At 42.0% G+C, this 72,089-nt stretch overlaps 1 protein-coding gene, 1 long non-coding RNA gene and 1 other non-coding gene across 4 annotated transcripts; 2 read left to right on the top strand and 1 right to left on the bottom strand.

Annotated features, from left to right (window-relative positions):
- Positions 1-7,495: 7,495 nt before the first annotated feature.
- On the bottom strand, positions 7,496-7,567 carry trnaq-cug (transfer RNA glutamine (anticodon CUG)). The gene has a single exon. It is a non-coding gene; the product is annotated as a tRNA-Gln (tRNA).
- A 22,634-nt stretch (positions 7,568-30,201) lies between these two features.
- Positions 30,202-30,732, top strand: LOC144989520 (uncharacterized). The gene is made up of 2 exons (XR_013653762.1): positions 30,202-30,381; positions 30,463-30,732. It is a non-coding gene; the product is annotated as an uncharacterized LOC144989520 (long non-coding RNA).
- A 941-nt stretch (positions 30,733-31,673) lies between these two features.
- Positions 31,674-46,195, top strand: LOC101166884 (uncharacterized). Of its 2 annotated transcripts, XM_078941683.1 has the most exons (14): positions 31,674-31,955; positions 34,394-34,493; positions 34,628-34,731; positions 34,801-35,076; positions 35,185-35,278; positions 35,358-35,425; positions 35,527-35,745; positions 35,934-35,999; positions 36,078-36,200; positions 36,293-36,358; positions 36,481-36,561; positions 36,658-36,723; positions 37,007-40,453; positions 41,041-46,195. In XM_078941683.1, exons 2-14 carry the CDS (start codon positions 34,394-34,396, stop codon positions 44,590-44,592), a joined length of 8,262 nt encoding a protein of 2,753 aa, XP_078797809.1. In that variant the 5' UTR covers positions 31,674-31,955; the 3' UTR covers positions 44,593-46,195. The 2 variants fall into 2 exon arrangements, with proteins under 2 accessions (XP_078797809.1, XP_078797810.1); XM_078941684.1 differs by lacking the exon at positions 35,934-35,999.
- The last annotated feature ends 25,894 nt before the right edge of the window (positions 46,196-72,089 follow it).

Here is a 72,089-nt window from a genome sequence, read left to right as displayed (position 1 = left end):
ATTCTTAACCCGCTTTATCCCTTCTGGGGTCTTGAGGATGCTGGAGCCTGTCCCAGCTACTGTTGAGCAAAGCAACGTTTGTCTTTCTACATTCTAGATGGTTCTGCCGGCCCTCCTCCGCCCCATTCTCCACCTGGACCAATATTCTAACGTGTTCTGGCCTTCAACCACCATCAGCGTCTAGGCTCTGGGTTTTATTCATCTATTGTCCGAGCTTATCCCACCAGAATAAAAACATCATCTGCCCAAAGCCTGACCGCCAAAAGACTATGGACTATTTCAGGAACATTTTTCTATTACACACACATCTTTATTATTTACATTCCTTAGATTTCTAATCAAACTTCATATTTATAGCACTTTTCCATTTGACCTAAATCAAAGTGCTAAACATTAGAAACATTTTCCACATTTAAAAACTAAAAGTGAGACAAAAAAAATACAAAAAAACATCATAGAAGAACTGAAGAACTGAATGTTAGAAAAACTTATTCCACTTGACTACCTCTTCAATAAAGGCTTTTTTTATGTTCAGACATTTATTTTAATTGTGATTGAAATATAATTTATTTTCTTTGAATTTGTTTATTTTTTTAGGTTGTTGATGCTTAATTTGCAGAAATGACAACTTTGGAAAGCAAAGTGAAATAAAATGTTTTTTTTATTAGTAATGTCTTTGAGTGCTATTTATAAGTTCATAACTTAGTACATTTCATATAAATGCTTTACCTTTGACTCTAGATTTGTTTCGACTGAATCTCTACTCTAATTCAGTCGACTAAAATTATACTAAAACTAACAGAATCAACAGGACTAAATTGTGACTAAAACTAAAGCTTATTTTAATTAAAATACTATTCCTACAACTAAATTAAATTCTCTGTCACATTAACCCTGGTTTTCTTTGTCTCTGTGATTTCTGTGGCGTGGCTTAAAAAGCTTTTTGAAGCGCTTCCACAGTGATGGTTTCTGTGCTTTGGTCTGTTCAGACGGCAAAGCTTCTGGTTCTTCCCTGTCCTCATGTCCTGACTCCATTGATGGAACAGGCTCTGATGGTGATGGGGGGCTGACTTCTTCCTGAGAAATCCTGAGGTCTTGAGCTTCACCAGTGTCCAGAAAGTCTAGGATGGTGGTGTCCGTTTCCTCAGCCTCCTCCTGTTCTGAGACCACATGTAGTTCTGATGCTGCATTTCGTGGCTCTTCATTTTCAGTCTGAGGGGCTATGATGGCGTCAGTTCTCTCATACTCCGCCTGTTCCCAGACCACTTCTGGTTCAGAGAGATGGTTTTGTGGCCATCCATTTAAATCCTGAGGTGCTAAGAACATGTCAGTTTCCTCAGCCTCCACCTGGTTATTTACCACCTCTGGTTCTGACACTTTAGTTTGTGTTTCAACACTTAGCTGGACTTCACTGGCAGAGAAACTTTGTGCAGGTTTCCCTGAAATCCCATTGACTGCAGTCTCCAATGGGATTTGGATCTCTTCCATCTTGTGTTTCAGATCTTTCTCTGCATCCTCTTCAAGTTTCAGTCTTTGTGCCAGTTGCAGATTGTAAAGGGTTTTTTCCTGCAGCTCTTTCTTCAGCAGTGCCAGTTTGTTCAATGCTTGGATATGAGCCTCTTTCTCTCTCTCCTCACATTCTGGCTGCTTTGCTTCAGCAGCTTCATTGAGATCCTTCAGTTCTTCTCTCAGAGTGACCACTTTACGTTCACACCGGGTCCTAAACTTGACCTCTTTCACCAGCTTTATGTTTTTCACATTGAGTCTATGAAGCTTGTCCCCCCGATCCCTCCGGGCTTCACGTTTTTCCTTCTTCAGTTTAGAAAGATATGCGTCTTTCTCCATCAGCTGATTTCTCAGGTCAGTTATCTCTTTTTTAATGTCCTCTGCATTCTCGTTTGATGCCTGGTCCTCACTGGCAGCCACATTTTCATGGTTATTCTGGTTGTCTTGTATTTCCAGTTGAGGACTTTGATTGGCTGACTGAGGGTCGGTGCTTTCTGAACGGGGAAATTGTTTGGCAATTTCCCTCAGTTCAACGACACTGGGAATGAAGGGGAATGCAGGGTTGAACAGATGACTGTAGTTCTTCTGTTCCAGGGAAGGGGCTGGTGGATCTTGGGTGATTGTTTCCTGGGGTGGGGATGCAGGTTTGGGGGGGACATTGTCCTTTTTGGGTCCCCAATTAGGATTCATGTGTGGGGTAGGGGCTGGTGGATATGTGGGGTTCCTTCTCTGGGGTGGGGGAACACGGTTGAAGGGGACACAGGGGTTTTTGTGTCCCCATCTAGGGTTGCTTTGGGGGACATGGACTGGTGGATGTGGGGGTCGCATGCCAGTGGGGGGAAATGCAGGGTTGAAGGGGACATGGGGGTTTTTGTGTCCCCAATTTGGGTTCCTGTGGGGGACATGGACTGGTGCATGTTGGGCGTGCATTCCAGGGGGGGGATATTCCGGGTTGAATTGGACACGGTGGTTTCTTTGCCCAAAGTGAGGATTTCCGTGAGGCCGGTAGAATCCCTGGTTTGGGTTAGTCGCGTGGTTTCTCTGATTTCCAGACATTTTCCAAACAATCTTTAGATCCTTACAAGAGCTGATCTCTTTGAATCTCAAAGTGAAATCTGGCAGAAAACATGACTCCTATTTATGAACTTCTGACAAGGATGTCATATGACATGTTATGACATCATGACATGCAATACGATGTCATGACGTGACATATGACATAACTAAGTGTAAGTTCACGCTATGACATCGTGTCTTGACAATGATGTCATCATGACGTAATGTGATGACATTGCTGTGATGTCATCGTCATGGGTGGGGTGGGGTTTTCTATGGTGTAAATTCATTTTTGCCGGGTCCTAGGTGTGTGCACATTTTAGTGACTTTTCACACATGTGGCGGGGGTCAAATTTTTGATCAAAGATGCAGAAATCTTTCCAACAGTGAAAACAATCTGGTCCTTGCAGTCAGTGATGCTGCTTCAGGCCATAATAATAATATAATATGGGGAGGAGCCTGTTTCCATGCGGCAACCATGGAAGGGGACCACTGCCACGTAGCTCCTCCCCCTTAGGTGCATCACATGTGCATCTTTCCCTAAGGTATATTATTTATTCTTTAGTTGCCAATATTTGCAGAGAATAGTTCAACTTAAAGCCAAATAAGTAGCGCTATAGGTTATTATGTAAACACTTTATGAACTCAGACAGTAAGCACTGTACCTTATAACGGAAGACGAAGCTCCGCCCACTTATTTCTCAATCGTGACGTGTTTTCCGGCCTCCCCTTAAAAGGGCATTAAAAAAGTGAGGATCATAATACGTTAAGAAGCTTTTCCAGTTTTTTTCTTTTTTTGTAAAGTAAAACTATCAGCATCTTTAACAAGATGGCCATGAAGTCGAGTTTGTGTTTGGTAGAAATTTGATCTTCAGTGCTGCAAAATAGTGTGAATGGAATTGAACTTCTTTTTTTTTTAAGTGGCTTAACAACTACAAATGGTATCATTTTGTCATATATTCTCTTTTAATTGTACTTTTAAAGTTCCACTTATTGCAGATTTGATCAAATAGTCTTTGTCAGAAATCCAAAATCCTTTTTTATTCTCATTGTTGCACAAGAGGCTTAAGACACAATGAAAATCTTGGTGCTCTCCAGGTATTTAAAGAATTACAAAAGTCAAGTTTGAATAGAAAATATATATAAATATAGATTGAAAGACATAAAAGAACAAAAACATGTAGAGTAAAAAATATATACACGTTTTGCACATCTTTGCACCTCTTCACTCGCTGAGCTACTAAAGTTTGCACAGGATTTGGTTTACAGCTGTTACTGTTTTCATGCCATAACATGACAGAAGTAATTTAGCTTTATGCTGTTATTGCCCGTTCATTAATGCACGCTGTCCTATTCAAATGAACTAACCAACAAATACAGATATTTGATGTTCAGTTTTCCTTTTGCTGACAAATTCAAGGTAAAAAGTGTCCAAAAAAGCTGCAATCCAGCTGTACTTTACCTCACAGAGCGTCTTGTTATTTTTATATGAGACAAAGATCCAAATTAGTCTTCCTCCATATTTGGTCTGTAACAAAACGCAACGGTCTGGCATAGATGGGAACCAAAATGTCAAACACACATCATTACTCATTGATCAACTTATCATTGATTGCTTCAGTTGTGGTCAAACTTAGGATGAACTGTGTAAAGTCTATTGGTCAGACGCTAAGGGGTCCCATTTGTGCCAAAAACAGGTTTTTCTGTCCACTGTCTGTCTACAGTATGTCTACTGAAGATAATTCAGTAAAACACATGTTTATTGAACATGTGTTCATGAGTATGTACTTTCTTCTGCATATCAATGCTTCTTTGATGAAGACTTTGTATTTTCTTGGTGATTTTTCAGCTTTCTTTGCTTTTTTTGTCTTTGCTGTTTACATCGTCAGGAATGTCCTCTTAGCAACCTTTGCTGCAACTTTCAAATCAGAGAAACAAAATGTTGTTTTTTTACCTTAGCCTCATGTTTTTGATGGATTTGTCTCTTTTTAGAGGAAATGATTAACATGTCTGCTCAGAGAGCTTTTTGGAGAAATGAAAAGTTTAGTTTGGCTCCTGTTGCCAAAAAAATGTCTCCAACAAACATGCATTTGTGTGACTGACAGAGCGTCTTAAAGGCATGAAGACAGAAGCCCTCATGGGCCTCCTACACCAGGCTTTTGGGATAAAAAAAGAAGCTAATTTTAAAAACTTCAAAGATTTATTTGTAGCCAGTTTGCGTATTTGCAGCCATTTTAATTGAAAATAACAAACCTTTAAAAAATATATTTTCATTGCTTAATCTAAAATAATGTGCAGAAAACAAGCATCATCAGACAATTGAAACAACTTTTCTTGTTGTCTTTGCTGCTCATTTGTGTCGACACAAATCTTCATTTTAGACTAAATGAAAACAAAGCCGAGGACATATCTGATGGTTTGTTGGAGAAAGAGCGCCCTCAAGTGGACAAAAGGAGAATCTCGCCAAACTACTCACCACAGTCGCAGAAAATTAAATTAAAGATGCAACCAGATATGTAAAAGCACCCAAACATAAACAACAGATCAGAATTAAAGGACTTCAAAGAAAAAGCAGAAAAGGTGTCATGTCTCCGGAGACATGGCGTTTAAATAAGAGCTTAGCTGAAAGAATAGATGGCTCCATCAGCCGGGCTCTCAGGACCAATGAGAACATCCAGTGGCCCCAACAGAGCATCAAGACCCCGAACGGCCAGCCCCACGCCTCCTGCCTTGTTCCGCAACGCCACACAAGCTGGTTCGGCCACGTTCTCCATCTTCCCTCTCAGCATCTGACGCAAGTCATTTAGCAGTTTAACCCAGGAGCTGCGGGCTGGAAATGACCTCAAGGCCGACCCCCGCACTCGGTGGACAGACGGTTGCTGTGAACGAGGCTGAGCTTCTGGTACAAGAACAAAAAAAAAGGAAACCCCTAGGTTATTTTTGGTCGGCTTTAATGTAGCAGGAAGGGGCATTGCCCCCCCGGCGGGAGCCTTGAAGATGACTGGGGGAGGTGGGTGGGGGGTGGAGGGTCTGAGATCCTGTGAGTACTTTAGACATGTCCAGTCACCCATAGAAATCCATCGCTTCAGCCAAAAGAAGTCAATTCAGTCGCCACTTTTTCCATGTTGGAGCCAGAAATCGTCAGTGAGCAGTGATTGGTCCAAGTCGGTCTGCATTAACGTTTCTATGGCAACCACTCTCACCAGTCAGGAGTGAGCTTGTTAGAGGACCACACCCCTTTCACAGTTGTTCTTGATCATTTTAGATGAGTTTAGTAAGATAAAAACAAAAAATTTAAAACAACCATAGCTAAGAATTGTGGGAATGATCAGCTGTTAAGGTCCTAAAGTGATATATGGACAAAGATGGAGCCATAAGGAGTGAAGTTCCTCCTTGATAGACACAGAGTAACACCGCTGCTGGAGAAAACACACAAATGCAGAAAGGTTTTGCTGATTTAGCAAACACTGTTGTGTTAAAGTGACAATGTTGGCAAACCTACGTATAAATGTGAAATGCAGTAAGCCAGACGGAAGTCTGGTGGAGATAAATGCTTTGATGATACTCAGAACCTTCTGTCCTTCATCTACGGTGGCCGACTGGGCTCACACTACACACAAAAGAAACAACGCAACGGCATTACCCGCGGCACACAGAAATAAACCACAGCACAATGGAAATGACGGAAAAAGAGAAAATAAGGACTTTTTTTTTTCCTGCCGGCGGAAAAAAAACAATTCAGTTCCAAACAATTCGGCGCTCCTGAGAGCTACGTGATATTTGGACAAGATTAGGGTGTTTTCTTATTAGATAAAGTAATTTACCCAGCTCTCCACATAGTGACATCTTCATCTAACGCTTTTTGTCTTTTTTTTTTTATTACGACTTTCAAGTCGTAAATTTACAAGAAGAAATCTCGTACATTTACAAGTTTTTATCTCATAAATTTACGACTCAGAATTATAGATTAACAAGGAAAAAACACCAAAGTTTTCCGTTTATCAGAGCGTAGCTTGAAGATGAAATATGTGGAGCCTTTTCTGAAGCTTTATTCCAGGATAGGTTTTAAAAAACAAAGAGATTCTGAACCTTTTTACTACTCAAAATCAGATTATTGTCAGTGTAGCCGTCTTTCCAGGGTTCTGTGTCGGTAAAGCGGAGTTTCATATGTAAGATAAGAATCTCGAAGACACGTTTGGGTGTAGAGGACCGCTGCAGCCTTTATTTTCCTTTTCATTCACATAACCTGAAGTTCATTTGTTATCTTACGGCATCAACCTGTCATCCAAACACAAATGTGGAAGTAAATAGTGTTACATACGCCCCCTCCTCCAGATGAAACGTCCCGTTTCAACATAAAACAACAAAGAGAAATGAAAATAGTCTGTTGTATTAGCAGAAGAACGTTAACAATCCCAAGTGCTCCTCCTCAGACGAAGGCATCACACAGACGTAGAGATCTGGTCTTTAATGGAGGAAGAAAGGATTAAAGTGGACATCTGCAGGGACACCGACGTCTTCATCATCGGGCTAAAGAGATCCTGCAAACCACCCATCAATAAATAAAACATTAATAAATCATAAATCAAACAAATGAGCTTCCAAACATTTGTAACGTTATCAATAAACATTCAGCTCACCTGTTTAATTAAGTTTAGCTAGCAGTCAGTCAGCATCATCAACTGACTGAGAAAAACACATTGCTCAAGATGCTAATTATCCTAATGTGGTTTAAAGTGCTAGCATTACAATCAGCATGGTGGGATATTTTCTACACTAACATTGAAGAGCATAGAATCTTTACAACAAGAATATGGTTTCTAGAGGCCAGGAAACTGAAGTTATGTACACAAATGTCTGTTATTTTAATTCTTTCGTTTGAGTTGCTGTATTGTTTAGATCCACGTAACAATGATGAGTTAAGAGAGTTTCAAGGTTCCACTGAGATTTGAACTCAGACTACTGGATTCAGAGTCCAGAGTGCTAACCACTACACCATAGAACCCTACAAGCATACGCTTTGTTACATGTTTCTATAAGAACAACTGTAAAAATTGGAAACTATGGTAACCGAAATAAAGACTTATAATTAAAATAAATATATATAAAAAATAATATGACACATTGTGTACACTAACAGTGAAGATCATAGAATTTTCTTTCGTCTGTTCCTAGAGGTCAGAAAACTAAAGACATGTTTGAGGTTGTTTGTTATTTTGAAATCAAAACATTGAAGCACTAAGGAGAGTCAGTTTGGTTTGAAGGTTCTACTGAGATTTGAACTCAAACTCCTGGATTCAGAGTGCTAACCACTACACCAGGGGTGTTAATAGAACCCTATTAACACTTACATTTTACAGCTTAAAAATCCCAACGATGAGTTTTCGTTTGTATCTGGTACTAAAGGTACTGTTTTTTTTTTTAATTAAAGATGGCGGCCTCTTCTCGAGGTCAAAGGTCGGCGAAACTCCAGAGTTGGTTATAGAGTTAAGCGAGCGGAATGTGTGTAAAATTTTGTGAAAATCGCTGATTAAAAATAGCTAAGATTTTAAGGATAGCTAAGATCGCAACAGTTTCAAATTTGCTACTCACAGGCCGTTACAAATTTACAACTTTTAATTCCAACTTTTTTTCTACAGTATCTTGTCATTGATGCCCTAGAAGTTACAAAACGATCGTTAAGAATCCCAAGGACGGTTTTTTCTTTGTCTCTGGAAGTAAAGGGTTTTGTTTTTTTTCAAGATTGCGGTTTCTTCCCACGGTCAAAGGTCAACAAAACTTCTGTGGTGTCTGTAGACTCAAGCTAGCAGCACGTGTGCGCAATTTCATGAAAATTGACAAACAAAAATGTCGTTTAGAGGTCCTGACCCTCATCCCAGCTGCTTCTCACTCTTCCATAAACCTCCCTAATGCATGCTGGAGGTCCTGGCTCAAAGACGTATCATGCTAGTAGAGAGGATTTCCTCTCTACTAGCATGACAGAGTTGAATGCCTTCTCCAAATCCTGAAAGACTGGATGAGCAACTCCTATGAACCCTCCAGCACCATACAGAGCATATAGAGCTGGTCCAATGTTCCACACCTGTCAGGATCAGTGTGGACACAATATGCACGACGCAGAAAGATCCAGAATCCAAAGTTCCTTTTATTAGGAGACAAACTGGAAATGAAGGTAAGATGATCGTAGCTCTCGTACAAACACACAAAACAATCCGACAACGAATGCAAGGGAGACCTAGACTATAAAACAGGAAGAGTGATTAACCCTTGTGCTATCCTAGACACTTTAACATTGGGAGTTGGGTCATCTAGACCCACTAGTCAGTGCCCTGACCCTTTTTTCCTTCAATGATTTGTGATCTTCACTGGTGTCCATGGATTACATGAAATCTTTCCACCTTCATCCACCTTTGTCATGGTAGGGAGAACACGTCAATGGAAGGGTGGGGTCATCTTAGAGAGCACAAGGGTTAAACAATTACAAACAGGTGCACACAACAGGGGGGGGCAGGTGATAACACTGAGGGAGAATTACACTGGGAAGGAGGAGTCCAGACATTTGAAATGAGATGACAAAAGGAAGTAACACAATTAACCAAAATAAAAGCAGAAAAACCGCACTGGCCCCAATACCTCACACAGCCAGGATGGAAACAACACTGTTTTTCCTGGATCTGATCTGTTGTTCCTGGATCTGATCTGTTATTCCTGGATCTGATCTGTTGTTCCTGGATCTGATCTGTTGTTCCTGGATCTGGATCTGTTGTTCCTGGATCTGATCTGTTGTTCCTGGATCTGATCTGTTGTTCCTGGATCTGGATCTGTTGTTCCTGGATCTGATCTTTTGTTCCTGGATCTGATCTGTTATTCCTGGATCTGATCTGTTGTTCCTGGATCTGATCTGTTTTTCCTGGATCTGATCTGTTGTTCCTGGATCTGATCTGTTGTTCCTGGATCTGATCTGTTGTTCCTGGATCTGGATCTTCAACTGTCAGACTAACTCTAATCTCTTAATACTCTTGCATAGACTTTCCCATGGAGGCTTAGGAGAGTGATTCCCCAGTAGTAAAGACTCACCCTCTGCCCCCCCTCTCAAAGAGGGAACCAGCGCTCCTGTCTGCCAGTCCAGTAGTACTTTCCCCACTGCCATGCAATGCTGTAGAGACGTGTCAACCAAGACAGTCCCACAGCATTCAGAGACTTGAGGACTTCATCCACTCCTGCTGCTTTGCCACAGAGGAGCTCGTCGACGACCTCGGTGACTTCAGCTTGGCTGATCTGGTCTTCTTCATTCAGTAGAGGGTCTGGTACGATGGGTTGGGGGGGATAGGCAAACACTTCCAGGGGAGTAGAAGTGAGGATGAATTGGAAGGACTAGTAGCCACGAAAAATCTAACATTGCGTTGTGAAGTCTAAAGTAAAGCAGCAAAAAAGGAAAGATAAAGGTGACTTAGATGTAACAATTTCCATCAGGATTTTCTGAACCGCTCTTAGTCCGGCTTGTCACCTAGGACCTGTTTGCAATGGGAGACCCTAACAAGAGGGTTAACCCAATACAGCACAGCTTCTAGGATCACTCAAGCCCTCAAACCCCTCCACCACGGTAAGGTGGCGGTTCACGGAGGGGATTTTTTTTTTTTTTTTTTTTTTTATTTCAACCATTAATAGTAAATACACTGAAATACAGTCAGTACAATAAAAAAATAACATATTTATCAAACTCATTACAGAAATGATGAAATCCGGTTCTGATCAGATAGTTTCTTTTCAAGTAACAAAATCTATTTTATTTTAAATTGTGTATGTGTGTGTGTGTGTGTGTTTGTGCTTTTTCCTGCTTTGCTTTAGCAGCTTGATTTATTTCCAACAGTTTCTCTGTAAGGATCCCAACTTTCTTTCCACTCTGATCCTAAACTTGAACTCTCTGTCCATAGTTCTGTTTTGGTCAAAGAGCGTCTTCTTAATCGTCCAATCATCCATGGCCTAAAGTTTCTTCTCTTCTAGATGTGCATCTTTCTCAAACAGCTGTTAAGTCAGCTATTCTTTTTTTCTATATCATGTACATTTTCTTTTGATGTCTTGTGGTCACTGGCAGCCAAATGTAAATGATAACTCTGGTTTTCATCCACCCACCCATATTCTTAACCCGCTTTATCCCTTCTGGGGTCTTGAGGATGCTGGAGCCTGTCCCAGCTACTGTTGAGCAAAGCAACGTTTCTCTTTCTACATTCTAGATGGTTCTGCCGGCCCTCCTCCGCCCCATTCTCCACCTGGACCAATATTCTAAGGTGTTCTGGCCTTCAACCACCATCAGCGTCTAGGCTCTGGGTTTTATTCATCTATTGTCCGAGCTTATCCCACCAGAATAAAGACATCATCTGCCCAAAGCCTGACCGCCTAAAGACTATGGACTATTTCAGGAACATTTTTCTATTACACACACATCTTTATTATTTACATTACTTAGATCTCTAATCAAACTTTATATGTATAGCACTTTTCCATTTGACCTAAATCAAAGTGCTAAACATTAGAAACATTTTCCACATTTAAAAACTAAAAGTGAGACAAAAAAAATACAAAAAAACATCATAGAAGAACTGAAGAACTGAATGTTAGAAAAACTTATTCCACTTGACTACCTCTTCAATAAAGGCTTTTTTTATGTTCAGACATTTATTTTAATTGTGATTGAAATATAATTTATTTTCTTTAAATTTGTTTATTTTTTTAGGTTGTTGATGCTTCATTTGCAGAAATGACAACTTTGGAAAGCAAAGTGAAATAAAATGTTTTTTTTTTTATTAGTAAAGTCTTTGAGTGCTATTTATAAGTTCATAACTTAGTACATTTCATATAAATGCTTTACCTTTGACTCTAGATTTGTTTCGACTGAATCTCTACTCTAATTCAGTCGACTAAAATTATATTAAAACTAACAGAATCAACAGGACTAAATTGTGACTAAAACTAAAGCTTATCTTAATTAAAATACTATTCCTACAACTAAATTAAATTCTCTGTCACATCAACCCTGGTTTTCTTTGTCTCTGTGATTTCTGTGGCGTGGCTTAAAAAGCTTTTTGAAGCGCTTCCACAGTGATGGTTTCTGTGCTTTGGTCTGTTCAGACGGCAAAGCTTCTGGTTCTTCCCTGTCCTCATGTCCTGACTCCATTGATGGAACAGGCTCTGATGGTGATGGGGGGCTGACTTCTTCCTGAGAAATCCTGAGGTCTTGAGCTTCACCAGTGTCCAGAAAGTCTAGGATGGTGGTGTCCGTTTCCTCAGCCTCCTCCTGTTCTGAGACCACATGTAGTTCTGATGCTGCATTTCGTGGCTCTTCATTTTCAGTCTGAGGGGCTATGATGGCGTCAGTTCTCTCATACTCCGCCTGTTCCCAGACCACTTCTGGTTCAGAGAGATGGTTTTGTGGCCATCCATTTAAATCCTGAGGTGCTAAGAACATGTCAGTTTCCTCAGCCTCCACCTGGTTATTTACCACCTCTGGTTCTGACACTTTGGTTTGTGTTTCAACACAAAGCTGGACTTCATTGGCAGAGAAACTTTGTGCAGGTTTCCCTGAAATCCCATTGACTGCAGTCTCCAATGGGATTTGGATCTCTTCCATCTTGTGTTTCAGATCTTTCTCTGCATCCTCTTCAAGTTTCAGTCTTTGTGTCAGTTGCCGATTGTAAAGGGTTTTTTCCTGCAGCTCTTTCTTCAGCAGTGCCAGTTTGTTCAATGCTTGGATATGAGCCTCTTTCTCTCTCTCCTCACATTCTGGCTGCTTTGCTTCAGCAGCTTCATTGAGATCCTTCAGTTCTTCTGTCAGAGTGACCACTTTACGTTCACACTGGGTCCTAAACTTGACCTCTTTCACCAGCTTTATGTTTTTCACATTGAGTCTATGAAGCTTGTCCCCCCGATCCCTCCGGGCTTCACGTTTTTCCTTCTTCAGTTTAGAAAGATATGCGTCTTTCTCCATCAGCTGATTTCTCAGGTCAGTTATCTCTTTTATGATGTCCTCTGCATTCTCGTTTGATGCCTGGTCCTCACTGGCAGCCACATTTTCTTGGTTATTCTGGTTGTCTTGTTTTTCCAGTTGAGGACTTTGATTGGCTGACTGAGGGTCGGTGCTTTCTGAACGGGGAAATTGTTTGGCAATTTCCCTCAGTTCAACGACACTGGGAATGAAGGGGAATGCAGGGTTGAACAGATGACTGTAGTTCTTCTGTTCCAGGGAAGGGGCTGGTGGATCTTGGGTGATTGTTTCCCGGGGTGGGGATGCAGGTTTGGGGGGGACATTGTCCTTTTTGGGTCCCCAATTAGGATTCATGTGTGGGGTAGGGGCTGGTGGATATGTGGGGTTCCCTTTCTGGGGTGGGGGAACACGGTTGAAGGGGACACGGGGGTTTTTGTGTCCCCAATTTGGGTTGCTTTGGGGGACATGGACTGGTGGATGTGGGGGTCGCATGCCAGTGGGGGGAAATGCAGGGTTGAAGGGGACATGGGGGTTTTTGTGTCCCCATCTAGGGTTCCTTTGGGGGACATGGACTGGTGGATGTGGGGGTCGCATGCCAGTGGGGGGAAATGCAGGGTTGAAGGGGACATGGGGGTTTTTGTGTCCCCAATTTGGGTTCCTGTGGGGGACATGGACTGGTGCATGTTGGGCGTGCATTCCAGGGGGGGGATATTCCGGGTTGAATTGGACACGGTGGTTTCTTTGCCCTAAGTGAGGATTTCCGTGAGGCCGGTAGAATCCCTGGTTTGGGTTAGTCGCGTGGTTTCTCTGATTTCCAGACATTTTCCAAACAATCTTTAGATCCTTACAAGAGCTGATCTCTTTGAATCTCAAAGTGAAATCTGGCAGAAAACATGACTCCTATTTATGAACTTCTGACAAGGATGTTATATGACATGTTATGACATCATGACATGCAATACGATGTCATGACGTGACATATGACATAACTAAGTGTAAGTTCACGCTATGACATCGTGTCTTGAAAATGATGTCATCATGACGTAATGTGATGACCAAGGTTATTATAGTTAACGAAAACGAACGAAAAAACTAAAACTAGAACTGAAAAAAAAATTTCGTTAACTAAATAAAAATAAAAACGAGAGTTTTAAAAAAAACGAAAACTAACTAAAACTGTTTGTTGTGTGTATAAAACGAACTGAAACTAAATAATATTAACCCCAAAAAATACCTCGTTTTCGTCTTTGTTAATACATAAGTGTTTTGGGTTGAAATAAAATCTATTCACTTCACGCTGCTAGTTTTACTGTGTATTTGGCCCCTACGGTAGAGGGCTGCATTGGGATTGGGTCCCGCCGGGTCCCGCGGGACCCAATCCAAATCTCGTGGGATTGGGCGGTTTGAATTGTGCTGCGGGCGGAAGCTGGCGGCAAAAAAAAAACCGCGGGATCAGTGCTGCCATGAATATCTCATGAATATATAATAGTGGACTACGTTAGGCTGTGCAGCTGTTGGATTTTAATGTACTGAAGCTCCGTGAACGCACCAGGTAGAGACGCCCAACGGCCCCTGTCATCTAACCTGTTGTTGGGGGTGTGCAATGCCCCGCCTCTTAGTGTGTTCTTTAAAGCCTGATACAGCGGTCGCGTGTAGGCGGAGCTACTAGCTAAAGTTATGGTCTGATCGCTGCATGGAGCGATGTGTGCATCAATGCATGGTAGACACGAAGAATGTGGAGAGATGGGGTTTATTATTTTGAAGAGTTTTACATGGTAATCATGTTTCCATGTTTGATTTCATAAAATCATCCGAGAAAGACACTGCTTCAACTCCCGCAGTGAAAACTGCGTCTGAATCTGACTCCGTGTTTTCATCTCTCTGACAGAGTTTGAAACCAAAGCCCCCCCCCTCTACCTGCTTTTCCTCTCTACCTGTTCACCTGTTCATCCTCTGTAGCTGAGAGTTGTTTATCCCCGCGCTCCCAATGTGTCCTACACAGAGAGCGCAAAATACGGTCACCGTAGGTTGACACGATAGTCCGGGCGCCACAGCGCAGCACACGGATGAAAGAGCTGTCAATCTATCCGGCAACACTGCGCAGGTTGCCTGGCAGGGACATGATGTCAATTGATGAAGTAGAAAAGAAACACAAACGAGGTTCATCCTGAGTCACGCATGGTTCTCAGATCTGCAAATCAGCAAAACTGGAAAAGGCTGAAGCTAAAAAAAAGTATTTTTCCGTCAGTAAAAAATTAATTCATAAATTTTCAGCTCTGTTGAACCATTACAATGTTTTTTTTTCCTCCATAAATTCAAATGACTTTGACCTGCATCTTTACCAGCTGGTTCAGCGCACTTCAGGCCGTCTGTCTGCGCGCGCACACACGCATACTTTTAACCGGACCGGATTAGTGAAAATATATTTAATTAAAGCCGCAAGCGGCGTTGTATGGCCCGCAGACGCAACCCGCCTTCCACGCCCAACTCTAAGCACCACCGCCCTCACCACCCACTTTTGATAAAGGCTAGTCAAAACTGCATATGCTAATTATGCTAACTATGGTAGCTATGCTAATGTGGCTAAAAGTGCTTGCATAGCGATCAGCATCATCAACTGACTCAGAAAAACACATTGCCTAAAATGCTAATTATGCTAACTATGCTAGCTATGCTAATGTTGCTAAAAGTGCTAGCATAGCGATCAGCATCATCAACTGACTCAGAAAAACACATTACCTAAAATGCTAACTATGCTAACTATGCTAGCTATGCTAATGTGGCTAAAAGTGCTAGCATTGCGATCAGCATCATTAACTGACTCAGAAAAACACATTACCTAAAATGCTAATTATGCTAACTATGCTAGCTATGCTAACATAGCTAAAAGTGCTAGCATAGCGATCAGCATCATCAACTGACTCAGAAACACACATTCCTCCATTGGTGAGGGCTATATGCCATAAGTTGATAAAAAAAAACAATTTTTCCAAAATGGCGGCTTTTTTGTTTATTTTATCTCCATAGCAACCATATTATGTTTTGGTCCCCTTGAGAAGACGAACAGATGGACGTCAGTTTCGGACAAATCGGTAAAAGTAAACTTTTTGTCGTCCTTAGCAACAGTGGTTTTATGCTAACCACGCCCACATTCCTTATATGTCTATTTCCAGTGTTTTTCAATGTATGCAGTTTCAGGCATTATTGCATGCATTCAAATTTCACAGTAGTCCATTGAAAAACATAGGAGTTATAACACTGCGCCACTTTGCTAGCTCGCCACGCGCACGCCGTTTAAAATCTACAACTTCTAATTCCAACATTTTTTCCACAGTAGCTTGCCATTGATGCCCAAAAAGTTTCGCGACGATCGATAAAAATTCCAACGACAAGTTTACGTTTGAATCCGGTGGCGAAGGTGTTTTTTATAGAAAATTCAAGATGGCCGCCTTTTCCCGAGGTCAAAGGTCGACGAAACTCCAGAGGTTATTGTAGACTTATGCTACGGACATGCGAGTCAAATTTCGTCAAAATCGCTCGAAAAAAAGTTCATTTTTCCATATTGTGTTAAAATGCGAAAAACTCAAAATGGCAGATTTTGGCACAAAATGGCCGCCAAACCGTAGGTCGTGTCGCCATCACGTAATGATTTCAAAACTTTGTTTGGATATACCCGACAAAGTTATCTGGGTTTGGCTAGCCGATTCTTAAAAAAAAAAATCCGAAATTTTTTTTTTTAGCCGAGTCAGCACTTTTTTTGCGATTGTTTTTTGTTTACCATGGCCACATTCCTTTATCGATTTTGTCGTATGTGACATCATTTTGTTCAGTATGGGCCAGGGAATCGCATATTTCAGTTTCAGGCTATTCCGATAAAATATGTGCGAGCTAGCTAAAATGGCGACGGTTGCGAATTCGCCATGCGCACGCGTTTCAAATTCTACAACTTCTAATTCCAACATTTCGTCCACAGTAACTTGCCATTGATGCCCGAGAAGTTTCAAAAAGATCGAAATAAATCCCTAGGACGAGTTTTCGTTTGTATCCTTTACTAAAGGTGCTTTTTTATGAAAATTCAAGATGGCCGCCCTTTCTCAGGGTCAAAGGTCAAAAAAACTTCTTTGGTAGTTGTAGAATCGTGTATGTGGCATGTGTATGCAATTTCGTGAAAATCGCTCAAACAAAAGTCTCGTTTTCCCATATTGTGATAAAACACGAAAATCGCCATTTCTCAGAGTTCGCCACAAAATGGCCGCCAAGCCGTAGGTCGTGTGGCCATCCCATAATAATTTCACAACTTCTTTGGGATATTTCCAACATGCGTGTTTTGGTTTCGTACCTGTATTTCAAAATATTTTTTTTTGGCCCCATAAGCGATTTTCGGCCCATTCATTTTTTTTACGGGAACGCTCGCCGTGATGTCATCGACTTCGGGGGTTTGACGTTCTCTTTGCCGAAAATTCATTTTCAATTTATCCCAGGTGTGTGCCAATTTTGGTGAGTTTTCGGGTATGTGACGGGGGTCAAATTTGAGCTCAAAGGCGCAGATAGAAAGCGGAATAATAATTAAAGCCGCAAGCGGCGTTGTATGGCCCGCAGACGCAACCCGCCTTCCACGCCCAACTCTACGCACCACCGCCCTCACCGCCCTCACCGCCCACTTTTGATGAAGGCTAGTCAAAAACTGCATATGCTAATTATGCTAACTATGTTAGCTATGCTAATGTGGCTAAAAGTGCTAGCATAGCGATCAGCATCATCAACTGACTCAGAAAAACACATTACCTAAAATGCTAATTATGCTAACTATGCTAGTTATGCTAACATAGCTAAAAGTGCTAGCATAGCCATCAGCATCATCAACTGACTCAGAAAAACACATTACCTAAAATATTAATTATGCTAACTATGCTAGCTATGCTAATGTGGCTAAAAGTGCTAGCATAGCGATCAGCATCATTAACTGACTCAGAAAAACACATTACCTAAAATGCTAATTATGCTAACTATGTTAGCTATGCTAACATAGCTAAAAGTGCTAGCATAGCGATCAGCATCATCAACTGACTCAGAAAAACACATTACCTAAAATGCTAATTATGCTAACTATGCTAGCTATGTTAATGTGGCTCAAAGTGCTAGCATAGCGATCAGCATCATTAACTGACTCAGAAAAACACATTCCTCCATTGGTGAGGGCTATATGCCATAAGTTGATAAAAAACCCACTTTTTCCAAAATGGCGGCTTTTTTGTTTATTTTATCTCCATAGCAACCATATTATGTTTTGGTCCCCTTGAGAAGACGAACAGATGGACGTCAGTTTCGGACAAATCGGTAAAAGTAAACTTTTTGTCGTCCTTAGCAACAGTGGTTTTATGCTAACCACGCCCACATTCCTTATATGTCCATTTCCAGTGTTTTTCAATGTATGCAGTTTCAGGCATTATTGCATGCATTCAAATTTCACAGTAGTCCATTGAAAAACATAGGAGTTATAACACTGCGCCACTTTGCTAGCTCGCCACGCGCACGCCGTTTAAAATCTACAACTTCTAATTCCAACATTTTTTCCACAGTAGCTTGCCAATGATGCCCAAAAAGTTTCGAGACAATCGATGAAAATTCCAACGACAAGTTTACGTTTGAATCTGGTGGTAAAGGTGTTTTTTATAGAAAATTCAAGATGGCGGCCTTTTCCCGAGGTCAAAGGTCGACAAAACTCCAAATGTGATTGTAGACTTACGCTAGGGACATGCGCGTCAAATTTCGTGAAAATCGCTCGAAAAAAAGTTCATTTTTCCATATTGTGTAAAAACGCGAAAAACTCAAAATGGCAGATTTTGGCACAAAATGGCCGCCAAACCGTAGGTCGTGTCGCCATCATGTAATGATTTCAAAACTTTCTTTGGATATACCCGACAAAGTTATTTGGGTTTCGTTAGCCGATTCTTAAAAATAAAATCCGACATTTTTTTTTTTTGCCGAGTCAGCACTTTTTTTTGCGATCGTTTTTTGTTTACCACGGCCGCATTTCTTTATCGATTTTGTCGTATTTTACATTGTTTTGTTCAGTGTGGGCCAGGGAATCGCATATTTCAGTTTCAGGCTATTCCGATAAAATATGTGCGAGCTAGCTAAAATGGCGACGGTTGCGAATTCGCCACGCGCACGCGTTTCAAATTCTACAACTTCTAATTCCAACATTTTGTCCACAGTAGCTTGCCATTGATGCCCGAGAAGTTTCAAAAAGATCAATAAAAATCCCTAGGACGAGTTTTCGTTTGTATCCGTTACTAAAGGTGCTTTTTTTGAAAATTCAAGATGGCCGCCCGTTCCCAAGGTCAAAGGTCAACGAAACTTCTTTGGCAGTTGTAGAATCGTGTTAGTGGCACGTGTATGCAATTTCGTGAAAATCGCTTAAACAATAGTTTCGTTTTCCTATATTGTCAAAAAACATGAAAATCGCCATTTCTCTGAGTTCGCCACAAAATGGCCGCCAAGCCGTAGGTCGTGTGGCCATCCCATAATGATTTCAAAACTTCTTTAGGATATCTCCAACACCCGTGTTTTGGTTTCGTAACTGTATCTTGAAAAAAAAAAAATCGGCTCCATTTGAGATTTCGGCCCCATTCATTTTTTTTACTGTTTTGCCGACTGTGACGTCATCGGGTTTGGGGGGGGGGCGTTCACTTCGCCGAAAATTCATTTTGAATTTATCCTAGGTGTGTGCCAATTTTGGTGAGTTTTCGAGTATGTGGCGGGGGTCAAATTTGAGCTCAAAGACGCAGTAAGAAAGAAGAAACGTAATAATAATTAAAGCCGCAAGCGGCGTTGTATGGCCCGCAGACGCAACCCGCCTTCCACGCCCAACTCTACGCACCACCCCTGACCTCACCGCCCTCACAGCCCGCAAATTAAAAGCTAGTCAAGGCTGGATTTGCTAATTATGCTAACAATGCTAACTATGCTAATGTGGCTAAAAGTGCTAGCATTGTGATCAGCATCATCAACTGACTCAGAAAAACACATTATCTAAAATGCTAATTATGCTAACTATGCTAGCTACGCTAATGTGGCTAAAAGTGCTAGCATTGCGATCAGCATCATCAACTGACTCAGAAAAACACATGACCTAAAAAGCTAATTAAGCTAACTATGCTAGCTATGCTAAAGTGGCTAAAAGTGCTAGCATAGCGATCAGCATCATCAATTGACTCAGAAAAGTACATTACCTAAAATGCTAACTATGCTAACTATGCTAGCTATGCTAACGTCGCTAAAATTGCTAGCATAGCGATCAGCATCATCAACTTACTCAGAAAAACACATTACCTGATATGCTAATTATGCTAACTATGCTAGTTATGCTAACATAGCTAAAAGTGCTAGCATAGCGATTAGCATCATCAACTGACTCAGAAAAACACATTCCTCCATTGGCGAGAGCTATATGTCAAAGGTTGATAAAAAAAACCCTTTTTCCAAAATGGCGGCTTTTCTGTTGATTTTATCTCCATAGCAACCATTTTATGTTTTGGTCAACTCGGGAGGACGAACAGATTGACGTCAGTTTCGGACAAATCGGTAAAAGTAAACTTTTTGTTGTCCTTAGCAACAGTGGTTTTATGCTAGCCACGCCCACATTCCTTATATGTCCATATCCAGTGTTTTTCAATGTATTCTGTTTCAGGCATTAATGCATGCATTCAATTTTCACTGTATTGTATTGAAATGCATGGGAGTTATAACACTGCGCCACTTTGCTAGCTTGCCACGCGCACGCCGTTCAAAATCTACAACTTCTAATTCCAACATTTTTTCCACAGTAGCTTGCCATTGATGCCCAAAAAATTTTGAGACGATCGATGAAAATTCCAACGACAAGTTTACGTTTGAATCCGGTGGTAAAGGTGTTTTTTATAGAAAATTCAAGATGGCCGCCTTTTCCCGAGGTCAAAGGTCGACGAAACTCCAGAGGTGAATGTAAACTTACGCTAGGGACATGCGAGTCAAATTTCGTGAAAATCGCTCGAAAAAAAGTTCATTTTTCCATATTGAGTAAAAACGCGAAAAACTCAAAATGGCAGATTTTGGCACAAAATGGCCGCCATACCGTAGGTCGTGTCGCCATCACGTAATGATTTCAAAACTTTCTTTGGATATACCCGACAAAGTTATCTGGGTTTCGTTAGCCGATTCTTAAAAATAAAATCCGAAAAAATTTTTTTTTGCCGAGTCAGCACTTTTTTTTGCGATCGTTTTTTGTTTACCACGGCCACATTCCTTTATCGATTTTGTCGTATGTGACATCGTTTTGTTCAGTGTGGGCCAGGGTATCGCATATTTCAGTTTCAGGCTATTCCGATAAAATATGTGCGAGCTAGCTAAAATGGCGACGGTTGCGAATTCGCCACGCGCACGCGTTTCAAATTCTACAACTTCTAATTCCAACATTTTGTCCACAGTAGCTTGCCATTGATGCCCGAGAAGTTTCAAAAAGATCGATAAAAATCCCTAGGACGAGTTTTCGTTTGTATCCGTTACTAAAGGTGCTTTTTTATGAAAATTCAAGATGGCCGCCCCTTCCCAAGGTCAAAGGTCAACGAAACTTCATTGGTAGTTGTAGAATCATGGTCTTGGCATGTGTGTGCAATTTCGTGAAAATCGCTTAAACAAAAGGGTCGTTTTCCCATTTTGTCATAAAACACGAAAATCGCCATTTCTCTGTGTTCGCCACAAAATGGCCGCCAAGCCGTAGGTCGTGTGGCCATCCCATAATGATTTCATAACTTCTCTGGGATATATCCAACACGTGTGTTTTGGTTTCGTAACTGTATTTCAAAATATTTTTTTTTGGCCCCATAAGCGATTTTCGGCCCATTCATTTTTTTTACGGGAACGCTCGCCGTGATGTCATCGTTGTGGGGGAGGTGACGTTCTCTTTGCCGAAAATTCATTTTCAATTTATCCCAGGTGTGTGCCAATTTTGGTGAGTTTTCGGGTATGTGGCGGGGGTCAAATTTGAGCTCAAAGGCGCGATAAGAAAGCGGAATAATAATAATGAAACAAAGCAGAAACAATATAGAAGTTTTTGCGGTTAGGATTTCCTATGTATTTCAATGCGGCCTGTCTTTTACTATAGGCTGGGCATGTCTTTTTGGCTTTAAACCCGTCTTTTGAGGGCTTTTTTGGGCTTTTTTGTGCTTTTGTCGTCATTTTTGCGACTACAATTTTTACGTTTTTGCGTTGGTGTTGTGCGTGTGTGTGTGTATTTTTGTTGCGTTACACAATTGTCGTGTCGTTTTGTGTTTTGGGCGACTTTTGACCCCGTTTTTTGGCGTTTTGACGCGTTTTTTTGACGTTTTGGACCTTTTTGAGTGTTCGACCCTCGTACCAGTTACAATATGGTCCTTGCACTCTGTGAGTGCTGCGGGCCATAATTAAAGCCGCAAGCGGCGTTGTATGGCCCGCAGACGCAACCCGCCTTCCACGCCCAACTCTACGCACCACCGCCCTCACCGCCCTCACCGCCCACTTTTGATGAAGGCTAGTCAAAACTGCATATGCTAATTATGCTAACTATGCTAGCTATGCTAATGTGGCTAAAAGTGCTAGCATAGCGATCAGCATCATCAACTGACTCAGAAAAACACATTACCTAAAATGCTACTTATGCTAACTATGCTAGCTATGCTAATGTGGCTAATAGTGCTAGCATAGCGATCAGCATCATCAACTGACTCAGAAAAACACATTACCTAAAATGCTCATTATGCTAATTATGCTAACTATGCTAATGTGGCTAAAAGTGCTAGCATAGCGATCAGCATCATCAACTGACTCAGAAAAACACATTACCTAAAATGCTAATTATGCTAACTATGCTAGCTATGCTAATGTGGCTAAAAGTGCTAGCATAGCGATCAGCATCATCAACTGACTCAGAAAAACACATTACCTAAAATGCTTCTTATGCTAACTATGCTAGCTATGCTAATGTGGCTAATAGTGCTAGCATAGGGATCAGCATCATCAACTGACTCAGAAAAACACATTACCTAAAATGCTAATTATGCTAACTATGCTAGCTATGCTAATGTGGCTAAAAGTGCTAGCATAGCGATCAGCATCATCAACTGACTCAGAAAAACACATTACCTAAAATGCTAATTATGGTAACTATGCTAGCTATGCTAATGTGGCTAAAAGTGCTAGCATAGCGATCAGCATCATCAACTGACTCAGAAAAACACATTCCTCCATTGGTGAGAGCTATATGTTATAACTTGATAAAAAAACCACTTTTTTCCAAAATGGCGGCTTTTCTGTTGATTTTATTTCCATAGCAACCATTTTATGTTTTGGTCCCCTCGGGAGGACGAACAGATTGACGTCAGTTTCGGACAAATCGGTAAAAGTAAACTTTTTGTTGTCCTTAGCAACAGTGGTTTTATGCTAACCACGCCCACATTCCTTATATGTCCATATCCAGTGTTTTTCAATGTATTCAGTTTCAGGCATTAATGCATGCATTAAATTTTCATTGTATTGTATTGAAATGCATGGGAGTTATAACACTGCGCCACTTTGCTAGCTCACCACGCGCACGCCGTTCAAAATCTACAACTTCTAATTCCAACATTTTTTCCACAGTAGCTTGCCATTGATGCCCAAAAAGTTTCGAGACGATCGATGAAAATTCCAACGACAAGTTTACGTTTGAATCTGGTGGTAAAGGTGTTTTTTATAGAAAATTCAAGATGGCCGCCTTTTCCCGAGGTCAGAGGTCAATGAAACTCCAGAGGTGATTGTAGACTTACGCTAGGGACATGCGCGTCAAATTTCGTGAAAATCGCTTGAAAAAAAGTTCATTTTTCCATATTGTGTAAAAACGCGAAAAACTCAAAATGGCAGATTTTGGCACAAAATGGCCGCCAAACAGTAGGTCGTGTCGCCATCACGTAATGATTTCAAAACTTTCTTTGGATATATCCGACAAAGTTATCTTGTTTTCGTTAGCCGATTCTTAAAAATAAAATCCGAAAAAATTTTTTTTTGCCGAGTCAGCACTTTTTTTTGCGATCGTTTTTTGTTTACCACGGCCACATTCCTTTATCGATTTTGTCGTATGTGACATTGTTTTGTTCAGTGTGGGCCAGGGAATCGTATATTTCAGTTTCACGACATTCCGATAAAATATGTGCAAGCTAGCTAAAATGGCGACGGTTGCGAATTCGCCACGCGCACGCGTTTCAAAATCTACAACTTCTAATTCCAACATTTTGTCCACAATTGATTGCCATTGATGCCCAAGAAGTTTCAAAAAGATCGATGAAAATTCCTAGGACGAGTTTTCGTTTGAATACCTTACTAAAGGTGCTTTTTTATGAAAATTCAAGATGGCCGCCCCTTCCCAAGGTCAAAGGTCAACGAAACTTCTTTGGTTATTGTAGAATCAGGGTCTTGGCATGTGTGTGCAATTTCGTGACAATCGCATTACCAAAAGTGTCGTTTTCCCATATTGTCAAAAAACACGAAAATCGCCTTTTCACTGAGTTCGCCACAAAATGGCCGCCAAGCTGTAGGTCGTGTGGCCATCCCATAATGATTTCAAATCTTCTTTGGGATATCTCCAACACGCGTGTTTTGGGTTCGTAACTGTATTCCAAAATTTTTTTTTTTGGCCCCATAAGCGATTTTCGGCCCATTCATTTTTTTTACGAGAACGCTCGCCGTGATGTCATCGTCGTGGGGGGGTTGACGTTTTCTTTGCCGAAAATTTATTTTCAATTTATCCCAGATGTGTGCCAATTTTGGTGAGTTTTCGGGTATGTGGCGGGGGTCAAATTTGAGCTCAAAGGCGCGATAAGAAAGCGGAATAATAATTAAAGCCGCAAGCGGCGTTGTATGGCCCGCAGACGCAACCCGCCTTCCACGCCCAACTCTACGCACTACCGCGGCCCTCTCCGCCCTCACCGCCCACAAATTAAAAGCTAATCAAGGCTGGATTTGCTCATAATGCTAACTATGCTAACTATGCTAATGTGACTAAAAGTCCTAGCATAGCGATCAGCATAATCAACTCTCAGAAAAACACAGTTCCTAAAATGCTAATTATGCTAACTATGCTAGCTATGCTAATGTGGCTAAAAGTGCTAGCATAGCGATCAGCATCATCAACTGACTCAGAAAAACACATTACCTAAAATGCTAATTATGCTAACTATGCTAATGTGGCTAAAAGTGCTAGCATAGCAATCAGCATCTTCAACTGACTCAGAAAAACACATTACCTAAAATGCTAATTATGCTAACTATGCTAGCTATGCTAATGTGGCTAAAAGTGCTAGCATAGCGATCAGCATCATCAACTGACTCAAAAAAACACATTTCCTAAAATGCTAATTATGCTAACTATGCTAGCTATGCTAATGTGGCTAAAATTGCTAGCATAGCGATCAGCATCATCAACTGACTCAGAAAAACACATTCCTCCATTGGTGAGAGTTATATGTCATAAGTTGCTAAAAAGCCCACTTTTTCCAAAATGGCGGCTTTTCTGTTGATTTTATCTCCATAGCAACCATTTTATGTTTTGGTCCCCTCGGGAGGACGAACAGATTGACGTCAGTTTCGGACAAATCGGTAAAAGTAAACTTTTTGTCGTCCTTAGCAACAGTGGTTTTATGCTAACCACGCCCACATTCCTTATATGTCCATATCCAGTGTTTTTCAATGTATTCAGTTTCAGGCATTAATGCATGCATTCAATTTTCACTGTATTGTATTGAAATGCATGGGAGTTATAACAGTGCGCCACTTTGCTAGCTTGCCATGCGCACGCCGTTCAAAATCTACAACTTCTAATTCCAACATTTTTTACACAGTAGCTTGCCATTGATGCCCAAAAAGTTTTGAGACGATCGAAGAAAATTCCAACGACAAGTTTACGTTTGAATCTGGTGGTTAAGGTGTTTTTTATAGAAAATTCAAGATGGCCGCCTTTTCCCGAGGTCAAAGGTCGACGAAACTCCAAAGGTGATTGTAGACTTACGCTAGCAACATGTGAGTCAAATTTCGTGAAAATCGCTCGAAAAAAAGTTCCTTTTTCCATATTGTGTAGAAACGCGAAAAACTCAAAATGGCAGATTTTGGCACAAAATGGCCGCCAAGCCGTAGGTCGTGCGGCCGTCCCATAATGCTTTCAAAACATCTTTGGGATATCCCCCACACGTGTGTCTTGGTTTCGCGGCTGTATTTTGAAGTACATTTTGTTCGGCCCCATACGCGATTTTCGGCCCATTCATTTTTTTGACGGGATCGCTGGCCGTGATGTCATCGTCTTCGGGGGGGTGACGTTGACTTTGTGGAAAATTCATTTGCAATTTATCCCAGGTGTGTGCACGTTTTGGTGACTTTTCGAGCATGCGGCGGGGGTCAAATTCTCGCTGAAAGGCGGCGAAGTCGTCGTTCCAACTGCGAAAACAATATGGTCCTTGCAGTCAGTGACTGCTGCTGCGGGCCATAATAAGGTATGAGGAATAGCAGTGCGCGACTTTGCGAGCTCGCCACGCGGACGCCGTTCAAAATCTACAACTTCTAATTGCAACATTTTTTTCACAGTAGCTTGCCGTTGATGCCCAAAATGTTTCGAGACGATCGCGGAAAATTCCAACGACAAGTTTACGATTGAATCCAGGGGTAAAGGCGTTTTTTATAGAAAATTCAAGATGGCGGCCTTTTCCCGAGGTCAAAGGTGGACGAAACTCCAGAGGTAGTTGTGGACTGGCTCTAGCAACATGTGAGTCAAATTTCGTGAAAATCGCTCGAAAAAAAGTTCCTTTTTCCATATTGTGTAGAAACGCGAAAAACTCAAAATGGCAGATTTTGGCACAAAATGGCCGCCAAGCCGTAGGTCGTGTGGCCATCCCATAATGCTTTCAAAACATCTTTGGGATATCCCCGACACGTGTGTCTTGGTTTCGCGGCTGTATTTTGAAGTACATTTTGTTCGGCCCCATACGCGATTTTCGGCCCATTCATTTTTTTGACGGGATCGCTGGCCGTGATGTCATCGTCTTCGGGGGGGTGACGTTGACTTTGTGGAAAATTCATTTGCAATTTATCCCAGGTGTGTGCACGTTTTGGTGACTTTTCGAGCATGCGGCGGGGGTCAAATTCTCGCTGAAAGGCGGCGAAGTCGTCGTTCCAACTGCGAAAACAATATGGTCCTTGCAGTCAGTGACTGCTGCTGCGGGCCATAATAAGGTATGAGGAATAGCAGTGCGCGACTTTGCGAGCTCGCCACGCGGACGCCGTTCAAAATCTACAACTTCTAATTGCAACATTTTTTTCACAGTAGCTTGCCGTTGATGCCCAAAAAGTTTCGAGACGATCGCGGAAAATTCCAACGACAAGTTTACGATTGAATCCAGGGGTAAAGGCGTTTTTTATAGAAAATTCAAGATGGCGGCCTTTTCCCGAGGTCAAAGGTGGACGAAACTCCAGAGGTAGTTGTGGACTGGCTCTAGCAACATGTGAGTCAAATTTCGTGAAAATCGCTCGAAAAAAAGTTCCTTTTTCCATATTGTGTAGAAACGCGAAAAACTCAAAATGGCAGATTTTGGCACAAAATGGCCGCCAAGCCGTAGGTCGTGTGGCCGTCCCATAATGCTTTCAAAACATCTTTGGGATATCCCCGACACGTGTGTCTTGGTTTCGCGGCTGTATTTTGAAGTACATTTTGTTCGGCCCCATACGCGATTTTCGGCCCATTCATTTTTTTGACGGGATCGCTGGCCGTGATGTCATCGTCTTCGGGGGGGTGACGTTGACTTTGTGGAAAATTCATTTGCAATTTATCCCAGGTGTGTGCACGTTTTGGTGACTTTTCGAGCATGCGGCGGGGGTCAAATTCTCGCTGAAAGGCGGCGAAGTCGTCGTTCCAACTGCGAAAACAATATGGTCCTTGCAGTCAGTGACTGCTGCTGCGGGCCATAATAAGGTATGAGGAATAGCAGTGCGCGACTTTGCGAGCTCGCCACGCGGACGCCGTTCAAAATCTACAACTTCTAATTGCAACATTTTTTTCACAATAGCTTGCCGTTGATGCCCAAAAAGTTTCGAGACGATCGCGGAAAATTCCAACGACAAGTTTACGATTGAATCCAGGGGTAAAGGCGTTTTTTATAGTAAATTCAAGATGGCGGCCTTTTCCCGAGGTCAAAGGTGGACGAAACTCCAGAGGTAGTTGTGGACTGGCTCTAGCAACATGTGAGTCAAATTTCGTGAAAATCGCTCGAAAAAAAGTTCCTTTTTCCATATTGTGTAGAAACGCGAAAAACGCAAAATGGCAGATTTTGGCACAAAATGGCCGCCAAACCGTAGGTCGTGTCACCATCCCGTAATGATTTCAAAACGTCCTTTGGATATCGCGGACAAGGGTATATGGGTTTCGTTAGTCGATTCTCAAAAAAAAAGTTCCGAATTTTTTCGTTTTTGCCGAGTCGGCACATTTTTTTGCGACGGTTTTTTGCTTACCACGCCCACATTCCTTTATCGATCTTGTCGTGCGTAGCATCGTTTTGTTCAGCGCGGGCCAAGGAATCGCATATTTCCTCTTCACGACATTGCGATGAAAAATGTGCGAGCTAGCCAAGATGGCAACGGTTGCTAGCTCGCCACGCGCACGCCGTTCAAAATCTACAACTTCTAATTCCAACATTTTGTCCAGAGTAGCTGGCCGTTGGTGCCCGAAAAGTTACGAGACGATTGAGGAAAATTCCAACGACGAGTTTTCGTTTGTATCTGGTGCTAAAGGTGCTTTTTTGAGAAAATTCCAGATGGCGGCCTTTTCCCAAGGTCAAAGGTCAACGACACTTCCGGGGTGTTTGTAGACTGGAGCTGGCAGCAAGTGTGTGCAATTGCGTGAAAATCGCTCAAACAAAAGTATCTTTTCCCCATATTGTGGGAAAACACGAAAATCGCCAATTCTCAGAGTTCGCCACAAAATGGCCGCCAAGCCGTAGGTCGTGTGGCCGTCCCATAATGCTTTCAAAACATCTTTGGGATATCCCCGACACGTGTGTCTTGGTTTCGCGGCTGTATTTTGAAGTACATTTTGTTAGGCCCCATACGCGATTTTCGGCCCATTCATTTTTTTGACGGGATCGCTGGCCGTGATGTCATCGTCTTCGGGGGGGTGACGTTGACTTTGTGGAAAATTCATTTGCAATTTATCCCAGGTGTGTGCACGTTTTGGTGACTTTTCGAGCATGCGGCGGGGGTCAAATTCTCGCTGAAAGGCGGCGAAGTCGTCGTTCCAACTGCGAAAACAATATGGTCCTTGCAGTCAGTGACTGCTGCTGCGGGCCATAATAATAATTAAAGCCGCAAGCGGCGTTGTATGGCCCGCAGGCGCTACCCGCCCCTTCCCTCGCTGCCCACCTCTACACACCATTCGCTCCCGGCCCCCGCTTCTACGTCCCACCCGCCCTCGCTTCCCACGTCTACGCACCTCCCCCTCTTTCCCCACCTCTACACCCCACCCACCCCTGCTGCCCTGGTGTAGGCACCACCAGTGCTCTCACCACCCTCAATTAACCAGACCCCACTTGCTAAGCAGCCACTTCATACCCCTGACCCCCCCTTCTCTTCCTGTAAGTCTAATTGCATGTGCATGTGATATAAGTGATGTCCAGGGTGTTGCCTTAGTCCAACAGTAGCCAGACTGTTGCAGCTCTGTGTCCCCACATAGGATCAAACTGGTGAAGAAAATGGATGGCTGGATAGAAACTTGACTTTCTAGGTTAAACATCCTCAGCAGGTCACATTTTTCTTGTGTTGTTGCCTCTTTTGACTGTAAACGTGGTAACTCCTTAGTATTAAAGTATGAAGTGTTTGTTTGAATGTATGAACCATTGAACCCATTTTTCATTATGTGTTGCTGTCCAACAGTGAAAGTTTTCACATATTTGACAAGAATGTGTCTTTGAGTCATAGCTTTTAAAATGAAGGACCAGAACTTGAGTGAAGAGATGAATGCATGAATCTTCCATTCAGATAACAGTTCATTTGACAATAGCTCATAGAATCAATGTTATTTTAGGTCTTATGCTAATATGTGAAAACAGACATGAAAAACACCTGTTCATTTCTCCAGTGTTAAGAGACTTTTATTTCTGCAACTCAGTTATTTACAAGATTTTTACTTTCATGACAGACACAATCTGAAACCACTATGAACAAAAAAGCCTTGTAAACACAAACGTCAGTGTAAATGTATGTGTGTGTGTGATTGTGAGGATGTGCAGACTTCTGTCTTGCTGGTCCTTGGAGGAGCATGAACAGTCCATCAGCGTCTTCATCACTGCAGCTTCTGCTTTCCATCACCTGATGTAGAAAAGAGAACTCCCTTTAGAACAGAGCAGGAATTTTATCTGTTCAATGAGTTCACATCAGGGTTCCTGGAAGTTTCTTCTATTTCTATTTCTTTGGATACAGTTACAACTATCCGTCTCCTCAGTTTGTCATCAATGTTCCTCTTCCATCGTCCAGTGAGGTTGGCTACTGTCCCGTGGGTCTTAAACTTCTGACTAATATGTGCCACTGTGGTCACAGGAACTTCAAGCTGCTTAGAGATGCGGAGCAGATGTGGTCTGTGACGTCTGCACTGGAACAAACGACACGCCCTGAAGTCCTGTCTGACCTGCCTTTCTCCTTCCTGGGAGGAACACCTTCAGCCTCATTTGAAAGCAGCTGCATTGAAGAAACACAAGCTGGTGGGACCCTCCAAGAACCTGCAGGAGAACATCTGCTCCTCCAGTCATGATGAGGTGATGAGGATGTTCTGTCGCACTGATCACAATCTGTTCTCTCTGCTCTGTGGAAGAACATAACACTGTCTCATCTCACAGCTGCTTCAACAGCAGGTGGAGGAGAGTGAGGAGGTCTTCACTGAGATGATCCGTCTCATCCAGAAGAGAAGAGGTGAAGTGAAGAACAGGATCAGATTCCAACAGCTAACTGAAGTGAGGGGGGTCAAAGGTCTTCAGAAGGAGGTGGAGCAGGAGATGACTGAGCTGATGAGGAGATGCTGTGAGCGTCAGCAGAGACGGGATGGCAAAGCAGTTATCTGTCACTGACACCTGTGTTCTTTATGATATGAATAAATCAAGTCAACGTGGTATTCTGTCATTTTCTCACTGAGTGAAGATGCTTGAATGCTTCCCATAACCTACAATGATTGACATGTAACACTCACAAAAGCTCATCTAGCTTACATACTGATGTGGTAGCAATTTTCACTTTTTGTAAGAATTCAAACAACTTTCTGTGTGTTAACATGTTTAAAAAATCATGTTAGGCCAGAATTAAAGAAAACCATCAGTCTTTAAAGGAGAAATGGAGCAGTTCAAACCTCATTGAATGTGGACAGGTGGGTATTTATTTTTTCTGATGAGATAAAGATGCTTTGTACTTAAAAATAGGCTTCCAAATTTCAGGGGAACAAATGTAACCAAAAAAAATCTATAATCAATTTTAAATACAAAGGTGTTTTTTTATTTAAATTGAAAATAGTAATCAGGTTTTAAGGGGGGGGGCATTGATACAGACAGTTAAAATGTAAATACATTTTAACTGTTGTGCTACATGCTCATAAGTCATCACCAATAAAAAAACTGCTCTCTGCTAACAAAGCATGATTTAAAAAAACACATCTTGTCCAGTCACAAAGGTGTATTTTATGTCAAATTAGTTTGTATTGCTTAGAAATGTCACAAAAGAGTCATTTATAAAAAATACATTATATATTAAACGTTTTTATTCCACCAGGGAGCCGCCATTTTGTGAAGCTGCTGTAGACAAATTTTGAAAGAAATTAAATAAATGCTGATACAATTTTATATAAAAGCATTGTCACTGTTGTAATTCACAGATTCACTCTTTTTTTCTGTAAACAGTAAGTAATGCTGAGTCGGTGCTTAAAACGTTGTGAATAATAAAGTATTATGATTTTGTAGTTGCAAAAGTCCTACAAATGGTTTTGCCCGTTTTCTATCCAATCACGTAAAAAAATTGGGGTGTGGCTGTCTGTGATTGGTCCAAGCTGGTAGAACCTTCTGGAAAGGTGGAGAATTCGTCCCTTTTCCCACGGGACTTCTGAGTGATCGGACGTGTCTGTCAGAGCTCTGTGAGAAAAGGTTTTCCTTGGTTTCTGCACCCAGAGGATCGGCTGATTTTCGCCAGAGAAGGATCTCTACTGCCTGTTACTTCGACCAAAAGAGGATTTAACTCCATCTTTTTCCCCAGAGTTTTTATTCTCCACCCATCCCCCCGTTTTTTCTTTTCTACTCTGTCTCTGCAGGACTCCATTTTGTTGCCCCGGCCCACTTTTTAGGTCGAGAAGGTAAGCGTTTTATAAATATCTCATACTTATTTGAGAGTAAAATGCTTGTGCTTTATATTTCTGCTGTTGTAAAAAAAGAGTATTGCATTTTAGTAGTCACTTTGTTTGCTGTGTGTCGAAGTTTAGCCGAACTTCAAAGCATTGCCGTTTTAAGCTAGCTAACTAGCGTTAGCAAGCCAGAACGTTGAAAGACCCAAATTTAAAAGTATTTGAGTAAAATGCTTGGTTTATTTTTCTGCTGTTGTGAAGATGAGTGTTGCATTGTGTAATTTTATCGGTGACTTTGCCTCGTGTTGAAGTTAGCTTAACTTCATGAAGCTAGCTAGCGCGTTAGCTAGCTAGTCCAGACCCAAACTTGAAAGTATTTGAGAGTAAAATGCTTGATTTATTTTTCTGCTGTTGTAAATATAAAACATGAGTGTTGCATTTGTGTGATTTTTATCAGTGACCTTGCCTCGTGTTGAAGTTATCTTAACATCAAGTGGATGTTTTTTCTGAAGCAAGCTAGTTTGTGTTAGCTTTGTCAGTATGGAATTACCCAAAGTTAAAGTATTGAGAGCAAAATGCTCGTGTTTCATATTTTTGCTGTTGAGTGTTGCATTTTTGTAATTTATTAGTGGCTTAGCTTCGACTTGGCTTTAGCTTTAACTTCAGAGGACAGTCGGTGTGTTTGATGTTGCCGGAATGGGGGGTGTGTGTGTGTGTGGGGGGGGGGGTGTCGGTCGGTGTTCACTCATCTGTTCATGCGGTTTGCTGCTTTATTGCTGTGGCATTGTCTAATTTTATTGTTATTGCTTGGTGATTTTATATATATTTTACTGTTATTCAATTCAGTGCTGATTGTATTGCTTTCATTCAGTTTAGAACTAAAAATGTCTTAAAATGCATTAAAAGTTGCATTTAAAAAACAATCTAACTGCACATGAAAAAATTCAGCTATGTTCTAAATATTTTGTCAAAGAGGTAAATCATTTATTGAACGTTCTTTTGTTAAGTCATAAGAGTTTATTAAAACATATGACATTTTTAAATTGGGGTATTTATTTTGTGTTTAAAATGTTCCAAGTTCACATGGATTTGTAAGATCATTACAAATAGAACCTGCTAGGATTATTTTATTTTTTTTGTTCATTTTACCTGAAATGTGACACACATTGGGTTACATTTGCATGTAGGTAGATGCTATTATGTATTAGTTACTGTCTTCGCAGTGACTGTTACTGTGGACTCCTGGATGTTGTGATTGATAATGTTATTTGGTAGATTTAATTTGAATGCTGTGATTTTTAGTGTGAATTTACCTATGGATGGTTTGGGCTTGCTGGTGCAGCTGGTTTCTTCTAAATGATCACTCATGGAGCTGCATGTTGTTTTGATGCAAGTTTGTGAGATTGTGTAACTTCAGCCAAATGATGAAGTTGAATTTAGTCAGATCTGTGGATTTATGGCTGAGGATCTCCTGAAACTGTAAAGTTTATCTGCTGGCTTGATGCGAAATTAAAGGCCTGTTTGTGATCTTTGTATCCTCTGGAGGAAAATATTGGTAAAAAGTTAGATTTTCTTTAAGATCTGTTTGTTAAAACAAAAAAGATTTAAAGCACATTATTTCATTCTGTAGAAGTGTTTTGGAAAATATTAATAGAAGTAATGAATAAAGAACTGATGGCTCACCAAAATAGACTTCATATATGTAGCAGAAGAAGCCATTTTGAACTAGTAATGTTACTTTTCAAAGGGTATCTTATTAAAAACAGGTGTGCTTTTCTCCAAAGGGTAAAAAACCTCTGGAAAAAATATGCTTTCTATTATTTCAACTTTTTTTTTTTTAATGAAATGACAGTTCAGATAAAAATCTTAATTGTAATAAATGTAACTTGCAGCTGCAGTCAGAAGTCAGACGGGTTTTTCTGCTGCAAACATTTTGAACATGCTGGTTGCTGCACTAAATCAGTTTTCCTGACATGAAAGAGGCCTGTTAATGCACCTGGCTGATTTTTGTTTTTATTATTTTTTCGTTTTGGTCATTTCCTGCTGCTTGGCCAGATTTATCTTATTTCTGGGCTGACTGTCCATGTGAATTTTAGCATGTCCTGCTTCTGCTGCTGCAGTGGTCAGCAAAAAGTTATATTTTCTTTAAGATCTGTTTTTTAAAACAAAAAAGATATATAGCACACTATTTCATTCTGTATTTTGGAATAGATTAATAGAAATACTGAATAAGATTGACTGCTCAACAACAGTGGCAACTATTTTTGCTTGCTGTAAATCTTTTTCTAAAGTTTATTCTGAAAGAAACATACAATGCTTTTTAAACGTACTGCTATTATTTATATTGTCAAGGAAAATTAGTTTTAATGTATATTGGACAAAATGATCTTATATTATAAAAGTACTGGTTGTGCTAAAAGTGTTTTTGTGTGTTTATGATCTTTGTGTAGATGCCACGGGGCAAGGACCACCGCAGAGCCCGTGCCAGGAACTTCGCGCCCATGGACCTGGGACCGACTGGCCATCCAAGCCCGAGTGCTCCGAGTTCACGTAAGTAACTGAGATTTTATTTCTCTCCATTATTGCATCAGTTTTATTCTGCTCCCTAATCTTTTATGAATTGATGCATGTGTATGTGCTGTTGGCTAAAAAGAGAACACACCCTAACGTGTTGTATTTCCCAGGCTCCGGCACTGGGTTTAGGCACCCCGTGCGAAGATGGCCAGTGTCTTCTGCCACCGGGAAGAGCCACAAGTGCCTTGTGCCGCCAGAGTCTCCCGGGGAGAAGGTAAAGTACCTGTGACTGACTGTTACCCAGTGTAAGTTATGGCTATGACAACAACTGCATGTGTTCCAGTTCGTCCTGGTGGTAGGAGACTCCCACCTTCGCGCCCTGGTGGACGGGATCGTCCGGATGCCTGGGGGTGGGGGCATGACCTTCGGGTTCATGTCCACCCCTGGCGCCAGTGCAGCCGAGCTGTACAAAGAGGTAAGGCACGCAAACATTCCACGTACCCCCGATCTTGTGTGTCTTCTCGCCCCCAGCAACAACCTGACGGCCAGCCGGACGCTCCCCGAGGCAGCTGTGGACTTCAGGCGGCTCCTGGCTCTGCTCCAGTCCAAGTGGTCCAAGGTAAGTGTGTTTTCATCGTTGCACGTTGAAGAGAAGCAGAGGGGGATGCAGCAGCAGAAAGTGTAATTACTGAAGCTGGTTTGTGTGTTTGTGGGATTGTTTTACCAGCTCTTCGTCCTGGACTTCCCGCCTCGCCTGACTGTGGCCCCGGACCTGCAGACGTTCCTCCGCCAGGACTTCAACCGAGTGGCGGCGCAGATGGGTATAACATCATGTCCTTGTTGGTTGTCATGTAGATGATTGTCTGGGGGAACAGTTCACTAACTTTCATTCCTGTGCAGGCATTAAGTACCTGTCTGTTGCTGAGCACTTCAGCTTGGACCACTTGGCGCTGTGGGCCCGCGATGGGGTAGGTTGGTTCTGGTTGTTTTTGATGCAGACAGCTTTTCTCAGTACAATAAGTCTCAAATCAAATCTCGTGGGGTTTTCTTGTTTTTTTGTGTCTCTCAGGTCCACCTGAGTGACGATGGAGGGATGGTCCTTCTGGCTTCCCTGCTGTGGAACTACTCTGCTCTGCAGCTGGTGGAGCCAGAGGTCCAGGCGCCTCCTCCTGCGTCGCCCCGGCCTGCCGTGCGGCGAGTCGCTCCTAAGGTGGTTGTGAGGGAGCACCCTGTGTCCCCTCCTCCAACCAACCCTTTTGAGTGGGCTTGCAAGGTAGGGAAGGCAAAGGTAAGCGTCAGCTCATTTCATACAAATGAAATGATTTTCCTGTTTTTAAACTTGCACATGTGTTAAAGGTGAATCCAGCTTCCTGAAAGCCAGACCAGAAGTGGCGTGTGCAGAGCAGGTCTGTGGTCCATGGAAGAGGCTAGTTCAAGTGTCTAAATAGTTTTCTCTTTCTTTCTCATTCTCTACAGAAAGCCAGTCCTTCGGGTGCAGACCGCTCTCCTCTGGCATCCTGGCACGGGCGGGGATTGGAGCAGGTGAGTTGCAGGAAAAATAAAACTGCAGTGTGTGTGTTGTGTCCACATGATAACATTTCTGTGTTTTCTATTCCACAGGCTGCTCCTCTCCCGGTGTCGCCCGTGCGCTTCAGCCCTGCTATTCTGGATCTGATGGACAAATTTTACCCGTCAGATCTGGACTGTGCTGGAGCTGCTGCGCCTGTTCCCGCTGGGAACAAGGTAACTGTTTTGTCTTGATGCTCAGAGTTCAGAATAGCTTTATAACTGCTCTTAAATACCTTTTTTTTCTGGTGTTTGTCATTATTCCTCAGACGTCTCGTGCTAGACGTCGCCGGAGGGCTGTGGCTGCATCCCAGAGGGCTGCCCCCAGGCCCCAGGTAAGAAGAGGACACATTTCAGTGTTGTGTTGTAGAGGTCAAAATAGATTTTTAAAGTGAAATGTTCTTTCTTAAACACATTTAATGGTGTGTATTTTTGTGTTCTTCTGTTTTTCACTAAGGCGGAGGTCCCCGAGCACGTGGAGGTGAAACCCCGGCCTTCACCTGCCAGGCGTGCCAGGAAGGAGAGGGTGCCAGCCCAGGTATAATGACTTTGTAGTTTCATTTAGTCAGAATGCTGCAGCACCTAAGTTTATGGCAAAAGTGCGACATTAAATACATTTCATGTTTGTATGCAGGACCGTGTGGGGGTGACACCGAGGTCTCCTACCAAGGACGTGACGGTGGAGCGGCCTGTGGACCAGGTGAGAGAAGAAAAGAAAAAACCTCAATATTGATGATGTTTTTATTTATGTTCATTTTAAGATGTACATGTTTGTTTGTGTTCCTACTTAAGCTTTTGTTGTGTGCTCCTTTAGTAACAGACATGATTCTTGGGCAAGTATGATCAAAATGCTTCCTCAGACTTAATGTCTTCACCAGTGCATATTTTTATTTGATTTTAGGTGTTAAGGATTGATTTATTAAGAATATAAAAATCATGTTTTTTCCTTGACAGTAATGTCTTTTTCTCCTCTTTTCCTAAAGGACCAGCAGCAGGGTGGACAGCCTGCTGCAGGAGGTAAGAAGAGCAGCAAAGGTAAGAGCTGTTCTCCTTCTTGCATCTGCTGTGCGGTTCAACCATGTTCAGATCCCATCATCTTGTTTGGTCCTTCTGAAGGTAATAGTGAGGTGGTTGCTGCTCCTGCCAGTTGTAGTGTTGAGGCTGTGTCAGACAATAGTTCAGTTGACATGGAGGTTGGTGTGACGTTTGGCTCCTCGGATGATGAGCTGGTAACCTCTGAGGTCCAGGAGCCTGGTCCTGTTCCTGCTGCTGGTACGTTAAAGTTCCCCAGCATCAGAGGATCGTTTCACCAGGGCAGTGAGCTGTTTGGCAGGAACAGTGGGCGGCAGTGCATGGCCATCTCTTTGGTGGCTGCTGCCAAGCACACTGTTAAAAGTGTGTTTCAGTGGGACGGCTGCGAGTTGGATTCTGTGCTGCTTGCTGGAGATCAGGTTTACTCGGACCTGCAGAGACAGAACAAAATCACTGACTCTGCAGGTTTTCTGAGAGCGACTGATCTTCCAAGTCAAGTAGTGGTAGATGGGGTTGAACTGTCCTGCTTTTTTGGGGAAGTTGTTAGTGGGGATGCTAAAATCAATTCGGGTGAGTTTGTTGATGTGGGTGTGTTGGTTCCCCTGAAGGAGGGGTTGGTTCGGATGACGGCACAGTACAACACGTGTCTGCTGACACTGTCTGAGAACACGTGTGCCGTCATTGCTGAGAATGGACGCTGGGCTATTGTAGACTCCCATTCTCGCAGTCCTGAAGGGATGAGGGTCCCTGATGGATCCAGTGTAGTTTTGTTTTTTGACTCTGTGGGTGAAGTTCACGACTACCTGCAGAGGTCAGTCGAGGGCATTGTCCTCACAGAGTTTGAAATAGTTGGTGTTGTTTTTTCTGCTTCCAATACATTTGGCCCTTTCTTAGGAAGTCCTGCAGAAAGTAACTCCCTAAACCTCTGCAAAGAGAGCCTCTTCCATGACACTTCATTAGATGTCACTGTAGAATCTAAAAAGACAGCAACAAAACGTAAAATGGATTCTAAAATTGATAATGCAGGCCTTTCAAGTGAAAACCTAAAGAAAGTGAAATTAGATGATGTTGCTGTGGAGGATCAGGATGTAATTTTTAGTGAGCCTGAGCAGGAAATTTTCTATTTTAACCCTTTAAATCGTGATGTCTGCCAGGCTCTGTGCTCAATGTTAAATATTGAGTTCCAAAATTTTTATGCCCCACCTGCTCCTCCCATTAGTTTGTTAGGGCCCCCCTGTACCAACGAAAAAATCATTGGAGATGGAAATTGTTACTTTAGGGCCATCTCTCAGGCTGTAACTGGATCCCAAAGCAGCCACAGAAAAATTCGGTTAGCCGTCGTTAAACAAATGGAAACGAACCCCGATCTGTATAGCTGGGTAATTGGGCGTGAGTACTCCTCTGTGGCTGAGTACATAACCAAATCTAGAATGCGTTTTGTCAGTGTTTGGGCCACAGACGTCGAAATTCAAGCAACGGCTGATTTATTAGGAGTAAATGTTTTTGTATTGTTTGATGGCAGGTGGCTTCGGCACCAGAGCAGCGGTCAGCAATTATCTGAAAATGCAATTTATATAGAAAATTGTGGTGGTACACATTTTGAGACTGTTGTCTGTGTAAAATATCCACAACAGGACCGCTGTGCTGGTTGTTGTCCTTCTGCCAACAAACAACCAAAAACATATTGCATGCGTTCTCATGAAAAAAGTGAAATTAAGTCGACAAACTTAAAAAGTAATTTAATGATTGACAAGAGAACTTGCGGAAAATTTACTTCCAAATACTTGCTTTGCCAAAGAAGACAACAAATGGCAAAAAAGTGTAAAGGTAAAATTTATAGAGAAAGTAGGAATGAAAGCTTAAAGCACATCATACACAAGAAATATGTGGATAATGCAACTTACAGACAAAAGGTCAAGGTAATAAATAGGAGACGCCTGAAACTTAGATACATAGAAAATGAGGATTATAGAAATATGTTAAAGTCAAAAGCAATAAAAAAATATACAGATCTAATGGAGAAAGTTAAAACAAAGAGAAAAATTAAATATGCAGAAGATGAAACACACAGGACCATGGTGAAAGCTCTGAGCATACAAAAATATAGGCGAGATGAAACGCACAGGGCCAAAGTGAAAGCTCAGAGCATTGGCAAATATAAAAATGATCAAACACAAAAACTTAAATTAATGACCACAAACAAAAAGCGATATAGAGAAAACCCTGCGTTCAGGAAAAGTGTCGCAAGTAAAGTTCAACGGAAGAGGCAATTGAATAAACAGAAAGCGGAGAGTTTTCAGGAAGTCATGCAGGATTTCCTAAAAAAGGTGGAAAAAGGTCCAGAGTTTGTTTGCTGTGTGTGCAACAGACTTCTGTTTCATCACCAGGTTTTGCTGTGTGTCAGGGAGACGTACAGCAAATCTGCGAAGATGGCAGAGATTGCAGATGCGTGCATTAGTGAGGACTATCTGCACCGCTGCAACATGGACTGTGAGAGCCCATGTTTGTTTTTAGGGACGGCGAGGAGCGCTCTGTGGATTTGCCACTGCTGCGACTCCAAGTTAAAAAGAGGTCTGACCCCGCCTGAGTGGGTCGGTAACAATTTGGAGGTTTGTCCTGTCCCACTTGAGTTGGCTTGTTTAAATAGTTTAGAGCAGCATCTGATTGCACTGCATATACCTTTCATGAAGATGCTTGCTCTGCCTAAAGGTGGGCAGAATGGTGTTCACGGCCCAATCACGTGTGTTCCTGCAAACTTGGTGCAAACGACCAATGTGCTGCCTCGGTCTGACATGGAAGGGTCTCTGCTGCGCGTCAAATTAAAGCGTAAACTGACTTACAAAGGTCATTATGAGTATCAGTTTGTGGATACCATGCACATTAGGCGAGCCTTGCAATATTTGAAACGCAACAATAAGTATTACAAAGACATAGAGTTTAATGAAGCTTGGCTCAATGACTTTTGTAAAGAAGAATTGGAAGAAGAAAATCGAAACGAACCAGAAAATCAGGCAGACAAAAAAGATGAAAAAGAGGATGAGGCCGATGATGGAGAAGATGAGCTTCTCCATGACAGACAGAATCACTGCATGTTCCAAGATTCTGCTCTGTTCCCAGTGGACATCGGCCAAGAAGTCCTGGATCAGTATTTTGAGGATATTTTGAATTTGGCCCCGGCGGAAGGAAATAATCCGGTCCGATTATTGACAAATCGAGAAAATGAAGCTAAATGTTTTCCTGTCATTTTTCCCGATGGTAAAAACGTTTACCACGTAAACAGAAGGTTCAAATTAACTCTCTCGCGTTACTTCAACAACAGGATCCTCCATGCTGACGGTAGGTTTGCACAGAACGTCGAGTACATCTTCTTTGCACAATACATGTCGGAGGTGGAGAAGGTTGTTTCTAGTGTATCTGTGGCTCTCAGAAAAGAAAAATCAGGAAGTGCATCTGAAGGTGTAAGTGCCGATGCACCTACTGAGAAAACCCTGAAGAAGCTGCTGGAAGCAGATCAGGGCTTTTGTTTTCTCCGGCCTATTCGAGGCACTCCGGCATTCTGGCAGGCAACACAGAAGGACCTGTTGGCCTGTGTTCGTCAGCTGGGTATTCCAACGTGGTTCTGTTCGTTCTCTGCAGCCGACATGCGTTGGAAAAATCTCCTCGACACTGTGTTAAGACAGGAGGGGAGAACCCAGACAGCTGACCAGTTGGATTGGGCTGAAAGATGTGAATTGTTGCGCAGGAACAGTGTCACCGCGGCACGCATGTTTGACTTCCGCTGGCACTGTTTCCTGAGGGTGGTCCTGATGTCTCCGGCTAATCCTATAGGGAAAATTGTGGATTTCTTTTATAGGATTGAGTTTCAGCAGCGTGGGTCCCCTCACGTGCATGTTTTGTTTTGGATTGAGGGGGCTCCACGGATAGGGAAAGAGTCGGAAGAGGAGGTCGCAGCGTTTATTGATATGTCACCTGCGAGATTCCTCAGGATGATGAAGTGTTGAGGGAAATTGTTTTGGCTGTCCAGCAGCACTCAAGGACCCACACCAAGTCATGTAAGAAGGGGGGGACCAAATGTCGCTTCAACTTTCCAAAAACAGCATCCGGCCGCACATTTGTTATCGAAGATGAAAAGATTGTGAAATGCCCCAAATGTACCGACCCGAATGTCAAAGTCGGCGAAGTATCCAAATTAGAATGCATCTGCTGGAAGATTGACATGAAGAAGCAGATTGCTGCGGAGGCATTTGACTTTTTGACCGAAATTAACCGCGTTGTTAATGACGACAAATCAGAATTCGAAACCCTGGAGCAGATCTTTGAGTATTTCCAAATTGACCAGGAAATATACGAGAAACTGTTCAGGGCCTGCCATCGGAGAAGCCAGGTCGTCCTAAAGAGAAACAAAAATGAAATCTGGATCAACCCCTACAACAAGTCCCTGTTAAAATGTTGGAATGCAAACATGGACATTCAGTACATCGTTGATGCGTTCGCTTGCGTCGTGTACATCATCTCGTACATTTCAAAAGAAGAGCGCGAAATTGGCCTGTTGTTGCGAAACACCCAAAAAGAAGCGGAAAAAGGAAACATCAGTGCAAAAGAGACACTGAAGAAATTGGGCACCGTGTATTTACATAATCGGCATGTGTCGGCTCAAGAAGCAGTGTATAGATTGGCTAATATGCACCTAAAAGAATGCTCCAGAAAAGTTGTGTTCATTCCAACCGGGGACAACATCATTAGGATGAGCAAACCGCTTGCTGTTCTGCAGCAGCAAGATGAGTCCGGGTCCCAGTGGATGCTAAACATCGTGGACCGGTACAAAAATAGGCCACACGATCAGGAATTTGACGACCTGTGCATTGCTACTTTCGCGTCCGAATATCGGCTATTGTCAAAAAACGAAAGCTCCAAAAATGCGATAGAGCTCCAAAATAATTGCGGTCTGGTCGTAAAACGCACACGCACCAAACCTGCAGTCGTCCGTTATGCGCGCTTCTCCGAGCACAAAAATCCGGAGCGGTTTCATTTGAGTATTCTCCAATTATTCCTCCCGTATCGCACGGACGACGACCTGAAACCGCAGGATTTCAAATTCTATCAGGATTATTATAAGAATGGTACAGTGCGTCTTCGTAGCGGTGAACACACTGTTGAAAGTGTTGTCGATCGGAACCGGGAGAAGTTCGAGCGTGAGGCTGATGCGTTGGAGCTGGCCCAGGCTGAGCTGACGGATGCAGAGTTTTTGGAGGCTGCATGGGACATTTTGGTCCCCGGGGCCCAGTTGGAGCAGCGGGAGAGTGAGATGGAGCAGCGAGAGCAGCTGGTAGAGAGAGGGACAGAGGGTGAACATCAGGAGGACATTCCAGATCTGGATGTTCTCCGTGGAGAAGCTGCTCGACTGGAGAAGAGTCCCGGTCTCAGTAGGGAGGAGGGGCTGTTGCTCATCAGCTCTCTGAATGAGCTGCAGCTCTCCACCTTCCTACTTGTCAGAGAGTGGTGTTTACAGAAGGTCTCAGGTCAGAACCCAGATCCTCTGCACATGTTTGTTACAGGCGGTGCAGGGACTGGAAAGAGCCACCTGATCAGAGCGATCCATTACGAGGCTACGAGGTTGCTGTCACCTCTGTGTCTCCAGCCGGACGCCATGTCGGTTCTGCTGACCGCCCCCACAGGGATTGCTGCCTACAGTCTGAAGGCAGCAACCATTCACACTACATTTGGAATCGGTACAGAATTCCGTCTGCCGTACTCTCCTTTGGGCGAGGAGAAACTTAATTCTATGCGCGTTAAGTACCACGATTTGCAGATTTTGATCATTGATGAGATTTCCATGGTGGACCACAAACTATTGACCTACATCCACGGCAGACTGCGACAAATTAAACAAACAGGTGACTTTTCCCCATTTGGAAAAGTGTCAATTATTGCTGTTGGAGATTTCTATCAGTTGCCTCCCGTTAGAGGGAAACCACTTTATGCAGAAAAATCGGAGCTAAATTTGTGGTCCATGTGCTTCAAAGTGGTTGAACTGACAGAGATCGTCCGACAGAAAGACCAAGCATTTGCACAGATGTTAAACAGGCTTAGGACGCGGACAAAAGACACCAAATTGTTGCCCAGTGACGTGCAAATGCTGAAGCAGTGTGAAACGGGCGAGGACAGCACGGCTCTGCACATTTTCCCCACCAATGCCCAAGTGTTTCAACACAACTTGGAGCAGCTCAAAATTACTTGTGAAGATTTCTGTGAAATTGTTGCAGAAGACTTCATCCCGAGTAAAGAGACGGGTAAACTGCAACTGATGAGTGGGCATCACAAAAAAGTGAAGAACAGCTGTTTGGAAGAGAGGCTGTTATTGGGAGTCGACGCTCGAGTGATGCTATGCAAAAATTTAGACATCACAGATGGTTTGGTAAATGGGGCATGCGGCATAGTCACCCACATTGAATCCTACACAGAGGGGGGGTTTCCAAAATATGTTTATGTGAAATTTGATGACGAGGAAATTGGGAAAATAGCTCGGAGAAGGTGTGCCAAAGCCGACTTGCCTGGTTCCACTGCTATAGGGCCCGAGGAAGAGCGGGTGAGCCAAAAGGGGGGGATGAGGAGACAGTTCCCACTCAAGCTGGCATGGGCTTGTACCGTCCACAAGGTACAAGGCCTGACTGTGGACAAGGCTGTGGTCTCCTTTAATAAGATCTTTGCTGCTGGACAGGTGTATGTTGCTGTGAGTCGGGTCAGGACCATTGAGGGGTTAATCATTCGGGATTTTAAGGAAAAGGCCATTTACTGCAATAAACATGCGAAGGCTGCTCTGCAGAAGATGCCCCCCCTCCTTAGTGATGAAAGAAGATGTGACCCGTCTTCTTTCAGAGTTTTTCTGCTGAATGTTCAGGGATTGTGCAGGCATGTCTCCTATCTGGCCCACTGTACACAGCAGCTGCAGCCTAACTGCATTGCTGTGACAGAGACATGGCTGACCCCTAGCTCTGCCTTAGAAGCTGTCCAAATGGACGGCTTCAGTTTCCACAGCCGTCCGAGAGGGCTTTCCTACAGTGGAACCAACCCAGCATTAGTTGGCCTGAAGAGCCAGCAACATGGGGGGGTTGGGATCTACTGTACGGACGGAGGAGACTACCAAATTCTGGATAAGCCAGACCTTAATTTGGAATGTGTCGTTTACAGGAGTCTGGCTCTAAATTTAGCGTTAGCTGTAGTGTATCGGCCCCCCTCCTATCCTGTAGTGCTGTTTAGATCTCACCTACAGGATTTAGTACTTTGGTTAGAAACTCAAAGTGAATCAGTGGTAGTGATGGGAGATTTTAATGAAGACATCCTGAAGTCCTCTTCCATTTTTAATCTGATGACGGACAGAGGCTTCAGGCAGCATGTCACTTCTCCCACAACAGAGAGGGGGGAAACCATCATAGATCATGTCTATGTCAAAACTTCCAAATTTACTGTCAAGGCCGTGGTCAGTCAAATTTACTTCAGTGACCACGAGGGGATCCTCTGTTCATTTAGTGCATCCTAGAGGGGGGGAGTTTTCTGCTGGAGACAGCCTGGTGTTTATTGTAGGGTGGGGTTTTTGTCGTTCGATTTGGTGGAAAATTTGGAGGGAAGGGGGTCTAAACCTATTGTAGTAAATTTTCTGGTAAACAGTTTTTATAGCTTTCTTTGATATTAAATGGCATTTGTTTTTTAAAAGGTAAGTTCTTGATTTTTTTTTTTTTTTGTTCTCTTTTAATGCATATGTTCATGTTCATTTTTGAAATGTTCGGTTTCTTTTACTGTATTTCAACAAGCATGTGACACAAAAACATGTAATTTCTGATAGCTTTTTAAAGCAATTAGATTAACATTCACTACTAGTGTGTTTGATCAATTGAAGTCTCATGCTGGTTGGAATACAGGTTTTGCTTCCATGTTCAGTCAAAAAAGCAAAAGGCACTGGTAGTTGGTACTCTGGCTTCAGCCAGACGGGGTTCAACTCCCTGCAGTGTCCTTGAAAATTCTTTGACTTTGACATGAAACATCAGAGTAAGTAATCTTCCAAAAAATAATATTCTAAATTTTTACAGATTATTATGTTGATTAAGAATTTTTCAGATTTGATGAATATAGCAATACTAAATGTATATTAACTTTTCATCAGGTTTGCGGATGACACAACAGTGGTTGTTGAGACCCAGCACTGCATCTTAGAGACCACCTACAGAAGGGAGGTGAGCAGGCTGGCTCTGTGGTGCAAAGACGGCAATCTCCACCTGAATGTGGAGAAGACAAAGGAGATGGTTATGGACTTCAGGAGCAAATTAAAGCACGCTATACTGATCATCAATGGTGCTGATGTGGAAAGGGTGAGAGTCACAAAGTTCCTCTGGGTGCATATCTGCAAGAATGTGACTTGTAACCTCAACACTGAATCACAAAAAAGCCCAACAATGCTTGTACTTCCACAGCAAACTGAATAGGGCCAGAGCTCCTCCCCCCAACCCTCAGACCTTCTACAGGGGGGCCATTGAGAGTATCCTGAGCAGCTGCATCACCGTGTGGTACGCGTCATGACGGAAGACTGCAGCACAGTGTAAAACAGCTAAGAAGATCATCTGAGTCCCTCTCACTGGCCTCTGGGACATTTATCACTCCTGCCTCACCCGCAAAGCCATAAGGATTGCAGGGTACCCCTCACACCCATCACAGAAACACTTGAGACTGCTGCCATCAGGGAGGAGATGCCAAGTCTCCAGGCCGAACCAGCAGACTTATTTATTCATTCATTCATCTTCTTCAGTTTGTTCCCTTTCGGGGTCACGGGGCTGCCAAAACCTATGCCGGCCACTTATGGGCAAAGGCAGGGGATGCCATGGACAGGTCGCCAGTCTGTCGCAGGGTAGAATATCCAAAATCACACATCCATTCACTCTCACACCTATAGACAATTTTTAGATTAGCCAATTAACCTATGAAGTATGTTTTTGGAAGCCAGAGATCCCGGAGAGAACCCATGTATACACAGGGAGAACATACAAACTCCACACAGAAAGGTCCCCCATTGATGTTCTGTTTCAGATCCCCCAGCCAGGACTTGAACTAAGGGCCTTTTTGCTGTGAGGCAAGAGCGCTGACCACTGCACCACCGTGCAGCCACCAGCAGACTCACAGACAGTTTATACACTGAAATAGTTTCACACCTGCTTCAGAACATCATCTCCACCAAAGACTACGATCACAGACTCATGTACTCACTGTTCTTAGCACTGTTGTCAATTTAAACTTTACTGTATTTTATTATATTATGAGCTGATTGCACTGTGGGGCGAGAGGGAGGTAATTTCATCTGTACTGTATGTCATGTGTATGCAGCATATTTGACAATAAAGCTGACTTTGACTAAATGTGTTGTTTTTTATTCAATTGGTTGCATTGATTTGTATGAAATTGGTGTCACCCTGACACTTTTTTGTCCCTTAAGTTTCAGAAATGAGAAGTTAGCTGCTGCGGCTTTCTTGGAATTCTCTTCTCATGTGAAACGAGATTATGCAGCAGTTGAAAAATGCTTTAACTTCATATTCCAGAAAGGTTTAACCTGTCATCTGCTAATCCCTGAGCTACCGAGGTCATGCACATTCATGTTTAAGTCATAAAGGCTCTCTCAATTGAACACTGAATTCATGATCCACCATGGAAAGTGAAAGAAGGGGGAAACGTGTGGCATATTTCACAGAGGCGACATTGGAGGTCTTAGTGAATGCATATAAAGAATTCAAAACTGTCTTTTTTAATAAAAGCAACATAGCTGAATCACTAAGGGAAAGAGGCTCAGCTTGGCCAAAAAATAGTAGAGTAGAGTAAATGCATGAGTTCCTAACAATCATTCACATTATAATTCTGTAATAACAATAAAGAGGCAATTCAGGGCATTTAAAATGTCTAGTCAGTTGCCATTTTATTGTGTAGCTGAACAAGTGTGACTATCTCCTGGCACCAATTACCCATGCTATAAATTGACTCAAAATATATTGTGTTGTAGTTGAGATGAAATGCTTTTGGAACCTGAAGAATGCAGTCAAGTGAAGATGAAACAAAAAAAAATGATATAAGGAGGTAACAGTGAAATCAGGTAATCACTGGAGTCAAAAAGGGCTTTTAACCCTTGCGCTATCCTAGGCACTTTAACATTGGGAGTTGGATCATCTAGACCCAGACTAGACGGGACGGTGCACTCAACCTTTTTTGTTCAATGATTTGTGATCTTCACTGGTGTCCATGGATTACATGAAATCTTTCCACCTTTATCCACCTTTGTCATGGTAGGGAGAACACGTCAATGGAAGGGGGGGGGGGGTCATCTAAGATAGCACGAGGGTTAAGTAATTTTTAAGTCAGTGTGCCTGTCTGTAGCTACAAGATGAAGGCTGAGGCTAGTCTGACTGGTGGGTCCACCATCATCTCTACTCATTCCTACAGGTACATAATTGCAGCGTATCGCTCATGACCAAATGTACATAATGGTTTATAGGTGTATTATTGTATAACTGTATTTTTACACAATGTGTCTAAAAGTGATTACAATTAGTATTGTAAAGTGACAATTTAGTTAAGATGCTACCAATGACCCGGCATCATCAAGTAACTCAGAAAAACACATTAAGATTCTAATTATGCTAGTGATGCTTAAGGTGTTAGCTTGGCAATCAGCATCATGGACTGACTCAAAAAAAACACACAAAAATTAATATGCTAATTATGCTAACTATGCTAGTTATACTAATTAGGCTAAAAGTGCTAGCATTATGGTCAGCGTCAACTCTCACAAAAATACATTGCTCAAAATCTTAATTATGCTAACTATGCTAATGTGGCTAAAAGTGTTATGATCGGCAGAATCAACTAAGAAAAAATATATTACTTAAAATACTAATTATGCTAGCTGTGTTAATATAACTAAAAAAGCTAGCATAGCGATGAACATCATCAACTCTCAAGAAAACACATTGCTCAAAGTGCTAATTATGCTAACTATGCTAGTTATGCTAATGTGGCTAGAAGTGCTAGCATTGCGATCAGCATCAACTCTCAGAAAAACACTTTACTTAAAATGCTAATTATGCTAACTATTCTAGCAATGCTAATGTGGCTAAAAAGGGTAAGCATAGTGATCAGCATAATCAACTGACTCCGAAAAATCAATTGCTTAAAATGGTTAATATATTAACTGTTAGCTATGCTAATATGGTTAAAAGTGCTAGCATAGGGATGAGCATCATCAACTGACTCAGAAAAACACATGACCTAAAAAGCTAATTATGCTAACTATGCTAGCTATGCTAATGTGGCTAAAAGTGCTAGCATAGCGATCAGCATCATCAATTGACTCAGAAAAGCACATTACCTAAAATGCTAATTATGCTAACTATGCTAGCTATGCTAACGTCGCTAAAATTGCTAGCATAGCGATCAGCATCATCAACTGACTCAGAAAAACACATTACCTGATATGCTAATTATGCTAACTATGCTAGTTATGCTAACATAGCTAAAAGTGCTAGCATAGCGATTAGCATCATCAACTGACTCAGAAAAACACATTCCTCCATTGGCGAGAGCTATATGTCAAAGGTTGATTAAAAAAAAAACACTTTTTCCAAAATGGCGGCTTTTCTGTTGATTTTATCTCCATAGCAACCATTTTATGTTTTGGTCCCCTCGGGAGGACGAACAGATTGACGTCAGTTTCGGACAAATCGGTAAAAGTAAACTTTTTGTTGTCCTTAGCAACAGGGGTTTTATGCTAACCACGCCCACATTCCTTATATGTCCATATCCAGTGTTTTTCAATGTATTCTGTTTCAGGCATTAATGCATGCATTCAATTTTCACTGTATTGTATTGAAATGCATGGGAGTTATAACACTGCGCCACTTTGCTAGCTTGCCACGCGCACGCCGTTCAAAATCTACAACTTCTAATTCCAACATTTTTTCCACAGTAGCTTGCCATTGATGCCCAAAAAATTTTGAGACGATTGATGAAAATTCCAACGACAAGTTTACGTTTGAATCCGGTGGTAAAGGTGTTTTTTATAGAAAATTCAAGATGGCCGCCTTTTCCCGAGGTCAAAGGTCGACGAAACTCCAGAGGTGAATGTTAACTTACGCTAGGGACATGAGAGTCAAATTTCGTGAAAATCGCTCGAAAAAAAGTTCATTTTTCCATATTGTGTAAAAACGCGAAAAATTCAAAATGGCAGATTTTGGCACAAAATGGCCGCCAAACCGTAGGTCGTGTCGCCATCACGTAATGATTTCAAAACTTTCTTTGGATATACCCGACAAAGTTATCTGGGTTTCGTTAGCCGATTCTTAAAAATAAAATCCGAAAAAAATTTTTTTTGCCGAGTCAGCACTTTTTTTTGCGATCGTTTTTTGTTTACCACGGCCACATTCCTTCATCGATTTTGTCGTATGTGACATCGTTTTGTTCAGTGTGGGCCAGGGTATCGCATATTTCAGTTTCAGGCTATTCCGATAAAATATGTGCGAGCTAGCTAAAATGGCGACGGTTGCGAATTCGCCACGCGCACGCGTTTCAAATTCTACAACTTGTAATTCCAACATTTTGTCCACAGTAGCTTGCCATTGATGCCCGAGAAGTTTCAAAAAGATCGATAAAAATCCCTAGGACGAGTTTTCGTTTGTATCCGTTACTAAAGGTGCTTTTTTATGAAAATTCAAGATGACCGCCCCTTCCCAAGGTCAAAGGTCAACGAAACTTCATTGGTAGTTGTAGAATCATGGTCTTGGCATGTGTGTGCAATTTCGTGAAAATCGCTTAAACAAAAGGGTCGTTTTCCCATTTTGTCAAAAAACACGAAAATCGCCATTTCTCTGTGTTCGCCACAAAATGGCCGCCAAGCCGTAGGTCGTGTGGCCATCCCATAATGATTTCATAACTTCTCTGGGATATATCCAACACGCGTGTTTTGGTTTCGTAACTGTATTTCAAAATATTTTTTTTTGGCCCCATAAGCGATTTTCGGCCCATTCATTTTTTTTACGGGAACGCTCGCCGTGATGTCATCGTTGTGGGGGAGGTGACGTTCTCTTTGCCGAAAATTCATTTTCAATTTATCCCAGGTGTGTGCCAATTTTGGTGAGTTTTCGGGTATGTGGCGGGGGTCAAATTTGAGCTCAAAGGCGCGATAAGAAAGCGGAATAATAATAATGAAACAAAGCAGAAACAATATAGAAGTTTTTGCGGTTAGGATTTCCCATGTATTTCAATGCGGCCTGTCTTTTACTATAGGCTGGGCAGGTCTTTTTGGCTTTAAACCCTTCTATTGAGGGCTTTTTGGGGCTTTTTCGTGTTATTGTCGTCATTTTTGCGATTACAAATTTGACGTTTTTGCGTTGGTGTTGTGCGTGTGTGTGTGTATTTTTGTTGCGTTACACAATTGTCGTGTCGTTTTGTGCTTTGGGCGACTTTTGACCCCATTTTTTGGCGTTTTGACGCGTTTTTTTGACGTTTTGGACTTTTTGAGTGTTCGACCCTCGTACCAGTTACAATATGGTCCTTGCAGTCTATGACTGCTGCGGGCCATAATAATGAAACAAAGCAGAAACAATATAGAAGTTTTTGCGGTTAGGATTTCCTATGTATTTCAATGCGGCCTGTCTTTTACTATAGGCTGGGCATGTCTTTTTGGCTTTAAACCCGTTCTTTGAGGGCTTTTTGGGGCTTTTTTGTGTTTTTGTCGTCATTTTTGCGACTACAAATTTGTCGTTTGTGTGGGGGTGTTGTGCGTGTGTGTGTGTATTTTTGTTGCGTTACACAATTGTCGTCTCGTTGTGTGCTTTGGGCGACTTTTGACCCCATTTTTTGGCGTTTTGACGCGTTTTTTTGACGTTTTGGACTTTTTGAGTGTTCGACCCTCGTACCAGTTACAATATGGTCCTTGCAGTCTATGACTGCTGCGGGCCATAATAATAATAATGAAACGAAGCAGAAACAATATAGAAGTTTTTGCAGTCAGGTGGCCTATGTATTTCAATGCGGTCTGTCTTTTACTATAGGCTGGGCATGTCTTTTTGGCTTTAAACCCGTTCTTTGAGGGCCTTTTGGGGCTTTTTTGGTTTTTTGTCGTCATTTTTGCGACTACAATTTTGACGTTTGTGCGTTGGTGTTGTGCGTGTGTGTGTGTATTTTTGTTGTGTTACACAATTGTCGTGTCGTTTTGTGCTTTGGGCGACTTTTGACCCCATTTTTTGGCGTTTTGACGCGTTTTTTTGACGTTTTAGACTTTTTGAGTGTTCGACCCTCGTACCAGTTACAATATGGTCCTTGCAGTCTATGACTGCTGCGGGCCATAATAATAATAATGAAACAAAGCAGAAACAATATAGAAGTTTTTGCGGTTAGGATTTCCTATGTATTTCAATGCGGCCTGTCTTTTACTATAGGCTGGGCATGTCTTTTTGGCTTTAAACCCGTCTTTTGAGGGCTTTTTGGGGCTTTTTCGTGTTTTTGTCGTCGCTTTTGCGACTACAATTTTGTCGTTTTTGCGTTGGTGTTGTGCGTGTGTGTGTGTATTTTTGTTGCGTTACACAATTGTCGTGTCTTTTTGTGCTTTGGGCGACTTTTGACCACATTTTTTGGCGTTTTGACGCATTTTTTCGACGTTTTGGACCTTTTTGAGTGTTCGACCCTCGTACTAGTTACAATATGGTCCTTGCACTCTGTGAGTGCTGCGGGCCATAATAATAATAAAAATGAAACGAAGCAGAAACAATATAGAAGTTTTTGCGGTTAGGATTTCCTATGTATTTCAATGCGGCCTGTCTTTTACTATAGGCTGGGCATGTCTTTTTGGCTTTAAACCCTTCTTTTGAGGGCTTTTTGGGGCTTTTTCGTGTTTTTGTCGTCATTTTTGCGATTACAAATTTGACGTTTTTGCGTTGGTGTTGTGCGTGTGTGTGTGTATTTTTGTTGGGTTACACAATTGTCGTGTCGTTGTGTGCTTTGGGCGACTTTTGACCCCATTTTTTGGCGTTTTGACGCGTTTTTTTGACGTTTTGGACCTTTTTGAGTGTTCGACCCTCGTACCAGTTACAATATGGTCCTTGCACTCTGTGAGTGCTGCGGGCCATAATAATAATGAAACAAAGCAGAAACAATATAGAAGTTTTTGCGGTTAGGATTTCCTATGTATTTCAATGCGGCCTGTCTTTTACTATAGGCTGGGCATGTCTTTTTGGCTTTAAACCCGTTCTTTGAGGGCTTTTTGGGGCTTTTTTGTGCTTTTGTCGTCATTTTTGCGACTACAATTTTTACGTTTTTGCGTTGGTCTTGTGCGTGTGTGTGTGTATTTTTGTTGCGTTACACAATTGTCGTGTCGTTGTGTGCTTTGGGCGACTTTTGACCCCTTTTTTTGGCGTTTTGACGCGTTTTTTTGACGTTTTGGACTTTTTGAGTGTTCGACCCTCGTACCAGTTACAATATGGTCCTTGCACTCTGTGAGTGCTGCGGGCCATAATAATAATGAAACGAAGCAGAAACAATATAGAAGTTTTTGCAGTCAGGTGGCCTATGTATTTCAATGCGGCCTGTCTTTTACTATAGGCTGGGCATGTCTGTTTGGCTTTAAACCCGTCTTTTGAGGGCTTTTTGGGGCTTTTTTGGCTTTTTGTCGTCATTTTTGCGACTACAATTTTGACGTTTGTGCGGGTGTGTTGTGCGTGTGTGTGTGTATTTTTGTTGCGTTACACAATTGTCGTGTCGTTTTGTGCTTTGGGCGACTTTTGACCCCATTTTTTGGCGTTTTGACGCGTTTTTTTAATGTTTTGGACCTTTTTGAGTGTTCGACCCTCGTAGCAGTTACAATATGGTCCTTGCAGTCTATGACTGCTGCGGGCCATAATAATAATGAAACGAAGCAGAAACAATATAGAAGTTTTTGCAGTCAGGCGGCCTATGTATTTCAATGCGGCCTGTCTTTTACTATAGGCTGGGCATGTCTTTTTGGCTTTAAACCCGTCTTTTGAGGGCTTTTTTGGGCTTTTTTGTGCTTTTGTCGTCATTTTTGCGACTACAATTTTGTCGTTTTTGCGTTGGTGTTGTGCGTGTGTGTGTGTATTTTTGTTGCGTTACACAATTGTCGTGTCGTTTTGTGCTTTGGGCGACTTTTGACCCCATTTTTTGGCGTTTTGACGCGTTTTTTTGACGTTTTGGACCTTTTGAGTGTTCGACCCTCGTAGCAGTTACAATATGGTCCTTGCACTCTGTGAATGCTGCGGGCCATAATAATAATGAAACAAAGCAGAAACAATATAGAAGTTTTTGCAGTCAGGTGGCCTATGTATTTCAATGCGGCCTGTCTTTTACTATAGGCTGGGCATGTCTTTTTGGCTTTAAACCCTTCTTTTGAGGGCTTTTTTGGGCTTTTTCGTGTTTTTGTCGTCGTTTTTGCGACTACATTTTTTACGTTTTTGCGTTGGTGTTGTGCGTGTGTGTGTGTATTTTTGTTGCGTTACACAATTGTCGTCTCGTTTTGTGCTTTGGGCGACTTTTGACCCCATTTTTTGGCGTTTTGACGCGTTTTTTCGACGTTTTGGACCTTTTTGAGTGTTCGACCCTCGTAGCAGTTACAATATGGTCCTTGCACTCTGTGAGTGCTGCGGGCCATAATAATAATGAAACAAAGCAGAAACAATATAGAAGTTTTTGCAGTCAGGTGGCTTATGTATTTCAATGCGGCCTGTCTTTTACTATAGGCTGGGCATGTCTTTTTGGCTTTAAACCCGTCTTTTGAGGGCTTTTTTGGGCTTTTTTGTGCTTTTGTCGTCATTTTTGCGACTACAATTTTTACGTTTTTGCGTTGGTGTTGTGCGTGTGTGTGTGTATTTTTGTTGCGTTACACAATTGTCGTGTTGTTGTGTGCTTTGGGCGACTTTTGACCCCATTTTTTGGCGTTTTGACGCGTTTTTTTGACGTTTTGGACTTTTTGAGTGTTCGACCCTCGTACCAGTTACAATATGGTCCTTGCAGTCTATGACTGCTGCGGGCCATAATTAAAGCCGCAAGCGGCGTTGTATGGCCCGCAGACGCAACCCGCCTTCCACGCCCAACTCTACGCACCACCGCCCTCACCGCCCTCACTGCCCACTTTTGATAATGGCTAGTCAAAACGGCATATGCTAACTATGCTAACTATGCTAGCTATGCTAATTTGGCTAAAAGTGCTAGCATTGCGATCAGCATCACCAACTGACTCAGAAAAACACATTACTTAAAATGCTAATTATGCTAACTATGCTAGCTATGCTAATGTGGCTAAAAGTGCTAGCATAGCGATCAGCATCATTAACTGACTCAGAAAAACACATTCCTCCATTGGCGAGAGCTATATGTCATAAGTTGATTAAAAAACCACTTTTTCCAAAATGGCGGCTTTTCGGTTGATTTTATCTCCATAGCAACCATTTTATGTTTTGGTCCCCTCGGGAGGACGAACAGATTGACGTCAGTTTCGGACAAATCAGTAAAAGTAAACTTTTTGTTGTCTTTAGCAACAGTAGTTTTATGGTAACCACGCCCACATTCCTTATATGTCCATATCCAGTGTTTTTCAATGTATTCAGTTTCAGGCATTAATGCATGCATTCAATTTTCACTGTATTGTATTGAAATGCATGGGAGTTATAACAGTGCGCCATTTTGCTAGCTTGCCACGCGCACGCCGTTCAAAATCTACAACTTCTAATTCCAACATTTTTTCCACAGTAGCTTGCCGTAGATGCCCAAAAAGTTGTGAGACGATCAATGAAAATTCCAACGACAAGTTTACGTTTGAATCTGGTGGTAAAGGTGTTTTTTATAGAAAATTCAAGATGGCCGCCTTTTCCCGAGGTCAAAGGTCGAAAAAAACTCCAGAGGTGATTGTAGACTTACGCTAGGGACATGCGAGTAAAATTTCGTGAAAATCGCTCGAAAAAAAGTTCATTTTTCCATATTGTGTAAAAACGCGAAAAACTCAAAATGGCAGATTTTGGCACAAAATGGCCGCCAAACCGTAGGTCGTGTCGCCATCACGTAATGATTTCAAAACTTTCTTTGGATATACCCGACAAAGTTATCTGGGTTTCGTTAGCCGATTCTTAAAAATAAAATCCGAAAAAAAATTTTTTTGCCGAGTCAGCACTTTTTTTTGCGATCATTTTTTGTTTACCACGGCCACATTCCTTTATCGATTTTGTCGTATGTGACATCGTTTTGTTCAGTGTGGGCCAGGGAATCGCATATTTCATTCTCAGGCTATTCCGATAAAATATGTGCGAGCTAGCTAAAATGGCGACGGTTGCGAATTCGCCACGCGCACGCGTTTCAAATTCTACAACTTCTAATTCCAACATTTTGTCCACAGTAGCTTGCCATTGATGCCCGAGAAGTTTCAAAAAGATCGATAAAAATCCCTAGGACGAGTTTTCGTTTGTATCCGTTACTAAAGGTGCTTTTTTATGAAAATTCAAGATGGCCGCCCCTTCCCAAGGTCAAAGGTCAACGAAACTTCTTTGGTTATTGTAGAATCATGGTCTTGGCATGTGTGTGCAATTTCGTGAAAATCGCTTAAACAAAAGTGTCGTTTTCCCATATTGTCAAAAAACACGAAAATCGCCATTTCTCTGAGTTGGCCACAAAATGGCCGCCAAGCCGTAGGTCGTGTGGCCATCCCATAATGATTTCAGAACTTCTTTGGGATATCTCCAACACGCGTGTTTTGGTTTCGTTGCTCTAATTTGAAATATTTTTTTTTGGCCCCATAAGCGATTTTCGGCCCATTCATTTTTTTTACGGGACCGCTCGCTGTGATGTCATCGACTTCGGGGGGGTGACGTTCTCTTTGCCGAAAATTCATTTTCAATTTATCCCAGATGTTTGCCAATTTTGGTGAGTTTTCGGGTATGTGGCGGGGGTCAAAATTAAGCTCAAAGACGCCATTAGTGTGCAAGAATAATAATAATTAAAGCCGCAAGCGGCGTTTTATGGCCCGCAGACGCAACCAGCCTTCCCCGCCCAACTCTACGCCCCACCGCCCTCGCCGCCCACTTTTGATAAAAGCTAGTCAAAACGGCATATGCTAATTATGCTAACTATGCTAGCTATGCTAATGTGGCTAAAAGTACTAGCATTGCGATCAGCATCCTCAACTGACTCAGAAAAACACATTACCCAAAATGCTAATTATGCTAACTATGCTAGCTATGCTAATGTGGCTAGAAGTGCTAGCATAGCGATCAGCATCATCAACTGACTCAGAAAAACACATTACCTAAAATGCTAATTATGCTAACTATGCTAGCTATGCTAATGTTATTAAAAGTGCTAGCATAGCGATCAGCATCATCAACTGACTCAGAAAAACACATTACTCAAAATGCTAATTATGCTAACTATGCTAGCTATGCTAATGTGGCTAAAAGTGCTAGCATAGCAATCAGCATCATCAACTGACTCAGAAAAACACATTACCTAAAATGCTAATTATGCTAGCTATGCTAATGTGGCTAAAAGTGCTAGCATAGCGATCAGCATCATTAACTGACTCAGAAAAACACAATACCTAAAATGCTAATTATGCTAACTATGCTAGTTATGCTAACATAGCTAAAAGTGCTAGCATAGCGATCAGCATCATTAACTGACTCAGAAAAACAAATTACCCAAAATGCTAATTATGCTAACTATGCTAGCTATGCTAATGTGGCTAAAAGTGCTAGCATAGCGATCAGCATCATTAACTGACTCAGAAAAACACATTACCTAAAATGCTAATTATAGTAACTATGCTAGCTATGCTAATGTGGCTAAAAGTGCTAGCATAGCGATCAGCATCATCAACTGACTCAGAAAAACACATACCTCCATTGGTGAGAGCTATATGTCATAAGTTGATTAAAAAACCCACTTTTTCCAAAATGGCAGCTTTTCTGTTGATTTTATCTCCATAGCAACCATTTTATGTTTTGGTCTCCTCAGGAGGACGAACAGATTGACGTCAGTTTCGGACATATCGGTAAAAGTAAACTTTTTGTCGTCCTTAGCAACAGCTGTTTTATGCTAACCACGCCCACATTCCTTATATGTCCATATCCAGTGTTTTTCAATGTATGCAGTTTCAGGCATCATTGCATGCATTCAAATTTCACAGTAGTCCTTTGAAAAACATAGGAGTTATAACAGTGCGCCACTTTGCTAGCTCGCCACGCGCACGCCGTTTAAAATCTACAACTTCTAATTCCAACATTTTTTCCACAGTAGCTTGCCATTGATGCCCAACATTGGTTATTGGTTTCGTTAGTCCATTCTCAAAAAAAAAGTTCCGAATTTTTTCGTTTTTGCCGAGTCTGCACATTTTTTTGCGACGTTTTTTTGCTTACCACGGCCACATTCCTTTATCGATCTTGTCGTGCGTAGCATCGTTTTGTTCAGCGCGGGCCAAGGAATCGCATATTTCCTCTTCACGACATTCCGATGAAAAATGTGCGAGCTAGCCAAGATGGCAACGGTTGCTAGCTCGCCACGCGCACGCCGTTCAAAATCTACAACTTCTAATTCCAACATTTTGTCCAGAGTAGCTGGCCGTTGGTGCCCGAAAAGTTACGAGACGATTGATGAAAATTCCAACGACGAGTTTTCGTTTGTATCTGGTGCTAAAGGTGCTTTTTTGAGAAAATTCCAGATGGCGGCCTTTGCCCAAGGTCAAAGGTCAACGACACTTCTGGGGTGTTTGTAGAGTGGAGCTGGCAGCAAGTGTGTGCAATTGCGTGAAAATCGCTCAAACAAAAGCGTCTTTTCCCCATATTGTGGGAAAACACGAAAATCGCCAATTCTCAGAGTTCGCCACAAAATGGCCGCCAAGCCGTAGGTCGTGTGGCCGTCCCATAATGATTTCAAAACATCTCTGGGATATCCCCGACACGTGTGTCTTGGTTTCGCGACTGTATTTTGAAGTACATTTTGTTCGGCCCCATACACGATTTTCGGCCCATTCATTTTTTTGACGGGATCGCTGGCCGTGATGTCATCGTTTTCGGGGGGGTGACGTTGACTTTGTGGAAAATTCATTTGCAATTTATCCCAGGTGTGTGCACGTTTTGGTGACTTTTCGAGCATGCGGCGGGGGTCAAATTCTCGCTGAAAGGCGGCAAAGTCGTCGTTCCAACTGCGAAAACAATATGGTCCTTGCAGTCAGTGACTGCTGCTGCGGGCCATAATTAAAGCCGCAAGCGGCGTTGTATGGCCCGCAGACGCAACCCGCCTTCCACGCCCAACTCTACGCACCACCCCTGACCTCACCGCCCTCACAGCCCGCAAATTAAAAGCTAGTCAAGGCTGGATTTGCTAATTATGCTAACAATGCTAACTATGCTAATGTGGCTAAAAGTGCTAGCATTGCGATCAGCATCATCAACTGACTCAGAAAAAATCATTATCTAAAATGCTAATTATGCTAACTATGCTAGCTATGCTAATGTGGCTAAAAGTGCTAGCATAGCGATCAGCATCATCAATTGACTCAGAAAAGCACATTACCTAAAATGCTAACTATGCTAACTATGCTAGCTATGCTAACGTCGCTAAAATTGCTAGCATAGCGATCAGCATCATCAACTGACTCAGAAAAACACATTACCTGATATGCTAATTATGCTAACTATGCTAGTTATGCTAACATAGCTAAAAGTGCTAGCATAGCGATTAGCATCATCAACTGACTCAGAAAAACACATTCCTCCATTGGCGAGAGCTATATGTCAAAGGTTGATAAAAAAAACCCTTTTTCCAAAATGGCGGCTTTTCTGTTTATTTTATCTCCATAGCAACCATTTTATGTTTTGGTCAACTCGGGAGGACGAACAGATTGACGTCAGTTTCGGACAAATCGGTAAAAGTAAATTTTTTGTTGTCCTTAGCAACAGTGGTTTTATGCTAACCACGCCCACATTCCTTATATGTCCATATCCAGTGTTTTTCAATGTATTCTGTTTCAGGCATTAATGCATGCATTCAATTTTCACTGTATTGTATTGAAATGCATGGGAGTTATAACACTGCGCCACTTTGCTAGCTTGCCACGCGCACGCCGTTCAAAATCTACAACTTCTAATTCCAACATTTTTTCCACAGTAGCTTGCCATTGATGCCCAAAAAATTTTGAGACGATCGATGAAAATTCCAACGACAAGTTTACGTTTGAATCCGGTGGTAAAGGTGTTTTTTATAGAAAATTCAAGATGGCCGCCTTTTCCCGAGGTCAAAGGTCGACGAAACTCCAGAGGTGAATGTAAACTTACGCTAGGGACATGCGAGTCAAATTTCGTGAAAATCGCTCGAAAAAAAGTTCATTTTTCCATATTGTGTAAAAACGCGAAAAACTCAAAATGGCAGATTTTGGCACAAAATGGCCGCCAAACCGTAGGTCGTGTCGCCATCACGTAATGATTTCAAAACTTTCTTTGGATATACCTGACAAAGTTATCTGGGTTTCGTTAGCCGATTCTTAAAAATAAAATACGAAAAAAAAATTTTTTGCCGAGTCAGCACTTTTTTTTGCGATCGTTTTTTGTTTACCACGGCCACATTCCTTTATCGATTTTGTCGTATGTGACATCGTTTTGTTCAGTGTGGGCCAGGGTATCGCATATTTCAGTTTCAGGCTATTCCGATAAAATATGTGCGAGCTAGCTAAAATGGCGACGGTTGCGAATTCGCCACGCGCACGCGTTTCAAATTCTACAACTTCTAATTCCAACATTTTGTCCACAGTAGCTTGCCATTGATGCCCGAGAAGTTTCAAAAAGATCGATAAAAATCCCTAGGACGAGTTTTCGTTTGTATCCGTTACTAAAGGTGCTTTTTTATGAAAATTCAAGATGGCCGCCCCTTCCCAAGGTCAAAGGTCAACGAAACATCATTGGTAGTTGTAGAATCATGGTCTTGGCATGTGTGTGCAATTTCGTGAAAATCGCTTAAACAAAAGGGTCGTTTTCCCATTTTGTCAAAAAACACGAAAATCGCCATTTCTCTGTGTTCGCCACAAAATGGCCGCCAAGCCGTAGGTCGTGTGGCCATCGCATAATGATTTCATAACTTCTCTGGGATATATCCAACACGCGTGTTTTGGTTTCGTAACTGTATTTCAAAATATTTTTTTTTGGCCCCATAAGCGATTTTCGGCCCATTCATTTTTTTTACGGGAACGCTCGCCGTGATGTCATCGTTGTGGGGGAGGTGACGTTCTCTTTGCCGAAAATTCATTTTCAATTTATCCCAGGTGTGTGCCAATTTTGGTGAGTTTTCGGGTATGTGGCGGGGGTCAAATTTGAGCTCAAAGGCGCGATAAGAAAGCGGAATAATAATTAAAGCCGCAAGCGGCGTTGTATGGCCCGCAGACGCAACCCGCTTTCCACGCCCAACTCTACGCACCACCGTCAACCCTCTCCGCCCTCACCGCCCACAAATTAAAAGCTAGTCAAGGCTGGATTTGCCAATAATGCTAACTATGCTAACTATGCTAATGTGACTAAAAGTCCTAGCATAGCGATTAGCCTCATCAATTGACTCAGAAAAACTCATTATCTAAAATGCTAATTATGCTAACTATGCTAGCTACGCTAATGTGGCTAAAAGTGCTAGCATTGCGATCAGCATCATCAACTGACTCAGAAAAAAAACATTTCCTAAAATGCTAATTATGCTAACTATGTTAGCTATGCTAACATAGCTAAAAGTGCTACCATAGCGATCAGCATCCTCAACTGACTCAGAAAAAAACCATTTCCTAAAATGCTAATTATGCTAACTATGCTAACTATGCTAATGTGGCTAAAAGTGCTAGCATAGCGATCAGCATCATCAACTGACTCAGAAAAACACATTACCTAAAACGCTAATTATGCTAACTATGCTAGTTATGCTAACATAGCTAAAAGTGCTAGCATAGCGATCAGCATCATCAACTGACTCAGAAAAACACATTCCTCCATTGGTGAGAGTTATGTCATAAGTTGCTAAAAAAAACACTTTTTCCAAAATGGCGGCTTTTCTGTTGATTTTATCTCCATAGCAACCATTTTATGTTTTGGTCCCCTCGGGAGGACGAACAGATTGACGTCAGTTTCGGACAAATCGGTAAAAGTAAACTTTTTGTCGTCCTTAGCAACAGTGGTTTTATGCTAACCACGCCCACATTCCTTATATGTCCATATCCAGTGTTTTTCAATGTAATCTGTTTCAGGCATGAATGCATGCATTCAATTTTCACTGTATTGTATTGAAATGCATGAGAGTTATAACAGTGCGCCACTTTGCTAGCTTGCCACGCACACGCCGTTCAAAATCTACAACTTCTAATTCCAACATTTTTTCCACAGTAGCTTGCCATTGATGCCTAAAAAGTTTCGAGACGATTGATGAAAATTCCAACGACAAGTTTACGTTTGAATCCGGTGGTAAAGGTGTTTTTTATAGAAAATTCAAGATGGCCGCCTTTTCCCGAGGTCAAAGGTCGACGAAACTCCAAAGGTGATTGTACACTTACGCTAGGGACATGCGAGTCAAATTTCGTCGAAATCGCTCGAAAAAAAGTTCATTTTTCCATATTGTGTAAAATCGCGAAAAACGCAAAATGGCAGATTTTGGCACAAAATGGCCGCCAAACGGTAGGTCGTGTCGCCATCACGTAATGATTTCAAAACTTTCTTTGGATATACCCGACAAAGTTATCTGGATTTCGTTAGCCGATTCTTAAAAATAAAATCCGAATTTTTTTTTTTTTGCCGAGTCAGCACTTTTTTTTGCGATCGTTTTTTGTTTACCACGGCCACATTCCTTTATCGATTTTGTCATGCGTGACATCGTTTTGTTCAGTGTGGGCCAGGGTATCGCATATTTCAGTTTCAGGCTATTCCGATAAAATATGTGCGAGCTAGCTAAAATGGCGACGGTTGCGAATTCGCCACGCGCACGCGTTTCAAATTCTACAACTTCTAATTCCAACATTTTGTCCACAGTAGCTTGCCATTGATGCCCGAGAAGTTTCAAAAAGATCGATAAAAATCCCTAGGACGAGTTTTCGTTTGTATCCGTCAATAAAGATGCTTTTTTTTTTAAATTCAAGATGGCCGCCCCTTCCCAAGGTCAAAGGTCAACAAAACTTCTTTGGTAGTTGTAGAATCGTGTTTGTGGCATGTGTATGAAATTTCGTGAAAATCGCTTGAACAAAAGTGTCGTTTTCCTATATTGTCAAAAAACACGAAATTCGCCATATCTCAAAGTTCGCCACAAAATGGCCGCCAAGCCGTAGGTCGTGTGGCCATCCCATAATGATTTCATAACTTTTTTGGGATATTTCCAACACGCGTGTTTTGGTTTCGTACCTGTATTTCAAAATATTTTTTTTTGGCCCCATAAGCGATTTTCGGCCCATTCATTTTTTGACGGGAACGCACGCCGTGATGTCATCGTCGTGGTGGGGGTGACGTTCTCTTTGCCGAAAATTCATTTTCAATTTATCCTAGGTGTGTGCCAATTTTGGTGAGTTTTCGGGTATGTGGCGGGGGTCAAATTTGAGCTCAACGGATCCGTAAGAAAGAAGAAACGTAATAATAATTAAAGCCGCAAGCGGCGTTGTATGGCCCGCAGACGCAACCCGCCTTCCACGCCCAACTCTACGCACCACCGCCCTCACCGCCCACTTTTGATAATGGCTATTCAAAACTGCATATGCTAATTATGCTAACTATGCTAGCTATGCTAATGTGGCTAAAAGTGCTAGCATTGCGATCAGCATCATCAACTGACTCAGAAAAACACATTACCTAAAATGCTAATTATGCTAACTATGCTAATGTGGCGAAAAGTGCTAGCATAGCGATCAGCATCATCAACTGACTCAGAAAAACACATTATCCAAAATGCTAATTATGCTAACTTTGCTAACTATGCTAATGTGGCTAAAAGTGCTAGCATAGCGATCAGCATCATCAACTGACTCAGAAAAACACATTACCTAAAATGCTAATTATGCTAACTATGCTAGCTATGCTAATGTGGCTAAAAGTGCTAGCATAGCGATCAGCATGATCAACTGATTCAGGAAAACACATTATTAAAAAATGCTAATTATGCTAACTATGCTAGTAATGCTAACATAGCTAAAATTGCTAGCATAGCGATCAGCATCATCAACTGACTCAGAAAAACACATTACCTAAAATGTTAATTATGCTAACTATGTTAGCTATGCTAATGTGGCTAATAGTGCTAGCATAGCGATCAGCATCATCAACTGACTCAGAAAAACACATTACCTAAAATGCTAATTATTCTAACTATGCTAGCTATGCTAATGTGGCTAAAAGTGCTAGCATAGCGATCAGCATCATCAACTGACTCAGTAAAACACATTACCTAAAATGCTAATTATGCTAACTATGCTAGCTATGCTAATGTGGCTAAAAGTGCTAGCATAGCGATCAGCATCATCAACTGACTCAGAAAAACACATTACCTAAAATGCTAATTATGCTAACTATGCTAGTAATGCTAACATAGCTAATATTGCTAGCATAGCGATCTGCATCATCAACTGACTCAGAAAAACACATTCCTCCATTGGTGAGAGTTACATGTCATAAGTTGATAAAAAAACCACTTTTTCCAAAATGGCGGCTTTTCTGTTGATTTTATCTCCATAGCAACCATTTTATGTTTTGGTACCCTCGGGAGGACGAACAGATTGACGTCAGTTTCGGACAAATCGGTAAAAGTAAACTTTTTGTTGTCCTTAGCAACAGTGGTTTTATGCTAACCACGCCCACATTCCTTATATGTCCATATCCAGTGTTTTTCAATGTATTCAGTTTCAGGCATTAATGCATGCATTCAATTTTCATTGTATTGTATTGAAATACATGGGAGTTTTAATACTGCGCCAATTTGCTAGCTCGCCACGCGAACGCCGTTCAAAATCTACAACTTCTAATTCCAACATTTTTTCCACAGTAGCTTGCCATTGATGTCAAAAAAGTTTCGAGACAATCGATGAAAATTCCAACGACAAGTTTACGTTTGAATCTGGTGGTAAAGGTGTTTTTTATAGAAAATTCAAGATGGCCGCCTTTTCCCAAGGTCAAAGGTCAACGGAACTCCAGAAGTGATTGTAGACTTACGCTATGGACATGCACGTCAAATTTCGTGAAAATCGCTCGAAAAAAAGTTCATTTTTCTATATTGTGTAAAAACGCGAAAAACTCAAAATGGCAGATTTTGGCACAAAATGGCCGCCAAACCGTAGGTCGTGTCGCCATCACGTAATGATTTCAAAACTTTCTTTGGATATACCCGACAAAGTTATCTGGGTTTCGTTAGCCGATTCTTTAAAAAAAAATCCGAAAAAAGTTTTTTTTGCCGAGTCAGCACTTTTTTTTGCGATCGTTTTTTGTTTACCACGGCCACATTCCTTTATCGATGTTGTCGTATATGACATCGTTTTGTTCAGAGTGGGTCAGGGAATCGCATATTTCAGTTTCAGGCTATTCCGATAAAATATGTGCGAGCTAGCCAAAATGGCGATGGTTGCGAATTCGCCACGCGCACGCGTTTCAAATTCTACAACTTCTAATTCCAACATTTTGTCCACAGTTGCTTGCCATTGATGCCCGAGAAGTTTCAAAAAAATCGCTAAAAATCCCTAGGACGAGTTTTCGTTTGTATCCGTTACTAAAGGTGCTTTTTTTTGAAAATCCAAGATGGCCGCCCCTTGCCAAGGTCAAAGGTCGACGAAACTTCTTTGGCAGTTGTAGAATCGTGTTTTTGGCATGTGTATGCAATTTCGTGAAAATCGCTTGAACAAAAGTGTCGTTTTCCCATATTGTGAAAAAACACGAAAATCGCCATTTCTCTGAGTTCGCCACAAAATGGCCGCCAAGCCGTAGGTCGTGTGGCCATCCCATAATGATTTCATAACTTCTTTGGGATATCTCCAACACGCGTGTTTTGGTTTCGTAACTGTATTTCAAAATATTTTTTTTTGGCCCCATAAGCGATTTTCGGCCCATTCATTTTTTTTACGGGAACGCTCGCCGTGATGTCATCGTTGTGGGGGAGGTGACGTTCTCTTTGCCGAAAATTCATTTTCAATTTATCCCAGGTGTGTGCCAATTTTGGTGAGTTTTCGGGTATGTGGCGGGGGTCAAATTTGAGCTCAAAGGCTCGATAAGAAAGCGGAGTAATAATTAAAGCCGCAAGCGGCGTTGTATGGCCCGCAGACGCAACCCGCCTTCCACGCCCAACTCTACGCACTACCGCGGCCCTCTCCGCCCTCACCGCCCACAAATAAAAAGCTAATCAAGGCTGGATTTGCTCATAATGCTAACTATGCTAACTATGCTAATGTGACTAAAAGTCCTAGCATAGCGATCAGCATAATCAACTCTTTCAGAAAAACACATTTCCTAAAATGCTAATTATGCTAACTATGCTAGCTATGCTAATGTGCCTAAATGAGCTAGCATTGCGATTAGCATCATCAACTGACTCAAAAAAACACATTTCCTAAAATGCTAATTATGCTAACTATGCTAGCTATGCTAATGTGGCTAAAAGTGCTAGCATAGCGATCAGCATCATCAACTGACTCAGAAAAACACATTACCTAAAATGCTAATTATGCTAACTATGCTAACTATGCTAATGTGGCTAAAAGTGCTAGCATAGCAATCAGCATCTTCAACTGACTCAGAAAAACACATTACCTAAAATGCTAATTATGCTAACTATGCTAGCTATGCTAACATAGCTAAAAGTGCTAGCATAGCGATCAGCATCATCAACTGACTCAAAAAAACACATTTCCTAAAATGCTAATTATGCTAACTATGCTAGCTATGCTAATGTGGCTAAAAGTGCTAGCATAGCGATCAGCATCATCAACTGACTCAGAAAAACACATTCCTCCATTGGTGAGAGTTATATGTCATAAGTTGCTAAAAAGCCCACTTTTTCCAAAATGGCAGCTTTTCTGTTGATTTTATCTCCATAGCAACCATTTTATGTTTTGGTCCCCTCGGGAGGACGAACAGATTGACGTCAGTTTCGGACAAATCGGTAAAAGTAAACTTTTTGTCGTCCTTAGCAACAGTGGTTTTATGCTAACCACGCCCACATTCCTTATATGTCCATATCCAGTGTTTTTCAATGTATTCAGTTTCAGGCATTAATGCATGCATTCAATTTTCACTGTATTGTATTGAAATGCATGGGAGTTATAACAGTGCGCCACTTTGCTAGCTTGCCACGCGCACGCCGTTCAAAATCTACAACTTCTAATTCCAACATTTTTTACACAGTAGCTTGCCATTGATGCCCAAAAAGTTTTGAGACGATCGAAGAAAATTCTAACGACAAGTTTACGTTTGAATCTGGTGGTTAAGGTGTTTTTTATAGAAAATTCAAGATGGCCGCCTTTTCCCGAGGTCAAAGGTCGACGAAACTCCAAAGGTGATTGTAGACTTACGCTAGGGACATGCGAGTCAAATTTCGTGAAAATCGCTCGAAAAAAAGTTCATTTTTCCATCTCGTGTAAAAACGCGAAAAACTCAAAATGGCAGATTTTGGCACAAAATGGCCGCCAAACCGTAGGTCGTGTGGCCATCACGTAATGATTTCAAAACTTTCTTTGGATATACCCGACAAAGTTATCTGGGTTTCGTTAGCCGATTCTTAAAAATAAAATCCGAAAAAAAATTTTTTTGCCGAGTCAGCACTTTTTTTTGCGACGGTTTTTTGTTTACCACGGCCACATTCCTTTATCGATTTTGTCGTATGTGACATGGTTTTGTTCAGTGTGGGCCAGGGTATCGCATATTTCAGTTTCAGGCTATTCCGATAAAATATGTGCGAGCTAGCTAAAATGGCGACGGTTGCGAATTCGCCACGCGCACGCGTTTCAAATTCTAAAACTTCTAATTCCAACATTTTGTCGACAGTAGCTTGCCATTGATGCCCGAAAAGTTTCAAAAAGATCGAAAAAAATCCCTAGGACGAGTTTTTGTTTGTATACGTTACTAAAGGTGCTTTTTTATGAAAATTCAAGATGGCCGCCCCTTCCCAAGGTCAAAGGTCAACAAAACTTATTTGGTAGTTGTAGAATCGAGTTTGTGGCATGTGTGTGCAATTTCGTGAAAATCGCTTAAACAAAAGTATCGTTTTCCCATATTGTCAAAAAACACGAAAATTGCCATTTCTCTGAGTTCGCCACAAAATGGCCGCCAAGCCGTAGGTCGTGTGGCCATCCCATAATGATTTCATAACTACTTTGGGATATCTCCAACACGTATGTTTTGGTTTCGTTGCTCTAATTTGAAATTTTTTTTTTTGGACCCATAAGCAATTTTCGGCCCATTCATTTTTTTGACGGGATCGCTCGCTGTGATGTCATCGACTTTGGGGGGGTGGCGTTCTCTTTGCCGAAAATTCATTTTCAATTTATCCCAGTTGTGTGCCAATTTTGGTGAGTTTTCGGGTATGTGGCGGGGGTCAAATTTGAGCTCAAAACGTCCGTAACAAACAAGAAACGTAATAATAATTAAAGCCGCAAGCGGCGTTGTATGGCCCGCAGACGCAACCCGCCTTCCACGCCCAACTCTACGCACCACCGCTGACCTCACCGCCCTCACAGCCCGCAAATTAAAAGCTAGTCAAGGCTGGATTTGCTAATTATGCTAACTATGCAAATGTAGCTAAAAGTGCTAGCATTGCGATCAGCATCATCAATGGACTCAGAAAAATACATTACCTACAATGCTAATTATGCTAACTATGCTAGCTATGCTAATGTGGCTAAAAGTGCTAGCATAGCGATCAGCATCATCAACTGACTCAGAAAAATACATTACCTACAATGCTAATTATGCTAACTATGCTAGCTATGCTAATGTGGCTAAAAGTGCTAGCATAGCGATCAGCATCATCAACTGACTCAGAAAAACACATTACCTAAAATGCTAATTATGCTAACTATGCTAGTTATGCTAACATAGCTAAAAGTGCTAGCATAGCGATCAGCGTCATCAACTGACTCAGAAAAACACATTCCTCCATTGGTGAGAGCTATATGTCATAAGTTGATAAAAAACCCACTTTTTCCAAAATGGCGGCTTTTCTGTTGATTTTATCTCCATAGCAACCATTTTATGTTTTGGTCCCCTCGGGAGGACGAACAGATTGACGTCAGTTTCAGACAAATCGGTAAAAGTAAACTTTTTGTTGTCCTTAGCAACAGTGGTTTTATGCTAACCACGCCCACATTCCTTATATGTCCATATCCAGTGGTTTTCAATGTATTCAGTTTCAGGCATTAATGCATGCATTCAATTTTCACTGTATTGTATTGAAATGCATGGGAGTTATAACAGTGCGCCACTTTGCTAGCTTGCCACGCGCACGCCGTTCAAAATCTACATCTTCTAATTCCAACATTTTTTTCACAGTAGCTTGCCATTGATGCCCAAAAAGTTTCGAGACAATCGATGAAAATTCCAACGACAAGTTTACTTTTGAATCTGGCGGTAAAGGTGTTTTTTATAGAAAATTCAAGATGGCGGCTTTTTCCCGAGGTCAAAGGTGGACGAAACTCCAGAGATAGTTGTGGACTGGCTCTAGCAACATGTGAGTCAAATTTCGTGAAAATCGCTCGAAAAAAGGTTCATTGTTCCATATTGTGTAAAAACGCGAAAAACGCAAAATGGCAGATTTTGGCAAAAAATGGCCGCCAAACCGTAGGTCGTGTCACCATCACGTAATGATTTCAAAACGTCCTTTGGATATCGCGGACAAGGGTATATTGTTTTCGTTAGTCGATTCTCAAAAAAAAAGTTCCGAATGTCTTCGTTTTTGCCGAGTCGGCACATTTTTTTGCGACGGTTTTTTGCTTACCACGCCCACATTCCTTTATCGATCTTGTCATGCGTAGCATCGTTTTGTTCAGCGCGGGCCAAGGAATTGCATATTTCCTCTTCACGACATTCCGATGAAAAATGTGCGAGCTAGCCAAGATGGCAACGGTTGCTAGCTTGCCACGCGCACGCCGTTCAAAATCTACAACTTCTAATTCCAACATTTTGTCCAGAGTAGCTGGCCGTTGGTGCCCGAAAAGTTACGAGACGATTGATGAAAATTCCAACGACGAGTTTTCGTTTGTATCTGGTGCTCAAGGTGCTTTTTTGAGAAAATTCCAGATGGCGGCCTTTTCCCAAGGTCAAAGGTCAACGACACTTCTGGGGTGTTTGTAGACTGGAGCTGGCAGCAAGTGTGTGCAATTGCGTGAAAATCGTTCAAACAAAAGTGTCTTTTCCCCATATTGTGGGAAAACACGAAAATCGCCAATTCTCAGAGTTCGCCACAAAATGGCCGCCAAGCCGTAGGTCGTGTGGCCGTCCCATAATGATTTCAAAACATCTTTGGGATATCCCCGACACGTGTGTCTTGGTTTCGCGGCTGTATTTTGAAGTACATTTTGTTCGGCCCCATACGCGATTTTCGGCCCATTCATTTTTTTGACGGGATCGCTGGCCGTGATGTCATCGTCTTCGGGGGGGTGACGTTGACTTTGTGGAAAATTCATTTGCAATTTATCCCAGGTGTGTGCACGTTTTGGTGACTTTTCGAGCATGCGGCGGGGGTCAAATTCTCGCTGAAAGGCGGCGAAGTCGTCGTTCCAACTGCGAAAACAATATGGTCCTTGCAGTCAGTGACTGCTGCTGCTGGCCATAATAAGGTATGAGGAATAGCAGTGCGCGACTTTGCGAGCTCGCCACGCGGACGCCGTTCAAAATCTACAACTTCTAATTGCAACATTTTTTTCACAGTAGCTTGCCGTTGATGCCCAAAAAGTTTCGAGACGATCGCGGAAAATTCCAACGACAAGTTTACGATTGAATCCAGGGGTAAAGGCGTTTTTTATAGAAAATTCAAGATGGCGGCCTTTTCCCGAGGTCAAAGGTGGACGAAACTCCAGAGGTAGTTGTGGACTGGCTCTAGCAACATGTGCGTCAAATTTCGTGAAAATCGCTCGAAAAAAAGTTCATTTTTCCATATTGTGTAAAAACGCGAAAAACGCAAAATGGCAGATTTGGCACAAAATGGCCGCCAAACCGTAGGTCGTGTCACCATCCCGTAATGATTTCAAAACGTCCTTTGGATATCGCGGACAAGGGTATATTGGTTTCGTTAGTCGATTCTCAAAAGAAAAGTTCCGATTTTTTTCGTTTTTGCCGAGTCGGCACATTTTTTTGCTACGGTTTTTTGCTTACCACGCCCACATTCCTTTATCGATCTTGTCGTGCGTAGCATCGTTTTGTTCAGCGCGGGCCAAGGAATCGCATATTTCCTCTTCACGACATTCCGATGAAAAATGTGCGAGCTAGCCAAGATGGCAACGGTTGCTAGCTCGCCACGCGCACGCCGTTCAAAATCTACAACTTCTAATTCCAACATTTTGTCCAGAGTAGCTGGCCGTTGGTGCCCGAAAAGTTACGAGACGATTGATGAAAATTCCAACGACGAGTTTTCGTTTGTATCTGGTGCTCAAGGTGCTTTTTTGAGAAAATTCCAGATGGCGGCCTTTTCCCAAGGTCAAAGGTCAACGACACTTCTGGGGTATTTGTAGACTGGAGCTGGCAGCAAGTGTGTGCAATTGCGTGAAAATCGTTCAAACAAAAGTGTCTTTTCCCCATATTGTGGGAAAACACGAAAATCGCCAATTCTCAGAGTTCGCCACAAAATGGCCGCCAAGCCGTAGGTCGTGTGGCCGTCCCATAATGATTTCAAAACATCTTTGGGATATCCCCGACACGTGTGTCTTGGTTTCGCGGCTGTATTTTGAAGTACATTTTGTTCGGCCCCATACGCGATTTTCGGCCCATTCATTTTTTTGACGGGATCGCTGGCCGTGATGTCATCGTCTTCGGGGGGGTGACGTTGACTTTGTGGAAAATTCATTTGCAATTTATCCCAGGTGTGTGCACGTTTTGGTGACTTTTCGAGCATGCGGCGAGGGGGCAAATTCTCGCTGAAAGGCGGCGAAGTCGTCGTTCCAACTGCGAAAACAATATGGTCCTTGCAGTCAGTGACTGCTGCTGCGGGCCATAATAATAATGAAACAAAGCAGAAACAATATAGAAGTTTTTGCAGTCAGGTGGCCTATGTATTTCAATGCGGCCTGTCTTTTACTATAGGCTGGGCCAGTCTTTTTGGCTTTAAACCCGTCTTTTGAGGGCTTTTTGGGGCTTTTTTGTGTTTTTGTCGTCATTTTTGCGACTACAATTTTGACGTTTTTGCGTTGGTGTTGTGCGTGTGTGTGTGTATTTTTGTTGCGTTACACTATTGTCGTGTTGTTTTGTGCTTTGGGCGACTTTTGACCCCATTTTTGGGCGTTTTGACGCGTTTTTTTGACGTTTTGGACTTTTTGAGTGTTCGACCCTCGTACCAGTTACAATATGGTCCTTGCAGTCTATGACTGCTGCGGGCCATAATAATGAAACAAAGCAGAAACAATATAGAAGTTTTTGCGTTTAGGATTTCCTATGTATTTCAATGCGGCCTGTCTTTTACTATAGGCTGGGCATGTCTTTTTGGCTTTAAACCCGTCTTTTGAGGGCTTTTTGGGGCTTTTTTGTGTTTTTGTCGTCATTTTTGCGACTACAATTTTAACGTTTGTGCGATGGTGTTGTGCGTGTGTGTGTGTTTTTTTGTTGCGTTACACAATTGTCGTGTCGTTTTGTGCTTTGTGGGACTTTTGACCCCATTTTTTGGCGTTTTGACGCGTTCTTTTGACGTTTTGGACCTTTTTGAGTGTTCGACCCTCGTACCAGTTACAATATGGTCCTTGCAGTCTATGACTGCTGCGGGCCATAATAATAATGAAACAAAGCAGAAACAATATAGAAGTTTTTGCAGTCAGGTGGCCTATGT

The sequence above is a fragment of the Oryzias latipes genome, chromosome 23, assembly GCF_053564925.1.
Source record: "Oryzias latipes strain Hd-rR chromosome 23, Olatipes_Hd-rR_3.1".
Taxonomy (NCBI): Eukaryota; Metazoa; Chordata; class Actinopteri; order Beloniformes; family Adrianichthyidae; genus Oryzias; species Oryzias latipes.
Note: the sequence above shows the minus strand (reverse complement) of the source record. Positions and strands in the feature narration are given on the sequence as shown.

Coding starts and splice junctions, on each gene's coding strand:
- LOC101166884 (XM_078941683.1), top strand. CDS start 34,394: ATGCCACGGGGCAAGGACCACCGCAGAGCCCGTGCCAGGAACTTCGCG. Junction 36,724..37,006: donor TGGAGCGGCCTGTGGACCAG/GTGAGAGAAGAA, acceptor CTTTTCCTAAAG/GACCAGCAGCAGGGTGGACA. Junction 40,454..41,040: donor ACATGTCGGAGGTGGAGAAG/GTTGTTTCTAGT, acceptor GAGATTCCTCAG/GATGATGAAGTGTTGAGGGA.